General features: G+C 51.8%; 2 protein-coding genes and 1 non-coding gene across 3 annotated transcripts in view; 2 read left to right on the forward strand and 1 right to left on the reverse strand.

Moving 5' to 3' along the window:
* Positions 1-30,537: 30,537 nt before the first annotated feature.
* NCL (nucleolin) lies at positions 30,538-52,845 on the forward strand. Its single transcript, XM_048500558.1, has 15 exons — positions 30,538-30,695; positions 33,910-34,029; positions 36,826-37,111; positions 38,731-38,883; positions 41,164-41,328; positions 41,607-41,693; positions 42,880-43,009; positions 43,872-44,008; positions 46,501-46,624; positions 46,785-46,918; positions 48,364-48,490; positions 48,636-48,784; positions 49,423-49,549; positions 51,661-51,866; positions 51,992-52,845. The coding sequence occupies exons 1-15, from the start codon at positions 30,678-30,680 to the stop codon at positions 52,075-52,077; spliced, it is 2,049 nt and encodes a 682-aa protein (XP_048356515.1). The 5' UTR covers positions 30,538-30,677; the 3' UTR covers positions 52,078-52,845.
* On the forward strand, positions 39,425-39,494 carry LOC125435981. The gene has a single exon (XR_007244960.1). It is a non-coding gene; the product is annotated as a small nucleolar RNA SNORD82 (small nucleolar RNA).
* Positions 52,846-67,381: 14,536 nt separating the features above from the next.
* Positions 67,382-70,387, reverse strand: part of B3GNT7 (UDP-GlcNAc:betaGal beta-1,3-N-acetylglucosaminyltransferase 7) — a 3,766-nt gene continuing 760 nt past the window's right edge. The window contains exon 2 of the mRNA XM_048500055.1: positions 67,382-69,820. Coding sequence (XP_048356012.1) covers positions 68,632-69,820 — 1,189 coding nt within the window. The 3' untranslated portion in view covers positions 67,382-68,631. The remainder of the gene's footprint in view (positions 69,821-70,387) is intronic.

Below are 70,387 nucleotides of genomic sequence, written 5' to 3' on the forward strand. Positions count from 1 at the left end.
GGGGGGGGGGGGGGGTGGGGGGGGGGGGGGGTGGGGGGGGGGGGGGGTGGGGGGGGGGGGGGGTGGGGGGGGGGGGGGGTGGGGGGGGGGGGGGGTGGGGGGGGGGGGGGGTGGGGGGGGGGGGGGGTGGGGGGGGGGGGGGGTGGGGGGGGGGGGGGGTGGGGGGGGGGGGGGGTGGGGGGGGGGGGGGGTGGGGGGGGGGGGGGGTGGGGGGGGGGGGGGGTGGGGGGGGGGGGGGGTGGGGGGGGGGGGGGGTGGGGGGGGGGGGGGGTGGGGGGGGGGGGGGGTGGGGGGGGGGGGGGGTGGGGGGGGGGGGGGGTGGGGGGGGGGGGGGGTGGGGGGGGGGGGGGGTGGGGGGGGGGGGGGGTGGGGGGGGGGGGGGGTGGGGGGGGGGGGGGGTGGGGGGGGGGGGGGGTGGGGGGGGGGGGGGGTGGGGGGGGGGGGGGGTGGGGGGGGGGGGGGGTGGGGGGGGGGGGGGGTGGGGGGGGGGGGGGGTGGGGGGGGGGGGGGGTGGGGGGGGGGGGGGGTGGGGGGGGGGGGGGGTGGGGGGGGGGGGGGGTGGGGGGGGGGGGGGGTGGGGGGGGGGGGGGGTGGGGGGGGGGGGGGGTGGGGGGGGGGGGGGGTGGGGGGGGGGGGGGGTGGGGGGGGGGGGGGGTGGGGGGGGGGGGGGGTGGGGGGGGGGGGGGGTGGGGGGGGGGGGGGGTGGGGGGGGGGGGGGGTGGGGGGGGGGGGGGGTGGGGGGGGGGGGGGGTGGGGGGGGGGGGGGGTGGGGGGGGGGGGGGGTGGGGGGGGGGGGGGGTGGGGGGGGGGGGGGGTGGGGGGGGGGGGGGGTGGGGGGGGGGGGGGGTGGGGGGGGGGGGGGGTGGGGGGGGGGGGGGGTGGGGGGGGGGGGGGGTGGGGGGGGGGGGGGGTGGGGGGGGGGGGGGGTGGGGGGGGGGGGGGGTGGGGGGGGGGGGGGGTGGGGGGGGGGGGGGGTGGGGGGGGGGGGGGGTGGGGGGGGGGGGGGGTGGGGGGGGGGGGGGGTGGGGGGGGGGGGGGGTGGGGGGGGGGGGGGGTGGGGGGGGGGGGGGGTGGGGGGGGGGGGGGGTGGGGGGGGGGGGGGGTGGGGGGGGGGGGGGGTGGGGGGGGGGGGGGGTGGGGGGGGGGGGGGGTGGGGGGGGGGGGGGGTGGGGGGGGGGGGGGGTGGGGGGGGGGGGGGGTGGGGGGGGGGGGGGGTGGGGGGGGGGGGGGGTGGGGGGGGGGGGGGGTGGGGGGGGGGGGGGGTGGGGGGGGGGGGGGGTGGGGGGGGGGGGGGGTGGGGGGGGGGGGGGGTGGGGGGGGGGGGGGGTGGGGGGGGGGGGGGGTGGGGGGGGGGGGGGGTGGGGGGGGGGGGGGGTGGGGGGGGGGGGGGGTGGGGGGGGGGGGGGGTGGGGGGGGGGGGGGGTGGGGGGGGGGGGGGGTGGGGGGGGGGGGGGGTGGGGGGGGGGGGGGGTGGGGGGGGGGGGGGGTGGGGGGGGGGGGGGGTGGGGGGGGGGGGGGGTGGGGGGGGGGGGGGGTGGGGGGGGGGGGGGGTGGGGGGGGGGGGGGGTGGGGGGGGGGGGGGGTGGGGGGGGGGGGGGGTGGGGGGGGGGGGGGGTGGGGGGGGGGGGGGGTGGGGGGGGGGGGGGGTGGGGGGGGGGGGGGGTGGGGGGGGGGGGGGGTGGGGGGGGGGGGGGGTGGGGGGGGGGGGGGGTGGGGGGGGGGGGGGGTGGGGGGGGGGGGGGGTGGGGGGGGGGGGGGGTGGGGGGGGGGGGGGGTGGGGGGGGGGGGGGGTGGGGGGGGGGGGGGGTGGGGGGGGGGGGGGGTGGGGGGGGGGGGGGGTGGGGGGGGGGGGGGGTGGGGGGGGGGGGGGGTGGGGGGGGGGGGGGGTGGGGGGGGGGGGGGGTGGGGGGGGGGGGGGGTGGGGGGGGGGGGGGGTGGGGGGGGGGGGGGGTGGGGGGGGGGGGGGGTGGGGGGGGGGGGGGGTGGGGGGGGGGGGGGGTGGGGGGGGGGGGGGGTGGGGGGGGGGGGGGGTGGGGGGGGGGGGGGGTGGGGGGGGGGGGGGGTGGGGGGGGGGGGGGGTGGGGGGGGGGGGGGGTGGGGGGGGGGGGGGGTGGGGGGGGGGGGGGGTGGGGGGGGGGGGGGGTGGGGGGGGGGGGGGGTGGGGGGGGGGGGGGGTGGGGGGGGGGGGGGGTGGGGGGGGGGGGGGGTGGGGGGGGGGGGGGGTGGGGGGGGGGGGGGGTGGGGGGGGGGGGGGGTGGGGGGGGGGGGGGGTGGGGGGGGGGGGGGGTGGGGGGGGGGGGGGGTGGGGGGGGGGGGGGGTGGGGGGGGGGGGGGGTGGGGGGGGGGGGGGGTGGGGGGGGGGGGGGGTGGGGGGGGGGGGGGGTGGGGGGGGGGGGGGGTGGGGGGGGGGGGGGGTGGGGGGGGGGGGGGGTGGGGGGGGGGGGGGGTGGGGGGGGGGGGGGGTGGGGGGGGGGGGGGGTGGGGGGGGGGGGGGGTGGGGGGGGGGGGGGGTGGGGGGGGGGGGGGGTGGGGGGGGGGGGGGGTGGGGGGGGGGGGGGGTGGGGGGGGGGGGGGGTGGGGGGGGGGGGGGGTGGGGGGGGGGGGGGGTGGGGGGGGGGGGGGGTGGGGGGGGGGGGGGGTGGGGGGGGGGGGGGGTGGGGGGGGGGGGGGGTGGGGGGGGGGGGGGGTGGGGGGGGGGGGGGGTGGGGGGGGGGGGGGGTGGGGGGGGGGGGGGGTGGGGGGGGGGGGGGGTGGGGGGGGGGGGGGGTGGGGGGGGGGGGGGGTGGGGGGGGGGGGGGGTGGGGGGGGGGGGGGGTGGGGGGGGGGGGGGGTGGGGGGGGGGGGGGGTGGGGGGGGGGGGGGGTGGGGGGGGGGGGGGGTGGGGGGGGGGGGGGGTGGGGGGGGGGGGGGGTGGGGGGGGGGGGGGGTGGGGGGGGGGGGGGGTGGGGGGGGGGGGGGGTGGGGGGGGGGGGGGGTGGGGGGGGGGGGGGGTGGGGGGGGGGGGGGGTGGGGGGGGGGGGGGGTGGGGGGGGGGGGGGGTGGGGGGGGGGGGGGGTGGGGGGGGGGGGGGGTGGGGGGGGGGGGGGGTGGGGGGGGGGGGGGGTGGGGGGGGGGGGGGGTGGGGGGGGGGGGGGGTGGGGGGGGGGGGGGGTGGGGGGGGGGGGGGGTGGGGGGGGGGGGGGGTGGGGGGGGGGGGGGGTGGGGGGGGGGGGGGGTGGGGGGGGGGGGGGGTGGGGGGGGGGGGGGGTGGGGGGGGGGGGGGGTGGGGGGGGGGGGGGGTGGGGGGGGGGGGGGGTGGGGGGGGGGGGGGGTGGGGGGGGGGGGGGGTGGGGGGGGGGGGGGGTGGGGGGGGGGGGGGGTGGGGGGGGGGGGGGGTGGGGGGGGGGGGGGGTGGGGGGGGGGGGGGGTGGGGGGGGGGGGGGGTGGGGGGGGGGGGGGGTGGGGGGGGGGGGGGGTGGGGGGGGGGGGGGGTGGGGGGGGGGGGGGGTGGGGGGGGGGGGGGGTGGGGGGGGGGGGGGGTGGGGGGGGGGGGGGGTGGGGGGGGGGGGGGGTGGGGGGGGGGGGGGGTGGGGGGGGGGGGGGGTGGGGGGGGGGGGGGGTGGGGGGGGGGGGGGGTGGGGGGGGGGGGGGGTGGGGGGGGGGGGGGGTGGGGGCGTGGGGGGGTGGGGGGTGGGGGGGGGGGGGGGGGGGGGGGGTGGGGGGGGGGGGGGGGGGGGGGGGGGGGGGGTGGGGTGGGGGGGGGGGGGGGGGGGGGGGGGGGGGGGGGGGGGGGGGGGGGGGGGGGGGGGGGGGGGGAGAGGCGGGGGGGGGGGGGGGGGGGGGGACCAGGCTAATCTGAATTCCCCAGAGAAGCCTCCACAGCTCAGGCAGCAGAGCTGGGAATCAAACCCGGTTCCCCCAGATTAGATACATGAGCTCTTAACCTCCTACGCCACTGCTGCTCCTTTAGAACCAGAACGTGGGTTGGATTCAGTTGGCCAGGAGATTTATACCCAACATTGCAAACAGCAGGACGATGAAGAAGGTGACATTATTAGGAGAAAGCAATAAAATAAAAACAAGAGTTTAGATGTCTTCGCCTCCTTTCTCTCCTGAAAGGAGACTCAAAGGGGCTTACAATCTCCTTTCTCTCCTCCCCCCCCACAACAAACACTCTGTGAGGTGGGTGGGGCTGAGAGAGTTCAGAGAGAACTGTGACTAGTCCAGGGGTAGGGAACCTGCGGCTCTCCAGATGTTCAGGAACTGCAATTCCCATCAGCCTCTGTCAGCATGGCCAATTGGCCATGCTGGTAGGGGCTGATGGGAATTGTAGTTCCTGAACATCTGGAGAGCCGCAGGTTCCCTACCCCTGGACTAGCCCAAGGTCACCCAGTAGGAACGCAGGAGTGCGGAAACACATCTGGTTCACCAGATAAACCTCGGCCACTCAGGTGGAGAAGTGGGAAATCAAACCCAGTTCTCCAGATTAGAATCCACCTGCTCTCAACCGCTACATTATGCTCCCCCCCCCCCCCAGACAAGGCATGATACCATGATGTGACATTGGAGAGCACAGATGTCAAAAAAATAAAACAGGCAGCCTGCCCTCTCTTCTTTTATAAGAGAAAGTGTGATTGTTACCATAGAGTATTTGTCATACAAAAAAAGAATTCTGGCTGGGGGGACAGAGTTACGTTTACATGACTTTCATGAGGGTGGAATGTTTTAGATGTTTAATGTTTTAATGCATTAAATTGTTGTGAACCGCCCTGAGACCCTAGCGGGAGGGCGGTGTATAAATGGAACAAATAAATATAATTGAACAAATAAATAAAGTAGTTCAAGCAATAACAACAATCTTGCACGTTTTACACGTCCCTTTCACTGCCAACGTGTAAGAACAATGGGCCCTAATTTGGAGAACCGGGTTTGAGTCACCGCTCCTTCACAAGAAGCCTGCTGAGTGCCCTTGGGCCAGTCACAGTTCTCTCAGAACTCTCAGTCACACCTACCTTACAAGGTGTATGGAGAGGAAAGGAAAGAAGTTTGTAAGCCACTTTAAAATTCCTTGAAGGCAAAGAAAAGTGGAGTGTAAAAAACAACTACTCCTCCTCCTCTTCGTCTTCTTCGTCTTCTTCTTCTTCTTCACTGCTGTGGCAGAGGTGTACAATCGATTTGCAGTTCATGCACTCCTAGCCAGAATAAGCAGTTATTTCATAAGAACATAAGAACAAGCCAGCCGGATCAGACCAGAGTCCATCTAGTCCAGCTCTCTGCTACTCGCAGTGGCCCAAGAGGTGCCTTTGGGAGCTCACGTGCAGGAGGTGAAAGCAATGGCCTTCTGCTGCTGCTGCTCCCGAGCACCTGGTCTGCTAAGGCATTTGCAATCTCAGATCAAAGAGGATCAAGATTGGTAGCCAGAGATCGACTTCTCCTCCATAAATCTGTCCAAGCCCCTTTTAAAGCTATCCAGGTTAGTGACCATCACCACCTCCTGAGGCAGCATATTCCAAACACCAATCACACGTTGCGTGAAGAAGTGTTTCCTTTTATTAGTTCTAATTCTTCCCCCCAGCATTTTCAATGGATGCCCCCTGGTTCTAGTATTGTGAGAAAGAGAGAAAAATTTCTCTCTGTCAACATTTTCTACTCCATGCATAATTTTATGAAATGTTGTCATTTTAACAACCGGGACGGAATGAGAACACCTGGTAGCCTGAAGTTTCAGACACACTTTTAATTCTGATTCCATTTGAGCCTTAGTTCCTTGGAAAGCCGAAGGCAGGTGAAAGCAAAAGGGAGTTGGGGGGGTGGGGGGGGGGAGAGAAAAAAGAAAAGAAAAAAACTCTCCAAATTATATTTGCTTAAAGTTTACAAGGATCAGGTAAGATTAATTTGGTGATCAGGAACGGTCCTGGTGTCAAATGCTCTCCGTCTTGATGCAGAGACAGGATAGGATTGGAGGATGCCTCCGTAGCTGGCTTGCTGGCTCCCCCTACTGTATAGATCCTTCAGTTCCAGATAGTCCTAATACATCATCATTTTTCCAGTTCCTAAATTGTATAGGAGCAGCAGTGGCGTAGGAGGTTAAGAGCTCGTGTATCTCATCTGGAGGAACCGGGTTTGATTCCCAGCTCTGCCGCCTGAGCTGTGGAGGCTTATCTGGGGGATTCAGATTAGCCTGTACACTCCCACACATGCCAGCTGGGTGACCTTGGGCTAGTCACAGCTTCTCGGAGCTCTCTCAGTCCCATCTACCTCACAGGGTGTTTGTTGTGAGGGGGGAAGGGCAAGGAGATTGTAAGCCCCTTTGAGTCTCCTGCAGGAGAGAAAGGGGGGATATAAATCCAAACTACGCCTCCTCCTCCTCCTCCTCCTCCTTCTTTTAGCAAAGCTTCAGAAAATAATGCCTAGGGCTGACTCCAGATGTTGTTTTTTTTGCCCTGAGCAAGGAATTTTTTTCATTAGTACATTTCTACTCTGCCTTTCTCCTCCTAAGGTACCCAATGCAACTTCCTTCATTTGTCTTGCCTCCATTTTAACTTCAACAGCCCTATAAGGTAGGTCAGGCTGAAAGAGGGAGACGGCATCAAGGTCGCCTGGCAATTTCAACCTGGGTCTCCTGTATCCACATAACAGCTCTCTGTGATGGAAGTTTGGCTGAGAGTCCAGTAGCCTAAGCTCCCCCAGTGAGTTTCCATGGCGGAACAGGGAATTTGAACCCAGGACCCCCGGATCCAAGTTTGGTACTCCAACCACTTCACCACACTGTTGGCTCCTAAGGAAAACCTTTACTACTGGACGGGAGAGAGCAGAGCCCTTGCAGCACCCTTCTCAAGGGGTTGTTGGAAAACCAACTCCGGCCAGATCTGGAAGGAGAATTTGCTGGTCACAAAATGAGCAAGGACCAACATCTGGTTCATCTATCATTTCAAGGTGGGTCTCTGCTATTATTACCATAACCTTTGGCACTCCAGATGTTATGGACTACGATTCCCGTCAGCCCCTGTTGGCTGGTTCATCCATCATTTCAAGGTGGGTCTCTGCTATTATTACCATAACCTTTGGCACTCCAGATGTTATGGACTACAATCCCCATCAGCCCCTGTTGGCTGGTTCATCCATCATTTCAAGGTGGGTCTCTGCTATTATTACCATAACCTTTGGCACTCCAGATGTTATGGACTACAATTCCCATCAGCCCCTGTTGGCTGGTTCATCCATTATTTTAAGGTGGGTCTCTGCTATTATTACCATAACCTCTGGCACTCCAGATGTTATGGACTACGATTCCCGTCAGCCCCTGTTGGCTGGTTCATCCATCATTTCAAGGTGGGTCTCTGCTATTATTACCATAACCTTTGGCACTCCAGATGTTATGGACTACGATTCCCGTCAGCCCCTGTTGGCTGGTTCATCCATCATTTCAAGGTGGGTCTCTGCTATTATTACCATAACCTTTGGCACTCCAGATGTTATGGACTACAATTCCCATCAGCCCCTGTTGGCTGGTTCATCCATTATTTTAAGGTGGGTCTCTGCTATTATTACCATAACCTTTGGCACTCCAGATGTTATGGACTACGATTCCCGTCAGCCCCTGTTGGCTGGTTCATCCATCATTTCAAGGTGGGTCTCTGCTATTATTACCATAACCTTTGGCACTCCAGATGTTATGGACTACGATTCCCATCAGCCCCTGTTGGCTGGTTCATCCATCATTTCAAGGTGGGTCTCTGCTATTATTACCATAACCTTTGGCACTCCAGATGTTATGGACTACGATTCCCATCAGCCCCTGTTGGCTGGTTCATCCATCATTTCAAGGTGGGTCTCTGCTATTATTACCATAACCTTTGGCACTTCAGATGTTATGGACTACAATCCCCATCAGCCCCTGTTGGCTGGTTCATCCATCATTTCAAGGTGAGTCTCTGCTATTATTACCATAACCTTTGGCACTCCAGATGTTATGGACTACAATTCCCGTCAGCCCCTGTTGGCTGGTTCATCCATCATTTCAAGGTGGGTCTCTGCTATTATTACCACAACCTTTGGCACTCCCGATGTTATGGACTACAATTCCCGTCAGCCCCTGTTGGCTGGTTCATCCATCATTTCAAGGTGGGTCTCTGCTATTATTACCATAACCTTTGGCACTCCAGATGTTATGGACAACAATTCCCATCAGCCCCTACTGGCCATGCTGGCAGGGGTTGATGGGAATTGTAGTCCATAACATCTGGAGTGCCAAAGGTTCGCCACCACTGCCATAGAGTAATTTTAGACATTTGACCACATGAACACACGAAACTGCCTTATATGTAATTTGACCAGAATATGTCGTCAGTCAAGGTCTCCAATCTTTTCAAGCCTGTCTGGCATTATGACACAGCCCTGTAGGCGGAGCCTCAAAATGGCTGCTCAAAATGGCTGCCTCAGGAGGCGGAGCCAGCCACAGAATGGCTGCCACCGCTTAACTTCAGTCCTACAGTGAAGATCCTTGTGCTCTGGAGGAAGCTGCTGCCAAACCAACATCTTTAAAAACTGCCGCAGCCAATCAAATCTCCAACGGCCAATCGAAAACCTTACTAAGCAGAAGCGCCACCTGGCCCCACTTACTTTCTAAAAACACCTGGTGTTTACGGGCACCGTGTTGCTTGTCTGGCAGCAGCGCTCCAGGCCAAAAAAGGCCTTTTCACCAGTGTGGTGTAGTGGTTAAGAGCAGGTGGATTCTAATCTGGAGAACCGGGTTTGATTCCACACTCCTCCACCTGAGTGGCAGAGGCCTATCTGGTGAACCAGATGTGTTTCCGCACTCCTACATTCCTGCTGGGTGAACTTGGGCGAGTCACAGTTCTCTCCACACTCTCTCCGCCCCACCTGCCTCACAAGGTGTCTGTTGTGAGGAGGGGAAGGGAAAGGAGTTTGTAAGCCACCTTGAATCTCCTTCCAGGTGTATAAATCCAAACTCCTCCTCCTCCTCCCCTCCTCCTCCTCCTCCTCTCACATCACTCTCTGTCACATTCTTTACCTGGGGATGTTGGGGACTGAATTTGGGGTGTTCTGCGTCCTCTGCACTGAACCACGGCAGCTTGGTTCATGGGCAGTGGTGGGATCCTAAAATTTTAGTAACAGGTTCCCATGGTGGTGGGATTCAAACAGTGGCGTAGCGCCAATGGGGCTGGGCGGGGCACGACGGGGGCGTGGCCGGGAATTCCAGGGCAGGGCATTCCAGGGCGGGGCTGTGGCAAGAACGCAGCCGCTGCGCCGGTCCTTGGGCGGGAAACGAATGCACGCAGGCGCAGGCTGCCCCGCACACCGGTGCACCTCCTGCTAGACTGCTTCAAGTTCTTCGCGCTGCTGCTGAGAGGAGGGGCGTCACTAAGGCAAAAATCACGTGGCAAAATCACCCATTAGTAACCCCCTCTCGGCACACACAAATAATCAGTACCCTACTCTCGGGAACCTGTGAGAACCTGCAGGATCCCACCTCTGTATCATGGGCCATTCCTCTGCAAATAAGCCAGCAGTGTGGGTAACAGTTTGTGAACCAAACAGGGCCGAAGTTCACTATAGGCTCTGTGACTTTTCAACTGGCACAGTTCTTTTCATCAGGCAGATGCACCCAACCTGCGTCTCCACATCCACGTCGCAGGGCTCAGTAAAACATCAAAGGCTAAATCCATGCTTTGAAGAGAACGAAAACAGGCAACTAAGGCAGTGAAGGGGGATAAGAGGCTTGCAGAATTATCAGCAAGGTGGAGAGAAAGGACGGCTATTTCTTTTCTCTCCTTTCCTAATGCTGGGTCACCCCGGAACAAGTTTCAGCGGAACTGAAAGTTGCTGGAAGCTCAGGACAGACAAACATAAGAAGTTTCACAGAAACCGAACTTGCGGAACTCTCTGCCACAACGTAGGTGAATTCCGCACAACACAAATATAACGCCTTTAGGATGTTATATGTAGCATATTGGGGAAGAACTTTGCACGGTTCTCTTCCCCAAAAACAAGTTCAACCTGTTATATTTCTCCCGACCTGGGTTTTTCAAAGATCGCTAAAGTAGCGATCTTCCCACAACTCAGGTTGGGGAGGATCCCTGCCTCCTGAGTGAACTCCAGGAGGCAGGAAACACTTTATTTCTCCCGCACAAACCTCTTAAGGTTTATTTCTGCCATCTCCGCCCACCACTTTATGCGCTGCAGGAGATTCTTCGTGGAGATCCCCCACAGACATTTCCTCTGCTTACAGCTTCCATATTCCTGCTGGGTGGCCTTGGGCTAGTAGTCACAGTTCTTTGGAATTCTCTCAGCCCCACCTACCTCACAAGGTGTCTGTTATGGGGAGAGGAAAGGAAAGGAGCTTGTAAGCCACCTTGAGTCTCCTTACTGGAGAGAAAGGTGGGGTATAAATTCAAACTCTTCTTCTTCTCCTTCTCCTCCTCCTCCTTCTTGTGATAACTGTCTGGCATGTTTCTATTTAACATGCTTCTCTTGAAAGGATTTGATTCATTCATGGAAGAAGGATCTATCCAAGGATCTATCCAAGTGTAATTTCTATGTTCAAAAGCAGTCTACCGCAGAGCAATGGGCCCTTCATACCCTGCCTATGGTAACTTGGGAGAAATAATAGGTTTTCCCTTTATTATTTCCTAATGGAATTCCCAAGAGTGAGAGCGATGCGTGTCCTTGCAAATGCAAGCCAGCATGGCGTAGTGGTTAAGAGCAAGTGCACTCTAATCTGGAGAACCGGATTTGATTCCCTACTCTGCCACTTGAGCTGTGGAGGCTTATCTGGGGAACTAGATTAGCTTGTGCACTCCAACACACGCCAGCTGGGTGACCTTGGGCGAGTCACAGTTCTTCGGAGCTCTGTCAGCCCCACACACATCTCAGGGTGTTTGTTGGGGGGGGGGGGGGGGAGAGGGAAAGGAGATTGTCAGTCAAACTCTTCTTCTTCTTTCAAGCATCTCTTCAAGGGTTTCCAATCTCTGCCGCATCATTCGCTGCAAAAACAAACCCACCTGCGCAATAAAACCCTCCGCCGCAGACACAGCTGTCCCCAGGCAAAAGAGCAAGTCTTTCAAATAACACGTATGAATGCTCCATTTGAAGGTGATTCGGAACAGATGGGCAGGCTTCATCCGAAGGCAATGGAATCGTTCTCAAACAGATGCAAAAGAACTCTCGCAGCTCACCCAAGTGCGTGCGACGGATGAGATGGGCTGCCCGTGACTCGAATTCAGCTCTTGTGCTCTGAGGAGTCACAGTGGGAATATTCATCAACCGGCGGCTTGCCTATTTCTACTTGACATGCTGGGAATGGCAGGAGGGCTCTGCATCATAACTTTTTGAGTCCGATTTCACGCTTCACGCTGCCCTGGCAAATGGTGGAAAGCGTATGGAATAAAGATTTTAAAAATGGCCCCATCTTGCAAAAGACGTGGCTGATGGTGGCAGTTCTTGGACTAGGGCGAAGAACAAGTTGCTAGCAACTCAGGGGGAGAACAGGTGACCCCTTAAACATTCATCTCCCTCTCTTATCAGCTGGGGGGGGGCGTTTTGCCATCAAGTTGCAGCCAACTTATAGCTACCCTATAGGTCAGTGGTGGCGAACCTATGGCATGGGTGCCAGAGGTGGCACTCAGAGTCCTCTCTGTGGGCATGCACAAACAGAGTTCCCACACACACACACACACATCTAGGCTGGTCTGGGCCGCTGGGCTCAATTATTAGCATTAAACCTAAGACCTAGTTTTGGGGAAGCAGTGTAGGTAACCCTGTTAAGCGCTGTTAAACCCCACTGATTTTCATGCGAAGAACTAAATCGTGATCCTTTGCCTGGGAGTAAGCTCAGTTGCTGGCAATGGGGCTTTCTTCTGAGTAAACCCTCCTAGGGGTGTGATTCACCCGTTGGAAGTGTTGCACGGTTGCTTCAAAGCAAAGCCACCGACTACCACCAAGCGTACTCCCGAGAAACGCACGCCTCGGAGCCAACCTTTTTTTCTAAACTAAAACCTCAGTATTCAGGTTAAATTACCGTGTTGGCACTTTGCGATAAATAAGTGGGTTCTTGGTTGCAATTTGGGCACTCGGTCTTGAAAAGGTTCGCCATCACTACTACAGGGATTTCAAGGCAAGAAACAAACAAGATACGTGGGTGCTGTGTGGTTTCCGGGCTGTATGGCCGTGTTCTAGCAGCATTCTCTCCTGACGTTTCGCCTGCATCTGTGGCTGCATCTGGCTGCATGTGGCTGCATCTGTGGCTGCATCTGCATCTGTGGCTGCATCTGGCATCTTCAGAGGATCCTCTGAAGATGCCAGCCACAGATGCAGGCGAAACGTCAGGAGAGAATGCTGCTAGAACACGGCCATACAGCCCGGAAACCACACAGCACCCAAGTGATTCCGGCCGTGAAAGCCTTCGACAATACATTAAACAAGATACGGTTTGCCATTGCCGTCCTCTGCATAGCAACCCTGGATTTGCTTGGTGGTTTCCAGAAGAAAAAGAGGAAGAGGAAGTAGAGGAAGAGGGGTTTGGATTTATACCCCACCTCTCTCTCCTGTAAGGAGAGTCAAGGTGCCTTACAAGCTCCTTTCCCTTCCTCTCCCCACAACAGACGCCTTGTGAGGCAGGTGGGGCTGAGAGAGTTCCGAGAGAACTGTGACTAGCCCAAGGTCACCCAGCAGGAATGTAGGAGTGCAGAAACACATCTGGTTCACCAGTGATGGCTCTGCTTAGCTTTCTAGGGCCCCTTCCGCATATGCAGAATAATGCGTTTCCAGTCCACTTGCATAATTGTTTGCAAGTGGATTTTGATATTCTGCACAGTAAAATCTAGCTGCAAAGTGCATCGAAAGTGAATTGAAAGTGCATTATTCTGCAGGTGCGGAAGGGGCCTAGATTAGAAGGGACCAGGGCAATAGCTCACTTTGTAGAGGAAAGTGCAATCACACTGCAGGCAGCCGGTGGCTACCCCATAGGGCAGTGGCGGCGAACCTTTTCGAGACCGAGTGCCCAGATTGCAACCCAAAACCCACTTATTTATCGCAAAGTGCCAACATGGCAATTTAACCTGAATACTGAGGTTTCAGTTTAGAAAAAAAACGGTTGGCTCCGAGACGCGCGTTACTCGGAAGCAAGCTTGGTGGTAGTCAGTGGCTTTGCTTTGAAGCAACCGTGCAACTCTTCCAACGGGTGAATCACACCCCTAGGAGGGTTTGCTCAGAAGCAAGCCCCATTGCCAGCAACCGAGCTTACTCCCAGGTAAAGGACCGTGCTTTAGTTCTTCGCATGAAAATCAGTGGGGTTTAACAGCGCTTAACAGGGTTACCTACACTGCTTCCCCAAAAGTAGGTCTTAGGTTTAATGCTAATAATCGAGCCCAGCGGCCCAGGCCAGCCTAGATGTGGGGCGGGGGGTAGGCGACTGTTTGCGCGTGCCCACAGAGAGGGCTCTGAGTGCCACCTCTGGCACCCGTGCCATAGGTTCGCCACCACTGCCATAGGGTTTCAAGGTAAGAGACATTCAGAGGTGGTTTGCTATAGTCTGCTTCTGCAGAGCAACCTTCAACTTTCTGGGTGGTCCCATTCAAGTCCTAACCGGGACTGACCCTACTTAGCTTCAAAGATCTGAGAAGATTGGTCCAGTCTGGGCCATCCAAGTCAGAGTCAAAGACATACACAGGTGGTTTGCTATTGCTTGCATCTGCGTAAAAGCCTGGCCTTCTTTGGTGGTCTCCAGTGGTGGGATCCAAACATTTTAGTAACAGGTTCCCATGGTGGTGGGATTCAAACAGTGGCGTAGCGCCAATGGGGCTGGGCGGGGCATGACGGGGGCGTGGCCTGGCATTCTGGGGGCGGGGCATTCCTGGGCGGGGCTGTGGCAAGGACGCCGGTCCTTGGGCAGGAAACGAATGCACACAGGCGCAGGCTGCCACGCACGCCGGGTCACCTCCTGCTAGACTGCTTCAAGTTCTTCGCGCTACTGCTGAGAGGAGGGGCGTCACTAAGGCAAAAATCACGTGGCAAAATCGCCCATTAGTAACCCTCTCTCGGCACACACAAAAAAATAGAATTCTACTCTCGGGAACCTGTGAGAACCTGCTGGATCCCACCTCTGGTGGTCTCCCATCCAAATACTGACCAGGGCGGCCCCAGCTTGGTGTAGCTTACAAGACCTGGTTAGAGTGCACCTGCTCTTAACCACTACCACACTGGCAGGTCAGCTGTGTCAAAGGACATTCTCTTGATTATTTACTAGATCCTTTGTGAGTTTAGCTAGACCAGGATGGCCCAATCCTGTCAGAAACTGAGCAGGGTCAACTTCCTGGTTGGGAGACCTTTATAGGGCTTGCGGCTGGACTTTTGTTCCTTGTCCCAAGCTTGCCTCGGGCCTTTTTGAAAAACAGGAGCCGAAGAATAACCGAAATCGATAATAAACAAACCTGTATTCTCTGAACTGTCTTCGGAGAGAAGGCTGCCTTCTTGAACAAAATGCCAAGCGAGCGTTTTTTGGGGCCGGTCCCAATGCCCGTTTAATATCACGTACCACAACACTCGGAGAGCAATAAAAGGGGCTTGGCAGAAACATTAATCTTTCGCCTCCTCCGGGGCCGGAAACAGCTTGGAGAGATTTTAAAGGGCTGTGGAAAAACAGCAAGATCTGCGGAGCGCGCACAGCCGTGGCATGGGAAAACGAGACTTGGTGCTCTGGGGAAAAATGATGGACAGCAGGCCACGAGTGGCCAATCAGTGCTGCTCGAGGAAGTGGGTTGGAAATGGGAGGGCCCGTGATACAGCAGTGGAGGATCTGCCTGGCGTGGGAAAGGTCGTAGGTTCGATCCCAAGCATCTCCAGTTAAAAAAAGCAGCCAGCGGGTGATGCGAAAAACCTCTGCTTGAGACCCTAGAGACCAGCTACCAGTTTGAATAGAGAATTTATGGTCTCTGATTCTGTAGAAGGTGTCACAATTGACGCATTTATGTTTTGGGGAGAGCCTGGGGCTCAGCAGTAGACATTTGCTTGAGGAAGATCCCAGGTTGAAATCCGGAGCAGCAGTGGCGTAGGAGGTTAAGAGCTCGTGTATCTAATCTGGAGGAACCGGGTTTGATTCCCGGCTCTGCCGCCTGAGCTGTGGAGGCTTATCTGGGGAATTCAGATTAGCTCAGGGGTAGGGAACCTTTAACACTCAAAGAGCCATTTGGACCCGTTTTCCACAAGAAAAGAAAACACTTGGAGCTGCAAATAATTTTTGACATTTAAAATAAAGATAGCACTATATATATAGGGTTTTTTTTACCTTTTACTCTGCTCATTCTGAGAAGCGCATGGATGCGTCCGCCCTGCTGCCTGCAGGGCAGGCAAGGATGAAGCCAGCGGCTCGGCCTCGCCGGCCGCCGGGAAAGCGCCCGCCCCGCTCCAATGGGGCGGGCGAGAGGGGAAACCCGCGGCGCGGCCCAGCCGACCGTGGGCAGTTGGTGCGCCTGCCCTGCTGCCTGCAGGGCGGGCAAGGATGGGGCGGGCGGCTCAGCTTGTAGAGCCACAGTGCAAGGGCAGAAGAGCCGCATGCGGCTCTCGAGCCGCAGGTTCCCTACCCCTGGATTAGCTTGTGCACTCCCACACACGCCAGCTGGGTGACCTTGGGCTAGTCACAGCTTCTCAGAGCTCTCTCGGCCCCACCTACCTCACAGGGTGTTTGTTGTGAGGGGGGAAGGGCAAGGAGATTGTCAGCCCCTTTGAGTCTCCTGCAGGAGAGAAAGGGGGGATATAAATCCAAACTCTTCTTCTTCTTCTTCTTCTTCTTCTTAGTACACCACGAACAGAACTTTGTAGAGGAAAGTGCAATCACACGAACAGAACATAGAATTCTCTATCATTGGTGGTCCAGGTCACCCAGACAGCCCAGGCAGCTTTTTACCATCTGCGGCAGGCACAGCAACTGGCCCCGTATCTCTCCCGTTCTGATCTGGCCACTGTGATCCATGCCACGGTCACCTCTAGATTAGACTACTGTAACTCGCTCTACGCGGGCTTACCTTTGGCCATGATCCGGAAACTGAAACTCGTACAGAATGCGGCAGCCAGACTCCTTTCCGGAGCAACAGCGAGGGACCGGATTACTCCGGTCCTATACCAACTGCACTGGCTGCCGATCGAGTACCGGGTCATGTTTAAAGTTTTGGTTTTGACCTTTAAAGCCATTCGCGGCCTTGGCCCTGCATATCTAAGGGACCGTCTCTCCCTATATCGCCCTTCTAGGCCCCTCCGTTCATCAGAGGCGGACCTACTGGTAATCCCTGGCCCCAAGGCGATCCAGCTGGCCTCTACAAGGGCCAGGGCTTTTACGGCTCTGGCCCCTACCTGGTGGAACAGGCTTCCAGGTGAGATCAGGGCCCTGCGGGATTTACAAAGTTTCCGCAGGGCCTGTAAAACGGACCTGTTCCGCCAGGCGTTTGGCCAGCCGGGATGATATCAACCGCGATAAAAAGCAAACATCTGGCCTCCCGTGGGTTCATAAAAGGGGGAATAGAATAGCTGATGCCATCTCTAGTTTAATATTTTATGTATTTTATGTATTTTAATTAACTTACATATATGATGTTTTAAATTTTTATTTTGTTGGAAACCACCCTGAGCCTTCGGGGAGGGCGGTATACAAATACAATAAATAAATAAATAAATAAATAAACATGAGTCAGCAGTGTGATGCAGCGGCCAAGAAAGCCAATGCAATTCTGGGCTGCATCAATAGGAGTGTAGTGTCTAGATCGAGAAATGTAATAGTACCTCTCTATTCTGCATTGATCAGACCTTCCCTGGAATTCTGTGTCCATTTCTGGGCACCGCAATTCAAGAGGGACATTGACAAGCTGGAACGGGTCCAGAGGAGGGAGGCCAAAATGATCAAAGATCTGGAATCCATGCCCTACAAGGAGCAACTTAGGGAGCTGGGTATGTTTAGTCTTGAGAAAAGAAGTTTAAGGGATGACATGATAGCCATGTTTAAATATCTGAAGGGATGTCATGTTGTTTTCTGCTGCTCTAGAGACTAAATACTGTTATAGAAACTATACCTTCGTGTACATATAGAAGAAGAAGAAGAAGAGTTTGGATTTATATCCCCCCTTTCTCTCCTGTAGGAGACTCAAAGGGGCTTACAATCTCCTTGCCCTTCCCCCCTCACAACAAACACCCTGTGAGGTAGGTGGGGCTGAGAGAGCTCCGAAGAACTGTGACTAGCCCAAGGTCACCCAGCTGGCGTGTGCTGGAGTGTACAGGCTAATCTGAATTCCCCAGATAAGCCTCCACAGCTCAGGCGGCAGAGCGGGGAATCGAACCCGGTTCCTCCAGATTAGAGACACGAGCTCTTAACCTCCTACGCCACTGCTGCTCCTATACGTGAGTCATAACAAAGTGAATCTCAAACAATAGTCAAACAATATCTCAAGTTCTGTTCCATTAGATAACTTTAGAAATAATTTCCATAAATTCAACAGGTGAAGCTAAATTTTGAGGCGCTATAAAACTTCCGGATATGGTTTTATTTCGTTATCCTTTTTCAAGCCCATCTGAAAATAGATACATACAAATGAAAATTGATTATATAACAAATATGCTTTAGCTGTAATTGTTGTTAGTGCCCAACCCATAATTACTTACATAGGTTATAATTGTAACCCAATAGAAAGCAATGTTTCACAGTGAAAGCTCTTCTTCTGTTTAAAACAAATACCAAATAAGTTTTTACTACATCTTCTTTAGAGAGAGTAGGATAACTTCAACTTAGCAAGTAAGATTAGCTCCCAGTTGTCAAGGCTATATTTCCAACATATTCCAAATACCAGAGGCGTAGCATGGCCAGGCTGCAGAGGGGGCGTAGCGGGGGCATTCGAGAGCCCACCCACCTCACCGGGTGTTTGTTGTTGAGGGGGGACGGGAAAGGAGTTTGTAAGCCCCTTTGAGTCTCCTATAGGAGTTTCCCCTTCGCCTCTCCCATGACAGAGTCAAAAAAGAGATTGTGAATTTTTCAGAGTATTTATTTTGTTTATTTTTTTCAATTTATATCCAGTGGTGGGATCCAAAATTTTAGTAACAGGTCCCCATGGTGGTGGGATTCAAACAGTGGCGTAGCGCCAATGGGGCTGGGCAGGGCACAATGGGGGCGTGGCCGGGCATTCCAGGGGCGGGGCATTGCTGGGCAGACCTGTGGCAAAGACGCAGCCGCTGCACCGGTCCTTGGGCAAGAAACGAATGCATGCAGGTGCAGGCTGCCACGCACGCCGGTGCACTTCCTGCTAGACTGCTTCAAGTTCTGCGCGCTACTGCTGAGGAGGAGGAGGGGCGTAACTAAGGCAAAAATCACGTGGCAAAATCACCCATTAGTAACCCCCTCTCGGCACACACAAATAATTAGTAACCTACTCTCGGGAACCTGTGAGAACCTGCTGGATCCCACCTCTGTTTATATCCCACCCTCCCCCTCAGGGATCAAGGTGGCGTACAATAAAAAGAATAAAAACAACCATAACAATAATACAATAAAATCAATTGACAATAGCAGCAACAGATGGCAAAAAACTCACCCCCCTCCATACCCACAGGAGGCCAAAGATGGTAATATGGAGGTCAAATGCAGCAATCAACCTGGCTGGCCAGATGGAAACACCAAGATGAATAACTCCATCTTGCAGGTCTTGCGGAATCAATCCTAGCAAATCCTGCAGGGCCCTGATCTCGCTAGGGGGCTTATTCCACCGGGTAGGGGACAGGGCTGTAAAAGTCCTGGCCCTCCTGGAAGCCAGCCAGATGTCTTTTGGGCCAGGGACCTCCAACAGGTTTTTCTCTGAAGAATGGAGGAACCAAGAAGAAGAAGAAGAAGAAGAAGAAGAAGAAGAGGAGGAGGAGGAGGAGGAGGAGGAGGAGGAGGAGGAGGAGTTTGGATTTATATCCCCCCTTTCTCTCCTGTAGGAGACTCAAAGGGGGTGACAATCTCCTTGTCACCTGAATTCCCCAGATAAGCCTCCACAGCTCAGGCAGCAGAGCGGAGAATCAAACCCAGTTCCTCCAGATTAGATACACGAGCTCTTAACCTCCTACGCCACTGCTGCTCCAAGAGGCCCCTCAGGTATACAGGTCCAAGACCACTCACAGGGTAGAGTACTTCTTTTGCAAAAAATCATTTTTTTGAAATTCTGCAAAGGACCGTATGCAGTGGTGGGATTCGGCAGGTTCGCACCACTTTGGCAGAACTGGGTTGTTAAAAAGGTGTTTGTAAACATTGTTAAATTATTTGAATCTCGCCACCGGATCCAGTTGTTAAAGTATTTGAATCCCACCACTGACCATATGTACCTCGATCATGCTGGGATTAGGAATCTGAATTCTATCTTCTCCTTCAACTGGATCCTTGCGCTGAAGGACATGGAGTAGCTCTCTCTTGCCATCTGGTGGAACTCTTTCCATCACACACAGAGCCAGTCAGCACAAACTTTGGCATCCCTGCCTGGCCGAATCAGCCAAGGGTCCTTAGAGTTCAGTATCCCATCTTCAAAAGCAGCCAGCTACCTAAAACTGAAATACTAAGGATGTTTTCATGACATCAAGATGTCGCCATCTGCAGATACCTGCAATGTCCACGTGCATTTTTATAGCATTACTAAGACAGCTATATGGGCTTCTCTGAATCTCCTAGGGAAAGTTCGGGGCCCGCTACCAAAAAGTATTTTAACAGCAATGTTTGCAAACTCTTGAACCAGGGGGCATTCATTGAAAATGCTGGGGGAAGAATTAGGACTAATCAAAGGAAACACTTCTTCACGCAACGTGTGATTGGTGTTTGGAATATGCTGCCACAGGAGGTGGTGATGGCCACTAATCTGGATAGCTTTAAAAAGGGCTTGGACAGATTTATGGAGGAGAAGTTGATCTATGGCTACCAATCTTGATCCTCCTTGATCTGAGATTGCAAATCTCAGGCCTTAGCAGACCTGGTGCTCAGGAGCAGCAGCAGCAGAAGGCCATTGCTTTCACCTCCTGCACGTGAGCTCCCAAAGGCACCTGGTGGGCCACTGCGAGTAGCAGAGTGCTGGACTAGATGCTCTGGTCTGATCCAGCAGGCTAGTTCTTATGTTCTTTGTCAGGGCATACTAATGTACTGCAAGAAACAGATTGAATTAAAGGTCCAGAGTACTGAGGAGGCTGCTTGCTGCATCTCTGTATGATACCATATCAGACTCAAAACATATTTGTCTTCCTTCTAATAAGCCTCTGATGGTAATGAGTCATTCCACTGAGCAGAAATAAATATTTCACCCCGCTTAGCAAAGCTCAATATTACAAAGTGCAAAAATTGTTGATAGTGTGAAAAAATAAATGTGGCAACCAATTATCCATTCATATATATGCCACATTCATACCAACCAACTCTCAAACAGCTTATACCCCTCTTACAAAATAACTCCTTAGAGTTTCTCTGAAAACGTACCATGTTTCTTCCTCTCTTATATTAAATTTTGCTCCCAAAGATGCGCTATGTCTTATTTTCAGGGGATGTTTTATTTTTCCGCTCCACAGTTGCATGCTCTGGTGTTCTGTTCGACGGGCATGCTTCCAAACAAAAACTTTGCTATGTCTTACTTTTGGGGGATGTTTTATATTTAGCACTTCAGCAAAACCTCTACTACGTCTTATTCTCAGGGGATGTCTTATTTTCAGAGAAACAGGGTAGGAGTGTGTTTGTGTGTGTGTTAAGCTTTCATGAATTAAAATCTACTTAATCGGAAGTGTGAAGTGTTACACCAATTGGCACATAGATAAGCCTGTGGATATGGTAGTGGTGGAAAGTACTATTGAGTCATAGCCAACTTATGTGTCCCTGTGGACTTTTCGAGGTAGGAGATGAACAGAGGTGGTTTTCCTTTGCCTGTGCGTAGCAGTCCCGGACTTCCTTAGTGGTGCCCCATCCAAATACTATCCAGGGCTGACCCTGCATAACTCCCAAGATCTGATCAGGTCGTCTTAGTCTGAACCACCAAGGCCAGGGCAAAAGTGATCTTCCTCTGCCCATATCTTGGGTTGACAGATTTGTGGTCACCATAAATTGGCAGCAACTTAATGGCACTTCCTTGGACTTCCTCTTTATAGCAACCCTCGACTTCCGTGGGGTTCTTTCCATCCTCGTACTAACCAGGGTTGACTCCACTTGGCTTCTGAGATCTGAAGAGATCAGGCCAGGCTGGGGCTACCATGGTTATATGGAGAGGAAATAAATCATACAAATCATAAAGAAGGCCTGGAAATGTAAGGTGTGGCCGTGGGGTTATGCAAAGGAAGAAAAGAAGAAGAGTTTGGGTTTATAATCCCCCTCCTGTAAGGAGACTCAAAGGGGCTTACAATCTCTTTTCCCTTCCCCCCACAACAAACACCCTGTCAGGTGGGTGGGGCTGAGAGAGCTCCGAAGGACTGGGACTCCCCCAAGGTCACCCAGCTGGCGTGTGTGGGAGTGAACAAGCTAATCTGGTTCACCAGATAAGCCTCCACAGCTCAAGTGGCAGAGTGGGGAATCATACCCGGTTCTCCAGGTTAGAGTGCACCTGCTCTCAACCACTATACCATGCTAGTTCTCAGGAGTGTGCACAATTCAATAATGGATCACTTGCAGCTACAGGACATGGGTGCTAATGGACTCCTCGTCTTGCGTGCAGCTGGGCACTGCACGGATCCACCGCAGACCTGCTGGACTTCCGACATACTAATGCATCACTTCCTAGAAGCCACAAACAACTAAAAGTGGAATCAATAAATAAGCAACCGCATAAGGGGCAATTGACCCTTCCTCTCCCCATTTTCCTGCCTGAATTCCTCACTCTCAACTTGATGGGAAAAATGTAGCTCTCAAGCAGGCGTCCTTTTTATCCAGTAGCAGTGCGAGGCCCAATTTGAGGGAATGGGATGGACTATGAAAGGAAGACTGTTTAGTTCACCACAAACTCAATACAAATTATGACTCTTCCACTGACTCAGACTTACTTTTGAGCTTAAATTATGCCTTGGGAGATCTGTTTCATTAGAATTTTTGTAATTAGTACAAATGTGTGTTTATTTATACATGTCACTTTGCAATGGAGGTTCGCTGTAGTCCATCCTCTATCTTTTATGAACTAATATCTGGCCCGAATCTCTCCACCCTCCCCATTAATATGGGATCCTGTCCTTGCTTTGCAACCCCTAAAGGGGATGAATTGTCCACCCATAGCCCAGCTCCTCTCTGTTCTTCTATGGAGATCACTATTCAGAATTCACTTGCTGTCTGAGGAGACTCATGCAGGGACACAACAGACACTGATGGGTAAGTTGCGCACTTTTGTTAGGATTTGTAATGAACTGTGGGCATAGACACTGTTACCGCCAGGAAAATAAACAAAATATTTTCCTGAGTCAGGTTGCCTGGCTACACTGGCTCCATGCCTGGACGCGGAGACTTGTGTGGTTCAGAAGCCTCCATAAGACTCATAGAGAACGCTTATGTATGATTGTACCAATGCTATACGGTTTCCCTCTTGCTTATGCCCTTTCAAGATGTAATAAAAGCCCCTCTTTAGTTGAATTTATGATGTGCCCGCTGTTTAGGATTTTAGTTTGACTAGATTCTCCAGTTAAGTTTAAGGTTCTGTTATTGTTAGGTTTAGGAAAGTCTTGCCTATAAGTATATGTGTTTATCCCTTTAAAGTTTCCCTAATGTTTAAGTTTAGAAATGTTATTTTTGAAATTTGTGTCTGATGGCCAAAGCAGTGGCCAGAAAGATTTTGATATTAAGGGACAAGAAAGTTGGCTCTGGAATGCAGCTTAGACCAACACCCAGCCAACTCCTTAGCAAAGACAAAGACCCTCTTTGGACTTGCAAATCGAATCTGTGGTCAGCACCCAGAGGTCCCCAGCTGTTGGAAGACGTGCAGGGACCACCATTGGACAGTTTGAACTTTTCTTTGTTGCAGCAATGTGAGGCGGGAGCCTCAGGGTATTAAGAAAGGAAATAGCTGGGTGCGGCAGTGAGCCCACCTGGATTTTATGAATGGACCTTATCTGCCCTCCATTCAGCACCATTGCGAGATCTCGCGAGAAGATGTTTGACAGCGGGATTTTGTAATCTCATTCAGAAGTTGTAACTGTATCTTGTCTTGGCATTGTTTGTTTTCTGATTGGTGTTCGGAGAGGGACTTGCCCCCTCTCCTCCCCTACTCCCTGCCCCTTTGCCCCTTTGAAGTTTGGGAATAAAAGTTCTTGCACTGCGTTGCAAGGGCGCGATTCTCTTGACCGAGCTGTGACCATCACCTACAAAGAAAATCCTTTTGCTTTGAAGAACGTTGGCTTCCTGCGCCTCATTACGTTGCTGGGCTGAAATCACTTATTGTTACCCGAGCAGCAGCGGTAACAATACCATGGGTTTATGATTTTTTTCTGACTTGGCTTCCTGAGCTGTGCTTTTCAGGGATTAACTTTCCAGACCCTTATTTGTCTGGCATTTGATCCAGGACTAAGCAGCCTTATGCTAAATGGAAAATATATTTATCTCTAAAATTGTTAGTCCTTCTGTTCCCGCTAGTGCCATCTTGGGTAAGATTAGAACCCTGGCTGGCTTTGTGATACCGTTCAACAGGAAAACAAGTCCAACTGGAGCCTGAAGAGTAGGGGCACTGCCCCTTCAAAATCTTCCTTCCTGAGAGATTCACATTTCATAAAATAGGTCATCAGCTTGGCAACTGTCGATGCCCTTATTGGGGTGGGGAACTCGGACCGTATCAACTGAATCCAAGGACTGGACTGGGAAGTTTGGCAGTGAACTTTAAGGTGGGGTATCGTGGGCTTTCCGGGTTGTATGGCCGTGCTCCAGTAGTATTCTTTCCTGACGTTTTGCTGCCATTGCGGCTGGCATCTTGAAGACGCTAGCCACAGGAGCAGCGATATGTCAGGAGAGAATGCTACTGGAGCACGGCCATACAACCCAGAAAACTCACAACACCCTAGTGATTCCGGCCACGAAAGCCTTCAACAGTACACTGAACTTTAAGTTGCATTAGGGAATATCCAGTTGCATTCTCCTTTTTTTGCCCGGCTTCCTTTGGAACTGCCTTCCCTCAGTGGATTTACTGTTGGCCCCATCTTAGGGTTTTGGGGGTTTTTTTGCTGAGAGAGGGCCGATAAAATTCCAGAACTGCAGCTGCGGTGCCCCAGCTGTTCATGTGTAAGTGAACCAGCTGTTCTCTTAGGACAGTGAGCCTTTAGATGAGGCCCAGCGTTCTCCTGGAATTCCAGTTGATCTCCAAATTACAGATATCTGTTCCCCTGAAGGAAATGGCTGGTTTGGAGGGTCTTTTCTAGGGATTGCTGAGTTTCCCCCTTCCCCCAAATCCCCCCTTCCTCAAATATCCAGGGATTTTCCAAGCTAGAGTTGGCACCTGCATAGGATTGTTTGTCACATGGCACTGGCTTTTGGGCAAACCCTAGTCCTTTGGCCAGGGGTGGGATCCAAAAATGTTAGTAACAGGTTCTCATGGTGGTGGGATTCAAACAGTGGTGTAGCACCAACGGGGCTGGGCAGGGCACGACAGGGGCGTGGCCGGGCATTCCAGGGGCGGGGCATTGCTGGGCGGGGCATTGCTGGGCGGGGCTGTGGCAAGGACGCAGCTGCTGCGCCGGTCCTTGGGCGGGAAACGAATGCACGCAGCAACTTGTTTACATACAAGAGAGCCAGCGTGGTGTAGTGGTTAAGAGCAGGTGGATTCTAATCTGGAGAACCAAGTTTGATTCCCCCACTCCTCCACCTGAGTGGTAGAGGCTTATCTGACGAACCGGATGTTTTTCCGCCCTCCTACATTCCTGCTGGGTGACCTTGGCCTAGTCAGTTCTTGGGAACTCTCTCAGCCCCACCTGCTTCCTAGGGTGTCTGTTGTGGGGAGAGGAGGGGAAAGGAGCTTGTAAGCCACCTTGGGTCTCCTTACAGGAGAGAAAGGTGGGGAATGCATCCAAACTCTTCTTCTTCTACAGTCAGTTAACCCTTTTATAACTGAGTTGTGACAGACACTTGTAAAATACCAGCATACAGAAGATACACAGTAAAATACACACTGCAACAAATATGATGGTCAAGACTTTGGCTGATTCCGCATGGGCCAAAAACAGCAGTGTGGAAATGGCGTAAAAGGGTTTAAAATGGCATAAAAGGGTTTATACCAGGGGTAGGGAACCTGCGGCTCGAGAGCCGCATGCGGCTCTTCTGCCCTTGCACTGCGGCTCCACGAGCCGAGCCGCCGGCTTCATCCTTGCCTGCCCTGCAGGCAGCAGGGCGGGCGCACCAACTTCCCGCAGACGGCTGGGCTGTGCCGCGGGCTTCCTCTCTCACCCGCCCCGTTGGGGCGGGGTGGGCACTTTCCCGGCGGATGGCGAGGCCGAGCCGCCAGCTTCATCCTTGCCCACCCTGCAGGCAGCAGGGCGGGCGCACCAATTGCCCGCGGACGGCTGGGCCACGCTGCAGGCTTCCCCTCTCGCCCACCCCATTGGAGTGGGGCAGGCGCTTTCCCGGCGGATGGCGAGGCCGAGCCGCCGGCTTCATCCTTGCCCGCCTTCAGGCAGCAGGGCGAGCGCACCAATTGCCCGCGGCCATCTGGGCCGCACCGCGGGCTTCCCCTCTCGCCCACCCCATTGGAGCGGGGCGGGCGCTTTCCCGGTGGTCGGCAAGTCTGAGCCGCCGGCTTCATCCTTGCCCGCCCTGCAGGCAGCAGGGCAGGCGCACCAATTGACCGTGGCCGGCTGGGCACGGCTGGGCTTCCCCTCTCGCCCACCCCGTTCGAGCGGGGCGGGCCCTTTCCCGGCGGTCAGCAAGGCCAAGCCACTGGCCCCATCCTTGCCCGCCCTGCAGGCAGCAGGGCGGGCACATCCATGCGCTTCTCAGAATGAGTGGAGTAAAAGGTAAAAAACCCCAATATATACAGTGTTATCTTAATTTTAAATGTCAAAAATTATTTGTGGCTCCAAGTGTTTTCTTTTCCCATGGAAAACGGGTCCAAATGGCTCTTTGAGTGTTAAAGGTTCCCTACCCCTGGTTTATACTGTTTTCACACCGTTTTCACACTGCTTTTTTTTGGCCCATGCGGAATCAGCCTTTGAATTGAACCTGTTAACTGATGGGCAGCCAATTGAATGAGTACAGAATTGGACTAAAATGCATCCTCTGCTTATGCCAATCTGTACCAACTGAGGTCTCTGAGTGACGGGAGACCTATGTAGAGTACGCTACAATGGTTTAGTCTTGCTCGTATCATGGTGTGGATCCAGGTGTTCAAACTGGCTACATTAAGGTACAGGGCCATTTTCTAGGCTAAACTGGGATAGAAATATGCTTTTTTCCCCAGCTGTGGCCCCTTCCGCACAGGCAGAATAATGCACTTCCAATCCCCTTTCAATGCACTTTGCAGCTGGATTTTACTGTGCGGAATAGCAAAATCCGCTTGCAAACCATTGTAGAAGTGGATTGAAAGTGCATTATTCTGCATGTGCGGAAGGGTCCTGTGTTGACTTTTGTTCAGATGTAATCCAGCATAATCCCTAGGTTCTTAACCAAGGATCAGTGGAACCCCATCAAAGATGTAAGGTTTTTATTTTGGTTTTAATTTGTTTAAACTATGAATGTAAACCACCATGAACCACAAGGAAAGAAAGAATATTAATCTATCAATTAATCTATCCATCGCCTTGTCAGGGTTTAGTTTCTATTTGTTTTCCCCAAACAGACCACCATTCAGAACATCATCTGCAGAGGTCCCCAATTCTTTCTGAAACTTTGGCACAGTTGGAATTCTCACATGGCCTGGTGTGCGCAGGAACAAAATGGTTGCTATAAAATGGCTGCCGCAGGAGGCGGAGCCAGCCACACAATGGCCACCACATCTTACCTTCAGTAACACAGTGCCGATCCTTGAAGAACTTTCTGACTGTCAGGGCTGTTTGACAGTGGAATTCACTGCCTCGGAGAGTGGGGGAGTCTCCTTCTTTAGAGGGGTTTAAACAGAGGCTGGATGAAAATATGTCATGAGTGCTTTGACTGTGTGTCCTGCATGGCAGGGGATTGGACTTGATGGCCCTTGTAGTCTCTTCCAACTCTATGGTTCTACGATCCTTGTGCCCTGGAGACAGCTGCTGCCAAAGCAACATCCTTACAAACTGGAACAGCCGATGAAATCTCCAAGGGCCATTCAGTGCTCCATTTGGCCTACACCCACTTCCAGATAAGATGTCAGCGAGTGCCACGGGGCCCGTGGCCACCATATTGGGGACCCCTGCTACATCGCATCATTACAAGATTAAGATCGGGGAGACGCAGGTGGGTGTTGACAGCGTATTGTTGACAGCAGAATCAAAATGATAAGCAATTTATCCTAAAGGCCTTACAATGACAGTGTTCCTCTAATGCAGTGGTGGCAAACTTTTGGCACTCCAGATGTTATGGACTACAATTCCCACCAGTCCCTGCCAGCATGGCCAATTGGGGCTGATGGGAATTGTAGTCCATAACATCTGGAGTGCCAAAGGTTCGCCACCATGGCTCTAATGGCATCTTTTTATTAGCCATTTAGTTGGAGGGTTTTTTTAAAAAAAATATTTCCAAGTTGTGCTAAATTCTGTACCCGATAGACATTTAACTAAATGTTACGCCTTGAGACACCACTGCCCCAACCAAAAAGTATTGCTGTGTTGATTCCTGATGTTGGTCAGAGCCGTGCCAGCTAGCCAGCCCCTCAGTGGTGCACAGGGAATTCAGTGATAATGAAGGAGTTACACAGAACGCTTAGATTTACAAGATGTGGCATATGCATAATTATTACAATGCATTAAAATTAGTACAGGTTTTTTTTAAGAGGTTGTAGACATCAAGTTCCCTTTCAAGTGCACAGGGGAAACCTCAAATTAGCAATAGCTGTTTCACTGGGGAAAAGTCACCATTATTTTATTTTTTAACTAAGAAAATGTAGATGAAAATGTTTACAGCATGTTGTGGAAAAAGCCAGAACACAAATTTTACAAATACAAGAACAAACACAGATTTGTCGAAGGTTTTCACGGCCGGATTCAACTGGTTGTTGTGGGTTTTCCGGGCTGTGTGGCCGTGGTCTGGGAGATCTTGTTCCTTTTCAGAGATGTATCACAGAGAGACGTGTGTTACACACTGTGAAGATGCCAGCCACAGATGCAGGCGAAACATTAGGAACAAGATCTACCAGACCACGGCCACACTGCCCGGAAAACCCACAACAACCAAACATAGATTTCTTTAGCAGAGTTTAACCCTTTTTTTTAACACACCAAGGTCTTCTGTCTAAGCCCAGAACTTCCAACTGTGCTCTACCAGAGTCAAAATGCTCAAATTCACTCTGAAGAACACAATTTTACTTGAAGGAATGAGAAGGAAATGCCACCTCGCCTGTTAAGGAAGTGACACACTTGATTAGAAAAATGGCTTTTACAACATGTTCAACTAAACCAGGGGTAGGGAACCTGCGGCTCTCCAGATGTTCAGGAACTACAATTCCCATCAGCCCCAATTGGCCATGCTGGTAGGGGCTGATGGAAGTGCTCGGATTCCTGAGCTGGAGCAAACTCATGTAAGAGTCACAGGTTCCCAGGGGGCAAATAGGTGGATTTCCACTCACTCTGGTTATTTCCATGGAGCTGAGTTGGTTCCATAGGACGGCCCAGGGCTCAGTTACAGGCACCCAGGAATTCCACATTACCCTCAGCAATCCAAGAGCTCCACCAGGACAGGAAATGGAATTAGACAATGACATTTGATGGTGCGTTCCTACATTGCAGGGGGCTGGACCAGTGATGGCGAACCTTTTCAAGACGGAGTGCCCAAATTGCAACCCAAAACCCACTTATTTATTGCAAAGTGCCAACACGGCAATTTAACCTGAATACTGAGGTGTTAGTTTAGAAAAAAACAGTTGGCTCCAAGCCATGCGTTACTCGGGAGTAAGCTTGGTGGTAGTTGGTGGCTTTGCTTTGAAGCAACCATGCAACTTTTCCAACAAGTGAATCATGACCCTAGAAGGGTTTACTCAGAAGCAAGCTCCATTGCCAGCAACTGAGCTTACTCCCAGGTAAAGGATCGCACTTTAGTTCTTCACAAGAAAGTCAGTGGGGTTTAACAGCGCTTAACAGGGTTACCTACACTGCTTCCCCAAAACTAGGTCTTATGTTCAATGCTAATAATCAAGTCCAGTGGCCCAGGCCAGCCTAGATATGTTGGGGGGGGGGGGGGACTCTGTGCATGCCCACAGAGAGAGCTCTTAGTGCCACCTCTGGCACCCGTGCCATAGGTTCGCCACCACTGGGCTGGACTGTACGATTCTATGAAATATGTTGATTCTGATATCTAATTCTCACACCAACATTTCTAAAGCAGAGGCAGTGCCCATGCTGCACACCACCTTTTGTTGATCAAGTGATTCAGTCTCAGCTACAAAACACTGCAAGCAACTGCTGAAAAAGCAGGCCAAAATGTCACTTTCAGACCTTCAGTGGGAGTGATGGCACAAGAAAGATGTGTGGCTCAGTGGTTATGCACCTCTTCGAGGGTCCCAGGTAGAATAGCCTCATCAGCTGCTACCAATCACAAGGAAGGCTCTGCATGAGGCAGCCCAATGAGATATCTCCTTCAAGGATCACAAGGCTTCTCCATTTATTTAATTAATTAGAATCCTACTTTTCTCCTCCACAAACACTCAAAGCGGCTTACATCATTTGCTCTCCGCCATTCGATTCTCACAACAACTCGGTCAGGTAGGTTTGGCTGAGAAACCGTGACAGGCCCCATGTCACTCAGCGAGCTAACATAGGACGAGTAGGGGATTCCATCCTGCATCTCCCAGATAATAGTCTCGATCATCTTAACCACCCCCACCATCCTGGGTCCATTTTCCAGCTACCGCGTATTTTTACACGTGCATACAATGCTTGATCGAGGCGTCCTCTGCCGCCTCTCATCTCCATCCCCTCTCCAGGCTGGAACCCTGTGAAAGCTTACATGGAAGTAAGCCCCAAAGAACACAGTGGGGTTTACTCGAGAGTAAAAGTTCGGTGAGTTCACAACAGGATCTGCCTCATTCCCTGAGCATCCTCCTTAGCCTATCCACACCCAAGCCTAGGATAGAAAAACTTCAACGCCACAAACCCCACTCCGGCGCCGTTAAAACGACCAAAACTGATAAAACGGACAGCACCGCGTGGTCTCACCGCAAGCGGTTGACACGTGCTCCGCTTGCTCGGAGCCACTTCCGTCCGTCAGAGCGGACCAACCGCAGGGCGCACGACACCCAGCTCCGTCTCTCTATTGGGCGCGAGCGTTCCACCCCGCCTCTCACTGGGACGCGCTTTCTCATTGGTCGGGGCGGGACCAGCCGCCATTGGCTAAACTCCATCGCTTTCGAAGGGCGGGGGAGCTCAGCGAGGGGCTGTCCAACATGGCGAGTAGGCGGGGCGAGGGAGCGACGTGGCCGCGGATTGGTTGAGACGGTAGCGTAGGGGAGGAGGGGGCTTAGAGACGGAGCGCAGAGAGCTCTCGACCTCACTCTTTCCGACTCAGGCCCAGAGGCGAGTGTGGCGCTCGGCTCGCTCGACATCCGGACAACCCCGCCGCCATTATGGTGAAGCTCGCCAAGGTGAGCCCCGGGATTTACCTGAGGGAAGGGGGAGGCGACCCCCGATCAGGTGCGGCCCTTTTCCTGGGGGAGTTCGGAAGGCCGCTGAGGCGAGGGCCTCGAGCGGTGTGTCGCGCGCACGGAGGTTTCTGGGCCTACCGCCGCGGTCTGTGATGGGGGGAATCAAAGAAAGGGATTGCGGTTTCAAGGCTCCCCTCGATTCCGTCCGTTATGCTAATTCTCCTTTTTTTGCATCCTCTCATTGGACGCTGAGGCGCGCGTCACCACGGAGCGTTAGCCTGTTTCAAGGCTCCCCCCCCCCATCGCCGCGCGCGCCGTTTTCTCTCCGGTCGGAGGAGGAGGCGGGCGCATGCGCGCTCGGAGGAGTTTCTAGACGCCCCTCGCTCTCCCGCGCTGGCGGTCGCGCGGACGGGGAGCGCGCGCGCGGTGGGGTTTTTTCCTCTTCCCTCGCCACGTGATTGGAGCTCGCACCACGTGGGAGGGGAGGAAATGGGACCCCTCCGGCGCGCGCGGCCATCCTTCCGCCATTCGGCTCTCGCGGACTTTCCCACGTGGGGCGCGCCACCATTCCGTGCCCGCAAGGGAACGAGCCCTGCACAGGCGGCTGCGGCCTGCCCGGTTGCTCCGAGGAGGCCTTCCCGCCTTTCCTTCGGTAGGGTTTTTTCCCCCTTCCCTGCCGGTCGAGGAGAGTAAATGCACGGGGCTTCCCATTTTCTCCACGGGGCTTAATAGGCTGGGTGTTTCCAAGCAGTATTTTTTTCCAAAACCGGCGGTGCAGTGCGGAGAAGAACCGTCTTTGTTCTGCAGCGCAAAGAATTTATTTTCCCCCTAACACAAGCTCACCTGTAAGGCATCGATTGCGACATCCGGGGGAAAACGTGGTTATAATTGTATATTCCCAGGTATTACAGATGAGCCCATTTTTAGTGCAGATAAATGTACTTCTATAGGGTAATACAGCGATCGCGACACTTGGGGAAAACGTGTTACAATTATATATTCATGTGAAATTCGAAACAGCGTGCTCCAGCTGTGCACATTGTTTGATTTCCATAATTATGAACATGGAATCGTAACGCGTTTTTCCTAGGTGCTGTAATAGGTGAGCCTATATTTTGTGCAGATTCTTTCTGGTGTCATCAGATTCTATTCTATTTTGTGCAGATTCTATCTGGTGTTATTTCTGGTCCAATAGTTCCCAACGTTTTCTTGCTCATCCCCCTCTGTGCCCTAAAATTGCACCTCCATATTAGCAAAGCCACGAGGCAGTTTTTCCCATGTGCCCTCAAACTCTCCACGAGGCAGTTTTTCCCACGTGCCCTCACTCTGGCGTGTGTTGTTAACCGCTGCCCTAGAGTATGATGTAGCAAAAAACTGCTCCCTTCCATTTCACTCCGCCTTCAGGACAGCCCTCATCCCCTGCTGGTTCCAAATCATCCAGAGAGATTCCTGGTAAGTGTTGAATCAGACTGGGTTCCAATTCATTAATTTAGCCACTCCTGGACCCTGGCAGCCTGCTTAGGTATCCCAGTAGTTGTGTATCTAAAAGGCCTCTGGTTCCAGTAATTTGCTCAGAAATTTAGATGGATCCAGTACTTTAGCTACTCCTGAGCCTCAGCATCCAACAAGGTGACTGGTACTCCTATTTAAAGTGTCTCTGGCACATGTGCTTTGGCTCCAGTAATTTGCTCTGAAATTTGGATGGGCTGAGCCACGTTACAAGGATGGTTGGTTAAACAGCTAGATCCAGGTCCAGTAGAGCTTTAGGTCTTGGGGGCTTTCAAGCGCTTATTTTATTAGTTTCTAAGGTGCAGCTAACCTCAAGTTTAGCTATTCTAATGAAGACCAGCCAGGCTACTTATCTTTGTGGTTACTTGAGGTCTGCTTCTTTATCTTCTCCATTAAAGCTGCTGTTGACACTTAAGAACAACGAAAAGGTGTGGAGAAGCGGACTTTAAATTTCTGTTTAAATTTGCTTTTCAATACATTGCAACGCAGGAAGCATGGGCAACATGTGGTTGATTTTATTCCCAGTATAAGCTTGATTTTTCTTTTCCAGCTGTATGCAAGCAATTTCTGGCGTTGACTCCAAAGCAACACTGGAGTGACCCTAGGGGACTCAGGGTCATATCAGCATCTAGTCATGCTGTGCCTTTGGGCGAATCACTCTTGCTCAACTGGTTGTGGTGGGTTTTCCGGGCTGTTTGGCCGTGGTCTGGTGGATCTTGTTCCTAACGTTTTGTCTGCATCTCTGGCTGGCATCTACAGTGTGTAACAGACTTCCCTCTGTGACACACCTCTGAAGATGCCGGCCACAAATGCAGGCGAAACGTTAGGAACAAGACCCACCAGACCACGGCCACACAGCCCGGAAAACCCACCACAGCCAGTTGAATCCAGCCGTAAAAGCCTTCAACAATACATTTTCATAGAGTTGTTGTGAGCATAAAACAAGGAAGGAGTAACTGGGTATCAAGGTGTGAACTCTTTGGAGGAAGGGCGGAATAACCCCTGAGAGCCACTGTAGTATAGACCCGTGGTGGTGAACCTTTGGCACTCCAGATGTTATGGACTACAATTCCCATCAGCCCCTGCCAGCATGGCCAATTCACCTACTGTGCCGTGGAAACTCATTGAGTGATTTTGGGCTAGTCACATACTTTCAATCCAACCTACCTCAGAGGGTTGTTGTGACAATAAAATAGGAGAAAATGGCAGTTAACCAATTTGGGTTATTGTTCTTCAAAATGCTGGGTTTTGAACGAAGTAAACAAGAAGAGTTGGTTTTTAACTCCTACTTTACTGTGAGGAGTCTTAAAGCAGTCTCCTCCCCCCATAAAAGGCACCTTATGAGGTAGGTGGGGCTGAGAGAGTTCAAAGAAAGCTGTGACTAGCCCAAGGTCACCCAGCTGGCTTCATGTGGAGGGATCCCATCTGGTTTTCCAGATTAGATTCCACTGCTCTTAACCATTACACCACACTGGCTCTTGAAAAGTAAGATTTGTGCAAGGTATTAGTAGACAGGCAAAGTGAAAGGATTGCGCTGGAGGCATCTGATGTGGAGTATAGATGAAGTAATCTAATTATTCTTCATGTCAGTGCTTTTCAAGTTATAGAAGCGTATGGCTTGTCTTTTGTGCACTTACCAAGGCCATTTTTAATTGCAATATCATCTGTCAGAATAGTTGAATGTTCTTACCTTTGTCTCTTTCAGAACGCTAAAAGCCAGCTTAAACCGAAAAAAATGGCTCCCCCTCCTCCCAAGGATGTTGATGACAGTGAAGAAGATTCTTCGGAGGAGGAGGAAGAGGAAGAAGAGAGCAGTGGGGAGGAGGTAAGAATGTACCACTTGGCCATTCATAATTTGGCACCCTTTGGTGCTGTTTTCTGTTGGCCTCTACATTTAGCAGTGTGGTTTTCAAATAAACTTGCAAGCATACCAGCATGTCTCCTTTGGAACACTATTTTTATATGTACAGCATGCAGAGATTCCTTCCCCAGAAAAGTAAATGTAATGGATGCAACAAAGTCCCTAGACCAAGGGTGTCCAACTCTGGTGCCCCTGATGCTCATGGACTACGATTCCCATCAGGCATGACCAATGCCATCTTGGCAGGGGCTGATGGGAATCGTAGTCAATAGGCTGAGGTATGAAATTGAACATCTCTACTCTATGAACTATTTGAAAGCCATTTCATGAAAGGTAGGTCCGCTGTAGATTACCCAATTTCCTGCAGCAACCCCACCACGTGACTGTATATTGAGTCTCATGTTTTAAAATGCTTTGAGTGCAACTTAATAAAAGTGATAGGGAACCACCCAACAGATGGTGGTACCTAAAAACTCATAGTGCAAAGCCCTATTGTCTTGTCTATTTTATTTTTCAACATGCATGAAAATCATAAGGGTGCCCCCCAATGGAAATAAGTCAGATTTCGTAGAGGTCATAAACTGGAAAGAACCACAAGGGCCATCAAGTCCAACCCCCTGCAATGCAGGAACACATAATCAAAGCACTCCTGACAGATGGCCATCCAGCCTCTCTTTTAAAACCTCAAAAGAAGGAGACTCCACCACACTCTGAGGAAGTGCATTCCACTGTCGAACAGCCCTTACTGTCAGGAAATTTTTTCTGATGTTTAGGTGGAATCTCTTTTCCTTCACCTTGAACCCATTGCTCCTGGTTCTAGTCTCTGGAGCAGCAGAAAACAAGCTTGTTCCCTCACTAGCATGACATCCCTTCAGATATCTAAGTATGGCTGTCATGTCACCTCTTAACCTTCTCTTCAGCAAACTAAACATCCCCAGCTCCCTAAGTCTCTCCTCGTAGGGCAGGGATTTCTGAGGGTTTAATTCAGTCCACACCCATAGGATTTATAAAGCCTAGCGAGATAGGACATTGTTGGTGTTGAGCATTGTTGGGGTGGGTTGATCTCTCTAGAGCCGTGGTGGCGAACCTTTTGCACGCCAGATGTTATGGACTACAATTCCCATCAGCCCCTGCCAGCACGGCCAATTGTGTCCAACCTGGTGCCCCTGATGCTCATGGACTACGCATTCCCACTGGTGGCACATGACCAATGCCATCTTGGCAGGGGCTGATGGGAATCGTAGTCAATGAACATCTGGGGTGCCAGAATTGGACATCTCTGCCATAGACTATTTGGAAAGCCATTTCATGAAGGCAGGTCCCATTTCAGATTGCACCCAATTTCCTGCAGCAACCCCACCACGTGACTGTATATTGAGTCTCATGTTTTAAAATGCTTTGAGTGCAACTTAATAAAAGTGATAGGGAACCACCCAACAGATGGTGGTACCTAAAAACTCATAGTGCAAAGCCCTATTGTCTTGTCTATTTTATTTTTCAACATGCATGAAAATCATAAGGGTGCCCCCCAATGGAAATAAGTCAGATTTCGTAGAATCATAAAGCTGGAAGAGACCACAAGGGCCATCCAGTCCAACCCCCTGCAATGCAGGAACACACAAAGTACTCTTGACAGTTGCCCATCCAGCCTCTCTTTAAAAACCTCCAAAAGAGGAGACTCCACCACACTCTGAGGGAGTGCATTCCACTGTCGAACAGCCCTGACTGTCAGGAAGTTTTTTCTGATGTTTAGGTGGAATCTCTTTTCCTTCTCCTTGAACCCATTCCTCCTGGTCCTAGTCTCTGGAGCCAAGAGAAAACAAGCTTGTTCCTCACCAACATGACATCCCTTCAGATATCTAAACATGGCTGTCATGTCACCTCTTAACCTTCTCTTCAGCAAACTAAACATCCCCAGCTCCCTAAGTCTCTCCTCGTAGGGCAGGGATTTCTGAGGGTTTAATTCAGTCCACACCCATAGGATTGCAAGCCTAGCCAGATAGGACATTGTTGGTGTTGAGCATTGTTGGGGTGGGTTGATCTCTAGAGCCGCGGTGGAGCGGTAATCCCAGGTCGCTAGATGTTAGGATCATATCAAGCCCCTGCCAGCACGGCCACTGCTGGCAGGGGCTGATGGGAATTGTAGTCCATAACATCTGGAGTGCCGAAGAAGAAGAGTTTGGATTTATATCTCCCCTTTCTCTCCTGTAGGAGACTCAAAGGGGCTTACAATATCCTTGCCCTTCCCCCCCTCACAACAAACACCCTGTGAGGTAGGTGGGGCTGAAAGAGCTCCGAGAAACTGTGACTAGCCCAAGGTCACCCAGCTGGCGTGTGTGGGAGCATACAGGCTAATCTGAATTCCCCAGAGAAGCCTCCCCAGCTCAGGCGGCAGAGCAGAGAATCAAACCCGGTTCCTCCAGATTAGATACACGAGCTCTTAACCTCCTACGCCACTGCTGCTCCAAAGGTTCGCCACCACTGCCTAGAGTAAATAGCAAAATGAGTTGGGTGGCTGACCAATCAACTTCTAGTTTGGCAAAAGCGAAGCATCCAAGGAAGTGTGCAGTACAGCAAAACTCCACCCACTGTTATATCACCTTTTGTCTAACTGCCTTGCCAAGAGGGTCTTGTTTGACTGTGCTGTAAGCCTGATATTGCTTGACTTGGGTGGATTACCTTAATTCTGTCTTTTCTGCCTGTTTTGGAATGCCGGCTAGTATTGCCAATTGTGCACTCTGCTATTTGTGCCACCCTCAGATGATCCTTCCAAAGAAAGCAGTCACTCCAGCGAAGGCCGCAAACAAAAAGGCAGCTACCCCGGCCAAGAAGGGAGCTTTGACCCCGGCCAAGAAGGGAGTCGCCACCCCGGCCAAGAAGGGAGTCGCAACTCCGGCAAAGAAGGGGGGCGTTACTCCAGCGAAGACGCCCGTCTCGGCCAAAGGAGCAAAAAATGGGAAGAACGCAAAGAAGGAAGAGATGGATGAGGAAGATGAGGAAGAAGATGAGGAGGAGGATGAAGAAGAAGATAGCGAGGAGGATGAAGGTGAATCCCATGTCAAAAGCACTTCCTGAGTTCACTGCCTCGCCTGTTCAGTTTAAGTTGAAGGGCAGGGCAAGGTTTTGGGAAGCTGCTTGCTTTTTCAGCAAAAAATATTTGGAGCAAAAATTTGGGTGCTGAATTTGCTGAGTGTTCTGAGGACACTCGGGTGTAACTGCCATGCCAAATCAGGTGAAAACTTGCCAAATGTCAGGCACCCAGCATTCTTCAGCCTATGGGCACAGGGACAGACGGTCTTTTAAAGTGGCCACACACAGTGATGTGGTGTCACCTGTTGCTGAGAAAACTTTTAAAAATTTCCAGGCAGTCAAAAGCCTTCCTGAGCCAAAACACCCACCTGGCCCTGCCCTCTTTATAAAAGTACATTGTAGGTGCCAGGAAATGTATCGCTGGGCACTTTGGCACCCACGGGCACCTGATTGGGGGTCACTGATCCAGGGAATGATGTTTGAGATATCCTGGACTCCTGTAGGCAGAAAAACAGAGCTTATTTCTGTTGTTCGCATCCCCCCAAATAGTTTTCAGTTTCAAGCCATTAGACACCTGTGCTAGTGGAACCCATATTTTGTCATAATTAACTCCACATGTTGTCTAAGTTAGTATAAGAACACAAGAAAACCCTGCTGGATCAGACCAGAGTCCATGTAGTCCAGCACTCTGCTACTCTCAGTCGCCCACCAGGTGCCTTTGGGAGCTCACGTGCAGGATGTGAACGCAGTGGCCTGCTGCTGCTGCTCCCGAGCACCTGGTCTGCTAAAGCATTTGCAATCTCACATCAAAGGGGATCAAGATTGGTAGCCATAGATCGACTTCTAAGGCTATCAATCTTGATCCTCTTTGATCTGAGATTGCAAATGCCTTAGCAGACCGGGGGCTCGGGAGCAGCAGCAGCAGAAGGCCATTGCTTTCACCTCCTGCACGTGAGCTCCCAAAGGCACCTGGTGGGCCACTGAGAGTAGCAGAGAGCTGGACTAGATGGACTCTGGTCTGATCCAGCAGGCTCTTTCTTGTGTTCTTATACTAACTTAGACAGCGTATGCAACATGTGCTGGGGAGTATATAATTTTGTACATCACGAGTCCCCCGCGCATCAACTTGATTATGTGCTTACAAGTTCTGTTGCTTGGAAGGAGGGTGGAAACCTCTCACAACTTTGTGATGCTGTTGTATTCTGTGCTGTTCTCGGTCAGCCTAGTGAAGCCCAAAACTTCTGCCTTCCTATTTAGGAAAGGTGCTCCGGTGCCCTCTTTGCTTTTGCTGGGCCTTTATCTCTCCAAAGTTTTGAGTGCGGCTTCATTGTTTTTTTAAATTAAGTGAGTTAGGAGATCCCCACATGGGAAGTGAATGGCAACTAAGTGAAGCATCCTACCTTTTGAAGTTCAGCCGCTGTGCAAAAGTTAAATTGTGGCATTTTTACGCCCCCAACAGTGGCTGAACTGCCAGGGTTTCCGCACATAAACAATCTTTAAAGCTGTCGACCCTGGAGATGGAACTCGGGCCCCACTGCTGTAGGAAAGAGTGTGATGGGCATACGCTCCTTCCCACTTGCGCCAGAGTTGGTATTCTCTGTTCCTCACTGATGCATGATAAATCACTTGGTGCAGATGAGTCCGAGACGGAGCTTCCCCTGCCAGTGAAGAAGCCGGCAGCCCAAGCCGCAGCAAAGAAGCCCTTAGCAGCCGCAGCAGCCAAACAGGAGTCTGAAGATGACGAGGAGGAAGATGAGGAGGAGGACGAAGAGGACGAGGACGAAGAAGGTGAGTCAGTTTGGTGGTACCTTGGGAAGGAGAACTTCCTGACTCCCAAAATCTCACACCCCAACATTCTTGTTGGTCTCTAAAGTGCCACTCACTCGAATCCAGCTCTTCACGCAGCTCACTTGTAAAACTGGCTTCATAAGAACAAGCCTGCTGGATCAGACCAGAGTCCATCTAGTCCAGCTCTCTGCTACTCGCAGTGGCCCACCAGGTGCCTTTGGGAGCTCACATGCAGGAGGCGAAAGCTATGGCCTTCTGTGGCTTTTGCTCCCGAGCACCTGGACTGTTAAGGCTTCATGGAAGGTTTCATCAGGAGTGTACATGCACGGTATTGGTTAGTCAGCTGACTGCCCTGGGGCACGAGGGTTGGTCAGGAGAGCGCCAGGTTCCGCAAGCAGAGCCTTTTGTGGAAATGGCTAGTCCTCACCAGCTGTCATTGCCCTGGCTTCAGGCAGCTGGGATGGTGAGAGGGCCCCACGTACCCCTTGAAAGCTGTAGGGGCATCGTCAGGGTCAAGCTGCCTTGGCTTTCTTCGAGGGCCAGCACAAATGATGAGTATCGGGACTTAATGCTGACGCTCTTTGTGATGTCTCAAACGTATGCTGATGTGCTGTGCCTCAGATGCTCCCTCGCGTCTTTGCCGATCTTGTGGTTTCACGATGTGTGTCTATCTGTGGTTGGGAGTCATAGTCAAATCCCCACTCTGCCACGGAAGCTTGCTCGGCCACTCTCATGTTCTCTTCTTAGCCTAACCCCGTGGTGGCGAACCTTTGGCACTCCAGATGTTATGGACGACAATTCCCCTCAGCCCCTGCCAACATGCCCAATTGGCATGGGAATTGTAGTCCATAACATCTGGAGTGCCAAAGGTTCGCCACCACTGGCCTAACCTGTCTCCCAGGGTGGTTGTGGTGAGGGCAAAATAGAGGGGAGAAGAACTCCATAAGGCAACTTGGGTCACCGTTGGGGAGAAAGATGGGATATAAACAAAGTACATTTTTAAAAAATGCTTTGTTGAGGTCTCTGGCACTCCAGATGTTATGGACTACAATTGGCCATGCTGGCAGGGGCTGATGGGAAACGTAGTCCCTAACATCTGGAGTGCCAAAGATTCGCCACCACGGCCCTAGAAAGTTCAGCCAACCCTGGGTACCCTTGTACAGCATTCAAAACTATGTAGTTCAAATATTGCAACTACTACCCTGTTTCCCCGAATATAAGACATCCTCTGAGAATAAGACGTAGTAGAGGTTTTGCTGAAGTGCGAAATATAAGGCATCCCCCGAAAGTAAGACATAGCATAGTTTTTGTTTGGAAGCAAGCCCGACGAATACAACACAGAAAAAATAAGACATCCCCTGAAAATAAGACATAGCGCATCTTTGGGAGCAAAAATTAATATAAGACACTGTCTTAGTTTCGGGGAAACACGGTACCAATCTTTTGGTCTGTTACAATTGGTTTGGCAGAAGGAAATGGCGTTTCCTTATCTGCGGGGTTTGTTTTATTATTTCAAGCATCTATTGGCTGCGTTTCTTTGTTACGGAGCCCATGGGTTACAACCGTGCGTGCCTTTGAGTAGGCCCTTTAAGTCCCTTCGCATACTTACTGGCGCCTCTTCTGAGAGGAGCAAGACAGATTGCAGCAGCTGCCTTTATATCTCTAAAACAGTGATGGCTAACCTATGGCACAGGTGGCATTCAGAGCCCTCTCTGTGGGCACGCACAGAGTTCATCATGTGGGGGGGAAATCGCTCTGGCCAATAATAATAATAATAATACATCTAGGGCTGGCCTAAAGCTGCTGGGCTTAACAGTGCTAATTAAACCTAAGACCTAGTTTTGGGGAAGCAGTGCAGGTAACCCTGTTAAGCACTGTTAAACCCCACTGATTTTCATGCAAAGAACTAAAGCGCAATGGGGCTTGCTTCTGAGTAAACTCCTAGGGTCTGATTTACCCGTTCAAAGAGTTGCATGGTTGCTTCAAAACAAAACCAACAACTACCACCAAGCTTATTCTCCAGTAACTCACGCCTCAGAGCCAACCATTTTTTTCTAAAACCGCAGTATTCAGGTTAAATTGCCATGTTGGCACTTTGCGATAAATAAGTGGGTTTTGGGTTGCAGTTTGGGCACTCGGTCTCAAAAAGGTTCGCCATCACTGCTCTAAAACTTTGAGTGCGGCTTCATTGTTTTGTTTTTTTAATTCAGTGAGTAATGGCGTAAATTGTGGCCCTGTGGTTGTGGGTGGTATCTCAATTGGCCGCCTCCTTGGTTTCAGACTCTGAAGAAGAGCCCATGGACACCACCCCAGCAAAGGGCAAGAAAGCTGTTCTGGCAAAAGCTGCCCCAGTCAAAGCTGTTGCAGAAGACTCTGAGGACGAGGAAGATGAAGACGATGAGGATGAAGACGATGAGGATGAAGACGATGAGGAAGAGGAGGAAGGTGAGTGTGGCTATTTGCTTTGATGTCAAGTAAAGGACTGGTCTAGTCCTTCAACCTTCCTCTTAGTTCTTCTCTTGCCTTCCCTTTCGGTGCCACAGCTGGAAATGATGTTTCCTCGCTGAGCTGATGTGATAAGCATCACATATGAAAAAATCCAAAGATAGTCAAGTCCTGATCCAGCTGCCCCTCGGCAGGTGCTCTCTGTCTCTCCTTCCCGAGATTTTTCTGACATCTGTGTGCCTTTCCCCCCCCCCCCCCTTTCTCTTTCACCATGACAGAAGCGGTACAAGAAGCAGCTGGAAAGCGCAAGAAGGAAATGGCCAAACAAAAAGGCATTCCAGATTCCAAGAAGAAGAAAACGGAAGGTGAGTGGCCTGTCTCTGCCCTTCCCGTGAAAAGGACACAGTCCCTCAAGTGGAGTCTGACCAATGCAGCATACAGAGGCCCTAGACCAGAGATGGCGAACCTTTTTGAGACCGAGTGCCCAAATTGCAACCCAAAACACACTTATTTATTGTGAAGTGCCAACACGGCAATTTAACCTGAATACTGAGGTTTTAGTTTAGAAAAAACGGTTGGCTCCGAGGCGTGCATTACTCGGGAGTAAGCTTTGGTGGCTTTGCTTTGAAGCAACCGTGCAACTCTTCCAACGGGTGAATCACAACCCTAGGAGCGTTTACTCAGAACAAGCCCCATTGCCAGCAACCAAGCTTACTCCCAGGTAAAGGATCACGCTTTAGTTCTTCACGTGAAAATCAGTGGGGTTTAACAGCGCTTAACAGGGTTACCTACACTGCTTCCCCAAAACTAGGTCTTAGGTTTAATGCTAATAATCAAGCCCAGCAGCCCAGACCAGCCTAGATGTGTGGGGGGCGGGGGGGGGGACTCTGTTTGCGCGTGCCCACAGAGAGGGCTCTGAGTGCCACCTCTGGCACCCGTGCCATAGGTTCGCCACCACTGCCCTAGGCCCAGCATACAAGCTCTTTTCTGTATATTCTTTGTTATGGGTGTCTTGCCACTCAAAACCAACTACCTAACAGGGCAAAAGGAGAGGGAGCGGAAACTCTTGACCTGTTTTGCCACACCACTCCAGAGAAGGGGGGGGGGGTTCCTCCATGTGGAAGGATGGCTGACGGGCATGTTTGCAGCAGTCGAGCTGCTACCCTGTTTCCCCTAATATAAGACATCCCCGAAAAATAAGACATAGTAGAGGTTTTGCTGAAGTGTGAAATATAAGTCATCCCCCGAAAGTAAGACATAGCAAAGTTTTTGTTGGGAAGCATGCCCGACGAACAGAACACAGAAAAATAAGACATCCCCTGAAAATAAGACATAGCGCATCTTTGGGAGCAAAAATTAATATAAGACACTGTCTTATATTTGGGGAAACACGGTAGTATGAGCTCTTACTGCGATTTAACGCCAAAAAAGGGAGAGGGCTGCTGCTGCTGCAGAGGCTGGTATGTCAGAAGCCACTATGGCTTGGCATAGCCTACCCCTTGGTGGTTGTTAAAGGTGGTGAGCATAACGTTCTTTCAATACGCTTTACAGATGCTCCCTTTTCACTCTTCATTGGCAATCTGAACGCTTCAAAGGACTTTGAAGAGCTGAAGGCCGCCATCCGGGACTTCTTTGCCAAAAAGGACCTCCAGGTCCAAGAAGTCAGAATTGGCAACTCAAAGTAAGAACTTGCACTTGTTCGGGTGTAATTTAATTTCAAGAAGTCAGAGCCTCGCTAGATAAAAACATACTTTGCAGGTTAATCTAGACCACAGGTGTCCAACTCTGGTGCTTCAGATGTTCGTGGACTACAATTCCCATCGGCCTCTGCTGGCATGGCCCATGCCAGCAGGGGCTGATGGGAATTGTAGTCCACAAACATCTGAAGCACCAGAGTTGGTTACCCCTGATCTAGACTACATGGATTACAGCTCTTAACAGCTGACTTGTGTCTTCTAGAAGCATCAGGCCCAGACTGGGGTATTGGGTAATTTCAGTAGTATTTGTAGCAGGGGTTGGGGAGGAGTCACAACAGAGCAAGACATTGGTTGAAGGCAGAGTTCCCTGTAAGCCTTGCGGGTATGAGGCTGCACAGTCCCTGTATTGGTTCTGTTTAGATACGGAGCGAGGAGAAACTCTCCTGGGAAGCAAAGTTCTTTACAGTGGTGGGGAACAATTAGAGGGACTATCGGTCGAGGGCCTTTCATTGAAGTTAACCAATGAAGGTGTTTTGCTCTGAGTTATATCCTCTTCAGGCATTTTATTTATGCCAGAAGTAGATTGAACCTGGAAAGGTGTTGATGGTGGGAGGAGTTTTGTTACAACATCAGGTGCTGTCTGACCCTCTTGAAGTCCATTGTAATTTTGGGAGACTTCCACATCCGCAATACAGCTAAATTTTCTTTGTAAAGGAGTCAGGCGGAGTTTTTAAAATCATTTTTTTCCTTTTTGTGTATCTTAACGTGCTTCAGAGCATAGCTGAAAATTTTTTAATTGGCCCATCCAATTGAACCCAGGAAGTAATTCTCACTTTTGCCCTGCAGGAAGTTCGGCTACGTAGATTTCCCCTCGCAAGCGGAGCTGGATAAAGCGCTGAAGTTCAGCGGGAAGAAATTAATGGGCTTGGAAGTGAAACTGGAAAAGGCAAAGAGTAGGGAGAGCCTACAGGAGAACAAGAAAGGTAAAAGGGTCTGTCTTGGCTGGCTCTTCTAGCGTAGGCCTCGCTCTGCACCACCCAACTGGCTCAGGCCTCTTGTTGATACATTTTCTAAACCCAGGGGTTGCTGAGTGAATGTCTGAAAGCAGGCCTTGGTATGGTCTTTTCTGGTAAAACGAATGGTTTCCCAAGAGGTGTTTGCATACGCGCCTGAGCTTGAAGTTAAGAGTACCTTGTTTCAGGGGAGAGGGTGTCGCTCAGTAGTGTAGTATCCACTTGGCATGCAGAAGAATCATAGGGTTGGAAGGGACCCCAAGGGCCATCCAGTCTAACCCCCTGCCATGCAGGAAAACACAATCAAAGTACTTCAGACAGGTGGCCATCCAGCCTCTCTTTAAAAACCTCCAAAGAAGGAGACTCCACCACACTCCAAGGGAGTGCATTCCACCGTTTTTCTTGATGTTTTGGTGGAATCTCTTTTCCTTCACCTTGAACCCATGACTCCTGGTCCTGGTCTCTGGAGCTGCAGAGAACACTCACCAACATAACACCCCTACATTCATTTCCCCGCTGGAAGTGGTTTCCCAGCAATCTACAGATTGCCCACATTCTTTCAAAAACTTCCCTCCACTGAATTATAGCAACTGAGATGTCACTAGTGCAGATGGCTACCTTTCCCGGAATTCCAAAACAAAGTATTGATTCAGCAGATCAGCTTGGCCTGTTCATAAAATCCTAGAGTCCAACCCCCTGCCATGCAGGAACACACAATCAAAGCACTCCTGATGTATGTTCATCCAGCCTCTGTTTAAAAACCTCCAAAGAGGGAGACTCCACCACACTCCGGGGTAGTGCATTCCACTGTATGTAAGATTGTATCCTGTCTTTCTTTCCTGTAAGGTGACTCAAGGTGGCTTACAAACCCCTTTCCTCTTCCCCACAACAGACACCTTGTGGGGTAGGTGGGTCTGAGGGAATGCTGAATGAACTATGACTGGCCCAAGGTCGCCCAACAGGCTTCATGTGGAGGAGCAGGGAAACAAATCCAGGTCACCAGATAAGAGTCTGCAGCTCACAAGGAGTGGAGAATCCAGCCCAGTTCTCCAGATCAGAATCCACCTGCTCTTTACCACCACACCGCGCTGTCCCCGGTTCAATCCCCAGTATCTCCAGTTGAAAGCGCCAGGCAGTCAGCAATGAGGAAGACCTCCGCCTAAGACCCTGGAGAGCAGCTGCCAGTCTGAGTAGACATTGCTGACTTTGGGGTGCTGTGTGGCTTCCGGGCTGTACGGCCGTGTTCTAGCAGCATTCTCGCCTGACGTTTCGCCGGTATCTTCAGATCCTCTGAAGATGCCAGCCACAGATGCAGGCGAAACGTCAGGAGAGAATGCTGCTAGAACAGTGGTGGCGAACCTTTGGCACTCCAGATGTTATGGACTACAATTCCCATCAGCCCCTACAATTGGCCATGCTGGCAGGGGCTGATGGGAATTGTAGTCCATAACATCTGGAGTGCCAAAGGTTCGCCACCACGGTGCTAGAACACGGCCAGACAGCCCGGAAACCACACAGCACCCCAGTGATTCCAGCCGTGAAAGCCTTCGACAGCACTGACTTTGATGGATGGACCAGTGATCTGGTTCAGTGTAAGTCACGGACATGTGAGTATCTTGTGAGGCAGCACACCTTCGTGTATCAGTTGCCGAGCGAGCAGCAGTGGGAAAGTATATTGACCACCTCCCCTGAAGGTGGACTTTCCCAGAGCTCACTAGCTGCTCTAAGAAGAAGAAGAAGAAGAGGAGGAGGAGGGGGAGGAGTTTAGATTTATATCCCCCCCTTTCTCTCCTGCAGGAGACTCAAGGGGGCTTACAATCTCCTTGCCCTTCCCCCCTCACAACAATTATTTTGTGAGGTAGGTGGGGCTGAGAGAGCTCTGAGAAGCTGTGACTAGCCCAAGGTCACCCAGCTGGCGTGTGTGGGAGTGTACAGGTTAATCTGAATTCCCCAGATAAGCCTCCACAGTTCAGGTGGCAGAGCTGGGAATCAAACCTGGTGGCAGAGCTGGGAATCAAACCCGGTTCTTCCAGATTAAATACACGAGCTCTTAACCTACGCCACAGAATGCCAGGTGAGATAGGCAGTTAATGTTGCCTAGTTACGATCCTCTTTGTGGCACCTGCACTTTCCTACACGGGAACTTCACAGGTTCAGTTTGCATGTTCAACTGCACTGAAGACCACAGCAACAGTCACAAACACTCTTTAGAAGCTCAAATGACTAAACTGAGGTGTTTGTGCTTTGGTCACATTCTGAGACGACAAGACCCGCCGGAAACGACAATAGCGCTAGGAAAAGTTGAAGGTGGCTGGAAGATAATTCCTGCCACCTTCAACTTTTCCTAGCGTTATTGTCGTTTCCAGTGGGTCTCTAGGCAGTCATAGCCCTCAGTTTGCAAGACCTGAGCAAGGCTAAATAATTGGGAGTGTAAGGTGTAATTGTGTGTGTGTGTCTTTTAGAGAGGGATGCAAGAACCATCTTTGTGAAGAATCTCGCCTACAGCGTTACCCAGGAGGACCTGCAGGAAGTGTTTCAGGAAGCCGTGGAAGTCAGACTGGTGTCCAAGGATGGAAGCAGCAAAGGGTATGAAGTTGAAGTTCTGTTCATCAGTTTATATATCTGGGACCGTATATGCCGTGTGGTGTTTTGCTCCCACCCTGCCACACCCCCAACTGCCTGAATCTGTGGATAGGACTGCTTTTAATACCATTCGCTGAAGGAAAAACGTTTGCCCTGTTTTTAGGATTGCCTACATTGAATTCAAATCTGAAGCCGCTGCAGAGAAAGCCATCGAGGAGAAACAAGGGATGGAAATCGAGGGCCGGTCCGTTATCCTTGACTTCACAGGCGAGAAAAGCCAGCAGGACACCAGGAAAGGTAAGTCGTGGGCTGAAAAACGCAGCACCCCGAAATGGCTCTCTGTGGGAGCCTCGCAAGACAAGGGGTGCCTCGGTCTGCAGCCTCAACAAGAAAGAATATAGGTTTCTTATTCTCCCTCTGCCCTATTATAGGGCAGGTTCAGCAATTTAGATAAATCTGCAAGGTTATTCAGTTGCAAACTTAATGTGGTTGAAACCCTGACTCACCCAACTCTTGCACTGCACCAGATTTGATAACATCAGATCTAAATATACCAACCTACATTTTTTTTCTTCCAATCTGGGCTGCCTGATCTGACTAGATTATCTCTATTGTTAAACAACTCGGACCCTGGTCTTTGTGAAGAAATTGCCAATTTCATTGCGGAAATAGTTGAGAGTTCCCAGTAGGACGTATTCGTTGTCCTCCCCGTGGGGCCTTTTATCTATCATGTATCCATGCAATTGTTCCGGATTCATGTAACTTTTTTCTGACTATGCCAATAAAGGCAATGTATATATGGTTTCTTATTCTAGACCAGGGGTAGGGAACCTGCGGCTCAAGAGCCACATGCGGCTCTTCTGCCCTTGCACTGCGGCTCCACGAGCCGAGCCGCCGGCCCCATCCTTGCACCAACTGCCCGTGGCCGGCTGGGCCGCGCCGCGGGCTTCCCCTCTCGCCCGCCCTGTTCGAGCTGGGCGGGTGCTTTCCCGGCGGCCGGTGAGGCCAAGCCACCGGCTACATCCTTGCCTGCCCTGCAGGCAGCAGGGTGGGCGCACCAATTGCCCGCAGCCGGCTGGGCTGCGCCGTGGGCTTCCCCTCTCACCTGCCCCATTGGAGTGGGGCGGGTGCTTTCCCGGCGGCCGGCAAGGCCAAGCCGCCGGCTTCATCCTTGCCTGCCCTGCAGGCAGCAGGGCAGGCACACCAACTGCCCGGCTTCCCCTCTCGCCTGCCCCATTGGAGCAGCGCCAGGCTTAGCCGCTGGCTCCTTATCCTTGCCCGCCCTGCAGTCAGCAGGGCGGACGCATCCATGCGCTTCTCAGAATGAGCGGAGTAAAAGGTAAAAAAACCCAATATGTACAGTGTTATCTTTATTTTAAATGTCAAAAATTATTTACGGCTCCAAGTGTTTTCTTTTCCTGTGGAAAACGGGTCCAAATGGCTCTTTGAGTGTTAAAGGTTCCCTACCCCTGTTCTAGACTGTCTCTTCCCTTCTCTCCCCCCTCGTGAGCCACACCCAGTGCCACACAAACTGCGTGTGCATGTTACAAAATAAACATATAACCAGAGGGTGCATTGAGTTGGAGAGGTCCTCTGTTGATCAGTGCAGACATCTGCGCTGTTCAGAGTCTGGGTGGCCATCTGCTTTGATTATGTTTTCCTGCACTGCAAGGGGTTGGACTTGATGGCCCTTCTCGGGGTCTCTGTGATTCTGGGGTTAGTCAAGGTTCTCTTCTGTGCAGGTGCAGAGTCCAAAACCCTCGTTGTCAACAATCTGGCGTACGATGCCACAGAAGAGACTCTTCAGGATGTGTTTGAGAAGGCGGCGGCCATTAGGATCCCCCAGAATAACCAGGGAAGGCCTAAAGGGTGAGTAAGAACAGGCTGGTAGCCGCTTTATGGGAGTGATGGAAGCAGGCAGGTGGGGTGCTAGCATCCCTCCCCCCCCTTTGAAAGTTCTCACCTCCTACACGGATTTACATTCCCAGCTTGACCCCAGTTTCTCTCTGGCCAGGTATGCTTTTGTGGATTTTTCTTCAGTTGAAGACGCCAAGGAAGCTATGAATTCCTGCAACAACACAGAGATTGAAGGCAGGATAGTCAGACTGGAGTACAGCTCACCTGGAGGGCCAAACAGGAACTTCAACGCCAGAGGATTTAGTCGTAAGCAGACTTTGGTGTCCTACTTGGGGGGGGGGCGGGGGGAGGTGTTCCAATTCTTAGCATGTTTATTACCTTTCAGTAACATAATAATGTTTAGCTTTAAAAAGGGTTTGGACAGATTTATGGAGGAGAAGTCGATCTATGGCAGGGGTAGGGAACCTGCGGCTCTCCAGATGTTCAGGAACTACAATTCCCATCAGCCCCTACCAGCATGGCCAATTGGCCATGCTGACAGAGGCTGATGGGAATTGTAGTTCCTGAACATCTGGAGAGCCGCAGGTTCCCTACCCCTGATCTATGGCTACCAATCTTGATCCTCCTTGATCTCAGATTGCAAATGCCTTAGCAGACCAGGTGCTCGGGAACAGCAGCCGCAGAAGGCCATTGCTTTCACATCCTGCATGGGAGCTCCCAAAGGCACCTGGTGGGCCAGTGCGAGTAGCAGAGTGCTGGACTAGATGGACTCTGGTCTGATCCAGCAGGCTAGTTCTTATGTTCTTATGCTCTGTGTTTCTGGGTACCTCGGGTTCTGATCAAGCACGTAAAATGTGCAGATACGGACCCTCCTCTGAAGTTTACCCCCCCCCCCCCAGTTGAATTGGAGGCTGAGCTTCTGGGTTTTCTTCCCTTTCTTTTAGAACAAAGCAAAACACTCTTTGTCAAAGGCTTATCCGAGGACACAACAGAAGAAACGCTGCGAGAGTCGTTTGATGGTTCCATCGGGGCGAGAATAGTCACGGACAGAGACACGGGCTCGTCCAAGGGGTATGTGTGGAGCCAAATGCTACCTTGAGGCACATAGAAGCAGAGCATGCTGGGAAGCCTGTGCAGCGGAGGTGCTTTGAACATAAACGCCAGAGCTGTAGCCTTCTCAATGAGCTCCTTCCTGCCCTACATCCAGTGGCAGGCAATGGATTCGCCCGAGAAGGAGAGCGAAGGCCACGGGGTTGACCACAAGTGTCTTCTTCAGAGGAGCACGACGGTCACTCTGGGGCACATCTTTGTGACACCCCCTCCCCTCATGCAGTTCTGAGGCCAGTCGAAGCAGCCCCCAACTCTGGGCCCAGCTCGACCGAGTCATATTTTTGTCCTACCAGACACCCTATGGCCGTGTTTTCCAACCTTTTTGATGTCACGGTACCCTTGACCTCACTCTTCATATCTCACGGTACCCCTGCCATCCTCTCCCCCCCCACCTTCCCCTCCCAGTTCCCCTGCTTGCCACCCCCCACCTTCCTCTCCCAGGGTGAAGGGAAGCACAGGGGTGGGAGTGGGTGGGAAGTGACTGCTGCCCTTGCGGCAGGCCCTGCCCCTGGGCCAGCTCCATATCCTTGCTGGTGCCAGCAGGAGACACAGCAAAAGTGAGGGGGAGGGGCTGGTAGCATTGCCACAGTAGTACCCCTGGGACATGCTCATGGCACCCTAGGGTACCACGGAACCCTGGTTGGGAATCGCTGCCTTATGGCCTTACTGTAAGTTGGCTGTGATTTGCCAGAATTTGACAGAAAAGTGAGCTGCAAATCAAGAAGCCGCCCTGGTTCCAGGTACTTTCAGAGCTTAAGTGGATTTCTTTCCAGCTCTAAATACCTGGACTTCATACAATGAATACCAAGCTAGACATGTGAAGAGATGAGACCTCTGGCCCATGGGCAGAGGGGTGTGTTTCATGCACTTTGCCTTCTATAGCTGTTCCATGTCCCTAAAGGGGGGGGGGTCCCCAACATGGAGCCCATGGACACCATGACACTCACAGCACCTTCCTTGTCCCTGCTGAGTGTTAGGAAGCACATGGGACAAGAAGAAGAAGAGTTTGGATTTATATCCCCCTTTCTCTCCTGTAGGAGACTCAAAGGGGCTGACAATCTCCTTGCCCTTCCCCCCTCACAACAAACACCCTGTGAGGTGGGTGAGGCTGAGAGAGCTCCCAGAAGCTGTGACTAGCCCAAGGTCACCCAGCTGGCGTGTGTGGGAGTGTACAGGCTAATCTGAATTCCCCAGAGAAGCCTCCACAGCTCAGGTGGCAGAGCTGGGAATCAAACCCGGTTCCTCCAGATTAGATACACGAGTTCTTAACCTCCTGCGCCACTGCTGCTTTTGCCTAGTAAAGTTTTTGATTAGCTCTGCAGATCATTTTAAATCTCAAATAGTCAGATGTTTTGGCAGCGGCTGTCACCACGGCACATGGATTTGCAGCGTGTGGCTGAACTTAAGCCTTGGCAGCCATTTTGTGGCCAGCCCCACCTCTTGCAGCAGCCATTTTGTGGCTGCTCCTACTGGGCTGTGTCAGAATCCCTGATGTATCCCAGCTTTCGCAAAGAAGAAGCGGTTACAAAGCAGCTTTGCTTGTTGATGTGGCACAGGCCTCATCAACAAACAACGCCACTTTGCAACCACTTCTTCTTTGCCTAAAGCAGCGCCTTGAAGAACAGTAGGAGGTGGTTGCTTCTGGATTCTGTGAGGCCCGGCTGCCGCTGCAGGACTAATAAAAGAATTAGGACTAATAAAAGGAAACACTTCTTCACGCCACGTGTGATTGGTGTTTGGAATATGCTGCCACAGGAGGTGGTGATGGCCACTAACCTGGATAGCTTTAAAAAGGGCTTGGACAGGTTTATGGAGGAGAAGTCAATTTATGGCTACCAATCTTGATCCTCCTTGATCTCAGATTGCAAATGCCTTAGCAGACCAGGTGCTCAGGAGCAGCAGCAACAGCAGAAGGCCATTGCTTTCACAAATCCTGCATGTGAGCTCCCAAAGGCACCTGGTGGGCCACTGCGAGTAGCAGAATGCTGGACTAGATGGACTCTGGTCTGATCCAGCAGGCTAGTTCTTGTGTTCTTATGCCACATTGAAACCGAGGCTGTTCCCCTTTCCAGGTTCGGCTTTGTGGACTTCAGCTCCGCCGAAGATGCCAAAGCGGCAAAAGACGCCATGGAGGATGGGGAAATCGATGGCAACAAAGTGACCCTTGACTTTGCCAAACCCAAGGGCGACGGTCAACGCGGCGGCTTTGGCCGAGGAGGCAGAGGCGGGCGCGGCGGCAGAGGAGGCTTTGGGGGCAGAGGGGGCAGAGGCTTTGGAGGTAAGTGTGCAGATGTGAGCAGTTGCAGACTCAACTTGCAAAGGAGCCCGGGGTCTTTTCATTGCCCTTAACTGGAGCCCCCCGAGCTGTGAACTTGCCTCTTAATTCCCCAAAATCTCTTTCAGGCAGAGGAGGCGGCTTCCGGGGAGGCAGAGGTGGCGGCGGCGGCGACCACAAACCGCAAGGCAAAAAGATAAAATTTGACGATTGAGTGGCTCGTGGCGTCTGAAAGGACTCTGGGGTTTTTAATTCTGTCACCGTGCAATGACAGAGCCTTTTGAGGACATTCCAAGATGCGTTTTGCAGTCCCTTAAGAACAACGCGAGAAAATTCCTTCGGATGAAGAAAACAGCCACTCAACTGCCTGGCCACACATATGAACTTTTTAATAAAAGCAACAAGAGTTGTTGGGAGTGGACCCACGCCAAGTCCGTTGTCCCGAATTTATAACGTTTTACCCCTGTGTAAAGAAATAACTTGGTTATACATTTCTGTAGTTCCTCCTTTTTTTGTTTATTCCTTGCTGTAAAAATGCAAAAACAAATGTTTTATCACTTTGTCTTGGCACACTGTCTTGGACAGATTAAAGGGCCTAAATGGATCTGTGTGTGTCCTTGGGGGAATACCTGAAAACATTGCACGTGCCGTCCTTCTCCCCAAAAGGAGGAGGATACAAGCACAGGATTGGTCGTGCACCTTACTTTGTGTCTTCCATTCCGCCCTGCATTATTCGAAATGTTTCAAGAGATATGTTAACTGACATAGCCTGGCTCCCAGAAGATTTCTGGTTTGGGGCACCCCCACAATGAAATGCCTTGTGCGAGGCAGCCCAGATACCTTCATGGGGCCTCCTGTGTCTGATCTCCCTGGGCCGGTGGACATGGAAAAGGTGACGTTACCAGAACATGTCATGTTTCTGCTGTGTGATGAGACTGAGTAATTTTTAATAAACTTCTAGGTACTCTTTAATTTTTAAAAAGTGCTTAATTCTAACATTCTTCATCTTGAAACGCTGACAAAGTGATGCGATGGCTTGTTTTTGGGGGGGTGGGGAATGGTTGATTTCCAATTCCTGGCAAGAGTGGCATGTTGTGTGTGTTGAAATTCTCTTTCTAAACAATAATGGTAGGTGAAAAATACTTTCGTTTTTAATCTGCTTGTTCTTTTGCTGCTATCATAAGAACAAGCCAGCTGGATCAGACCAGAGTCCATCTAGTCCAGCTCTCTGCTACTCGCAGTGGCCCACCAGGGGCCTTTGGGAGCTCACCTGCAGGAGGTGAAAGCAATGGCCTTCTGCGGCTGCTGCTGTTCCCGAGCACCTGGTCTGTTGAGGCATTTGCAGTCTCGGATCAAAGAGGATCAAGATTGGTAGCCATAGATCGACTTCTCCATCAATCTGTCCAAGCCCCTTTTAAAGCTATCCAGGTTGGTGGCCGTCACCACCTCCTGTGGCAGCATATTCCAAACACCAATCACATGTTGCGTGAAGAAGCGTTTCCTTTTATTAGTCCTATCTGAGGATATGCCTCTTGTGTAGCCATCTAAATGTCCCAAGGATACCATGATCTCAGAAGCTGAGTTGGGTTGGCTCTGGGTAGTAATTGGATGGTAGTACCCAGGAATACCAGTGTCACTGTGCAGAGGAATCACCTCTGTCAATCTTTTGCCTTGAGGGGGCCCTGCAAGTCAGATGTGACTTGACAGCTCTTTGCATATGCATCTCATATACCACAACGCAACATAGCGTTGAGGCTTCAGCCGCTAAAAGCAAAAAACCGAACAAACTTCCCAAAATCTGCATAAACACAGTTGCTGCTTTAAGGGAGAGTGAGCTGGTCTTGGTCCCATCCATGTTTTGTCCCAAAGTCTGTCCTGACATTCAAGTGCCTCCGGCTTGCTGTTGAGCACAAGCTGACCTTGAGGGGGTGGGTGAGGTGAAGACAATTCTAGGCTGCAGTAATAGAAGCACAGTTCCCAAATCTGTTGCTGCTCATTTGAAGGAGAGAAATTTGGATTTGTTCCCCACCTTTCTCTCCTGCACAAAGATTCCAGGTGGCTTACAAGCTCCTGTCCCTTCCTCTCCTCACAACATGCACCTTGTGGGGCTGAGAGTGTCCTGAGATAACGGACTAGTCCAGGGTCACCCAGCTGGAATGTAGGAGTGCAAAAACATCTGGTTCACCAGATAAGCCTCTGCCACTCAGGTGGAGGAGTGGGGAATCAAACCTGGTTCTCCACCTGCTTTTAACTGCTATACCATGCTGGCTTTCTGAAGTAAAGAAATGGGGTGGGATTAGTGGAGTTGAGCAGGTGCAGAGTGCCATGTGGTTGTGCTTTTTCAAAGATTTCTCCTCTGCAAGGATAACCAAACTTGTGCTCCTGCTGTATCTTGCTTCAGAGTTGTGGAGCACAAATGGAAAAATTGTGGATCCTGCCAGATCACTGTTGTCTACTCTTGAGTAGCAGCAGCACATCAGGGTCTTAAGCAGAGGCCTTTCAAATTTGTACAAGTGAGTAGCTATAGGACCACAACCCCTTCCCAAAGAATCAGATTGTCCCATTTAACTTCCTCCCAACAATGGGAATGTCATGGAACCGACTTTAGTATGTCTCGCATTAATCAGTCTTAAGGGGCAAGGCAAGAAGGATTGGGGCCTCTACCTGTTCTCATGTATTAAACGGTGAATCTATATTTGTCCCGAGAAAGGTACAGTTTCAAAAGTCAGTTTGCAAGACTGTTAAAACATCTCAGCTTTTAGAGTACCTGCCAGCATGGTGTGGTGGTTAAGAGCAGGTGCGCTCTAACCTGAAGAACCAAGTTTGATTCTGCTCTGCTATTTGAGCTGTGGAGGCTTATCTGGTGAATTAGATTAGCTTGTGCACTCCCACACATGCCAGCTGAGTGACCTTGGGCTAGTCACAGTTTTTCTGAGCTCTCAGCTCCACCTACCTCACATCCAGTGGTGGGATCCAAAAATTTTAGTAACAGGTTCCCATGGTGGTGGGATTCAAACAGTGGCGTAGCGCCAATGGGGCTGGGCTGGGCACGACAGGGGGCGTGGCCAGGCATTCCGGGGGCGGGGCATTAATAATTTTCTCTGTTACTGTAAAAAACTCTTACTGTAAAAAAAAAAAGTTCCTAATTTCCAGCTGGTATCTTTCTGTCCGTAATTTAAACTCATTATAGCAAGTCCTATCGTCTACTGCCAACAGAAACAACTACTTCTCCTCTAATTGACTGCCTGTTAAATACTTAATACTTTCAAATCCTTAATTTTGTTTTTAGAAATCAAAAGAAGGAGACTTTTCCTTAAAGCAAAGAACTTTACCATATTTCTAAAACATGTTTTTAAAACTGCCCAACAGGGAGAATTAACCCCTTTTTCTACCTTTGCTAACCAGCCACGTAGGGAACAACAGGACTTGATGATTTTTTGGACCTAATGGAATTTCTAAGGGAAAAGCGGACCCAATTAGTAACCCCCTCTCGGCACACGCAAAGAATTAGTAATCCACTCTCGGGAACTGGTGAGAACCTGCTGGATCCCACCTCTGCTCACAGGGTGTTTGTTGTGGAGGGGGGGGGGATTGTAAGCCCCTTTGAGTCTCCTTGCAGGAGAGAAAGGGGGGGATATAAATCCAACTCTTCTTCTTCATCATCCTCAGACCTAGAAAGGCCAGCAGGGTGCCCCAGTAGCGGGGATGAAATTGCACATGCAAACAAAATGCAATTCAGCCATTTTGAAAGACTTTGCAGGCCGCTGAGCAAATGGTAAACGTCATTGAGCCATCGAAGGCTCTGAACACAAGAGGGCAGCCGTGTATAAAGGCACGCTTGCAAAGGAGCCGGACATCAAGCCTGTGCGCTACAAAGTGGCTTTCTGCTGGTGGCAGGCGTGGGCCATCTGGTTTGAAATGGAAATGCCGAGTCTTCCGGGGAACCTGGCTTTGCATCATCTGCTTTAAATGAATTCTCGGTCAATTTGGAGGTTGGGAAAGGTACGGCGGGTGGGTGAGGTCTTGTCTTCAGGGATGCATCAGTAGGAGTATAGTGTCTAGATCAGTGTTTCCCAACCTTTTCGACATCACAGCAGTGGAGGGATCCAAAAATTTTAGTAACAGGTTTCCCATGGTGGTGGGATTCAAACTGTGGCATAGCACCAATGGGACTGGGCGGGGCACAACGGGGGCGTGGCCGGGCATTCCGGGGGCGGGGCATTCCTGGGCGAGGCTGTGGCAAGGACGCAGCCGCTGCGCCGGTCCTTGGGCGGGAAACGGATGCACGCAGGCGCAGGCTGCCACGCACCCCTCCTGCTAGACTGCTTCCAGTTCTGGGCGCTACTGCCGAGAGGAGGGGCGTAACGGAGGCAAAAATCACATGGCCAAATCACCCATTAGTCACCCCCTCTCGGCACACACAAATAATTAGTAACCTACTCTCAGGAACCTGTGAGAACCTGCTGGATCCCACCTCTGCATCACAGTACCCTTGACCTCACTCTTCAAATCTCATGGTACCCCTGCCATCCCCCTACTTTCTCTCCCAATGCCCCTGCTTGCCACCACCACCCCACACCGTCCCCTCCCAGGGTGAAAGGAAGCACGGGCGTGGGGGATTGGCTGCTGACCTTGCGGCTGGCCCTGCCTCCTGGGCCAGCTCCGTGTCCTTGCTGGCGCCAGCGAGAGACACCACAAAAGTGAGGGGAGCTGGTAGCGTTGCCGCAGCACCCCTGGGACATGCTCACGGCCCCCCAGGGTACCACAGAACCCTGGTTGGGAATCGCTGGTCTAGATCGCGGGAAGAAATTGTATCGTTCTACTCTGCATTGGTCGGATATCACCTAGAGTACTGTGTTCAGTTCTGGGCACCGCAATTTAAGAAAGATGTTGACAAACTGGAACGTGACCAGAGGAGAGGAATCAAAATGGTAAAAGGTCTGGAATCCACGCCCTACAAGGAGCAACTTAGGGAGCTGGGGATGTTTGTATGGAGAAGCAAAGGTCAAGGGGGGGACATGATAGCTATATTTAAAATTTTGAAGGGATGTCATCAGTGGTGGGATCCAAAATTTTTAGTAACAGGTTCCCATGGTGGTGGGATTCAAACAGTGGCGTAGCGCCAATGGGGCTGGGCGGGGCACGACGGGGGCGTGGCCGGGCATTCCGGGGGCGGGGCATTAATAATTTCTCTGTTACTGTAAAAAACTAGTACTGTAAAAAAAAAGTTCCTAATTTCCAGCTGGTATCTTTCTGTCCATAATTTACACTCATTCTAGCAAGTCCTATCGTCTGCTGCCAACAGAAACAACGACTTCTCCTCTAATTGACTGCCTGTCAAATACTTAATACTTTCAAATACTTAATGTTGTTTCTAGACATCAAAAGAAGGATACTTTCCTTAAACAGGGAACTTTACCTTATTTCTAAAACATGTTTTTAAAACAGCCCCACAGGGAGAATTATCCCGTTTTCCACCTTCACTAACCAGACACATAGGAAACAACAGGACTTTATGATTTTTGGACCTAATGGGATTTCTAACGGAAAAGCAGATCCAATTAGTCACCCCCTCTCGGCACACACAAATAATTTGTAACCCACTCCCGGGAACTGGTGAGAACCTGCTGGATCCCACCTCTGGATGTCATGTTGGTGAGGGAGCAAGCTTGTTTTCTGCTGCCTCAGGGACTAGGACACGGAGTAATGGATTCGAGGTGCAGGGAAAGAGATTCCACCTAAACATTAGGAACAACTTCCTGACTTTATCGGCCTAGACTTCTCTCCCCTTTTCTACTCTACAAAGAACTACAGTACTTCTTATTTAAGTAGTGAACCGTGGCAAATAACCAGCTTGTCATTTCTGTTTGGCCTTCCCAAATGTTTAAAAAGGTGTTATGTACAATTACTTGGTAATCCTTCCACCTACATAATAAGATAAGGAACTGATTATGATGATTATATTTGGGATGAACCACAATTCGGTGAACGCTGTCTTCCCCTTTGAGCTATTAAGCCTATGGCTTCGTGGCAGATTATCTGATTGGCGTGCAAAGGTCGCCGGTTCGGTTCCAGGCAGCTCCAGTTATGAAGCGATCAGGCAATAGGTCATGTGAAAGACTCTGAAAACTAACAACATTCCTGGTCAGGAATGAGTCCCAGCTTACTTCTTCAGATACTCTGCGCCCCTGGAGAGTTGTGGCCAGACAGTGCTGCTGACCTTGATAGACCCCAAGGTCTACTTTGTGTTCTCATGCACTGCAGGGGGTCAGACTTGATGACCCTTAGGATCTCTTCTAGCTCTGATTCTCTGATTCAACATAAGTCAGCTTCACGTGTATCATCGAGTCTCGGATTTGGCCACCCTTCCACTGTTGAGAGGTAGTCAGGGACGTAGGTATAGATTTTTTATAGGGGGGGTTCGGGGGTGGGGCCACACGCCCACGTGCCCCTAGGGCATGGCCAAGCCTCCCCAAGCCCCGCCCCTGGCCTAGCACTTATAAAAGCAGCTCTCCGAGGCCGGGGACGGCCGACTCCCTTGCCCTGCCCTCCCCTGCCCGCCACCAGTTGGGCTCCCAGCCGGCAGCCGGCAGTTCCTTCTGCCCTCCCCTCTGGGCAGATGCATAGAGGGAAAATGGAGCCCGGTACAAAAACTGAGTTTTGAGCCCCCCTCCCCCCCCGCCCCGCAGCTGCTGTGATGCTGGAATCCACCCCCAAACAGCATCACTTTTCAATGGTGTTTAAACTAGACAGCCCAAATTCTCCTTTTAAATCTACCTTAAAGGGAGAATCTGGGGTCTCCAGTTAAACAACATTGAAAGTGATGCTGTTTTGGGGTGGATTATCCCCCACCCTGAAACAGCATCACTTTCAATGTGGCGTAGTGGTTAAGAGCAGGTGCATTCTAATCTGGAGGAACCAGGTTTGATTCCCTGCTCTGCTGCTTTGGACCCCCTGGACCAAACTTCACAAAACCTGGGTTGTATCAGTAAGAGACTCTCCTGATGATACATCCCAGGTTTGGTGAAGTTTGGTTCAGGGTGTCCAAAGTTATGGACCCTCAAAGGTGTAGCCCCCATCTTCTATTAGCTCCCATTGGAAACAATGGAGGATGGGGGCACCCCCTTTGGGAGTCCGTAACTTTGGACCCCCTGAGCCAAACCTCACCAAACCCGGGTAGTATCATCAGGAGAGCCGACCAAACAATCCCTGATAATTTGGTGCTGCTAGCCCAAGCAATGCGCCCCCTGCAGGCCAAAAACGAAAAAACACTAAAAATGTTTAAAAACCCACACATGGAGGGGTGGAGCTTCGGACATGAATGGGGGGGTTGAACTCGAGAACTCCCCCCTTACCTACATCCTTGGAGGTAGTATACCTTCCTCTGGAGGTGCATCTAATTTTGGGTTGCTCGGGTGGAGGCATAGTCGGTACAAATCGCGACTTGCAGACCTGTTTGAAACAGGGAAAGCTGTTTGCAGAAGGTGGTTTCGTCGTTCAGACTTCAGAGCTGGGGTGGTTCGTTTGTCTGTTCTGCTTTTGTGTGGCTTCCTTCAATAATTTCAACTAGAAAAAAGTAAATTGGAGATAGTGCTCTTTGACCACAAGCTGGGTTCAGGGCTGTGTGTGACTTTCCTCCCAAAGGTGCCTGTAGGCTGAAAAAGTTGGGGGACTTGGAAAACCCCTTTCCATTTGCCTGTCTCTGCATAAGGCATCTTCATGGAATCATAGATTTGGAAGAGACCCCAAGAAGGGCCATCAAGCCCAATCCACCTGCCATGCAGGAACAAACACTCAAAGCACTCCTGACAGATGGCCATCCAGCCTCTCTTTAAAAACCTCCAAAGAAGGAGATTCCACCACACTCCGAGGTAGTGCATTCCACTGTCAAACAGCCCTGACTGTCAGGAAGTTCTTCCTAATGTTTAGGTGGAATCTCTTTTCCAGCACCTCGAATCCATTACTCCAGACTAAACATCCCCAGCTCCCTAAGCCTCTCTTCATAGGGCGTGGACTCAGCGGTGGGATCCAGCAGGTTCTCACCAGTTCCCGAGAGTGGGTTACTCATTATTTGTGTGTGCCAAGAGGGGGTTACTAATCGGGTCTGCTTTTCCGTTAGAAATTCCATTAGGTCCAAAAATCATAAAGTCCTGTTGTCTCCTATGTGGCTGGTTAGCGAAGGTAGAAAACGGGATAATTCTTCCTGTTGGGCTGTTTCAAAAACATGTTTTAGAACTATGGTCAAGTTCCTTGTTTAAGGAAAGTCTCCTTCTTTTGATTTCTAGAAACAAAATTAAGTATTTGAAAGTATTAAGTATTTGACAGGCAGTCCATTAGAGGAGAAGTCGTTGTTTCTGTTGGCAGCAGACGATAGGACTTGCTATAATGAGTTTAAATTATGGACAGGAAGATACCAGCTGGAAATTAGGAACTTTTTTTTACAGTAAGAGTTTTTTACAGTAACAGAGAAATTATTAATGCCCCGCCCCCGTCGTGCCCCGCCCAGCCCCATTGATACTACGCCACTGTTTGAATCCCACCACCATGGGAACCTGTTACTAAAATTTTTGGATCCCACCACTGCACGGACTCCAGACCTTTGACCATTTTGGTTGCCCTCCTCTGGACACGTTCTAGATTAGTTGTTCCTTTACTCAAACCACTGGAAACCTTTTTGTCTTGGGCTTCCTGGGTCTTTGGAATGGGCCAGCTAACCGAAGAGGTCTCAAGCTTGCACAGTTTTTGGGTAGTTCCACGTGGGTAGCTGGGTTGGTTTGCAGCGGGACAGCCAGATTGGCACCCGGTTAGCCCCTTAAAGACCAACGGGGTTCCTGATCTCTGGGCAAAGCTTGGAAATCTCTCAGAATTAGAACCTCTGTCCTGCAACAGATCGATCGCCCTGAAGAAAATGGTTCCACTGAAAGGGGACTAGATAGAATAGCCCGCCCTGCTCAAACCTCTCCTTCCGTAAACCCCACCCCTCCAAATCTTCAGATATTGGGGTGCTATGTGGTTTCCGGGCTGCATGGCCGTGTTCTAGCAGCATGCTGCTAGAACACGGCCATACAGCCCGGAAACCACACAGCACCCCCCGTGATTCCGGCCGTGAAAGCCTTCAACAATACATCTTCAGGTATTTCCCAAACTGGAGTTAGCAAACTGAAAGACCAGCAAGATTTCCAGGGAATTTCCAAGCTTCTGAGAGTCAAAGATCCCTTTGTTGGATTTAGACTCAAGTACATTTTTGTCAGCGGCTCTAGAAAGCCGAGCTCTTCCATTCTCCCTTGGGTGGCTCTCAGGTGAATATTAGTTGACTCTTTTTATTTGTCTTGTACTGTCATAAACTTTTAGCTGGTTCCAATGTTGTCTCCCAGTGATGCAGAGAGGTGGAATAGCAACACTTTTCCAGTCCAACACAGGTGTGTCCTTTAGTTACCTGTCAAGCCCTTCCTCAAACATCAGGGCACAGCCTGGCCTGGAACTGGCACAGCCATATTACCTGGGCCACCCTTCCGCATTCAATCGGCTTGCCTGTGTAGACTTTGGATCTTATCTGATTCATTGCAACTCGAAGGGCTACACAAAGTTTGCTTGTTGACATTTCCTTTGATCCGGAGGTTTATAACTCTAGGGGCATCTGTCAGCCCAAAGATCCTGTCATGTCTCTTTATGATGGGTGTAGGGGAGAATGTTGACACTGTGCTATCATAGAATCATAAGAGTTGGAAAAGACCCCGAGGGCCATCCAGTCCAACCCCCTGCAATGCAGGAACACACAATCAAAGCACTCCCGACAGATGGCCATCCAGCCTCTGTTTAAAAACCTCCAGCAGTGGCGTAGGAGGTTAAGAGCTCGTGTATCTAATCTGGAGGAACCGGGTTTGATTCCCAGCTCTGCCGCCTGAGCTGTGGAGGCTTCTCTGGGGAATTCGGATTAGCCTGTGCACTCCCACACACGGCAGCTGGGTGACCTTGGGCTAGTCACAGCTTCTCGGAGCTCTCTCAGCCCCACCTACCTCAACAGGGTGTTCGTTGTGAGGGGGGAAAGGCAAGGAGATTGTAAGCCCCTTTGAGTCTCCTGCAGGAGAGAAAGGGGGGATATGAATCCAAACTCTTCTTCTTCAAAGGAGACTCCATCACACTGTCGAACAGCCCTGACTGTCAGGAAGTTCTTCCTGATATTTTCCTTCCCCTCAGCTTTGGATTCTCTCTGTGCAGTCCCAGCAGACGAAACAGGACTTTCTCGTTTCCTAGCAGTATGTCCAAGAGCCAAAGAATAGCATTGGCTTTCTCGGCTGCTGCATCACACTGTCGGCTCATGTTCAGTTTGTGGTCTATTGAGATTCCCAGACCCATTTTACACGTACTGTCTTTTGTTTCTAATTCATCAGCTGTCTTAGTGGTCCTGGCGAGGGCAGAAGGTGGGATATAAAATGTTTTAATAGGGAGGATCCGGGTTCTAATTCACTCTTTCACTCATGGACTCTACGGGATGACTTTAAACTAGTGCTGCCCTGTTTCCCCGAATATAAGACATCCCCTGAAAATAAGACGTAGTCGAAGTTTTGCTGAAGTGTGAAATATAAGGCATCCCCAGAAAGTAAGACGTAGCAAAGTTTTTGTTTGGAAGCATGCCCGTCGAACAGAACACAGAAAAATAAGACATCCCCTGAAAATAAGACATAGCGCATCTTTGGGAGCAAAAATTAATATAAGACACTGTCTTATTTTCAGGGAAACACGGTACTTCCTTCGCTTAACCTGTTGGGAAGAAGCAGAGATTTGTCTGGATAAAAATGCAACCCATCGAGATTATTCTCAGCAAGTCCGCCTTTGACATCTCAAAATCCCAGTCTTTACACCAACGTCGAGAATGTACCTACGCATATATTATTTTACCCAAAACTTTATTAGAAACCAAAATATTCATAAATTCTATTTCATTTCTATTAATACCTCCCCCCCCACCACGTCAAAGCAACACGAAGATATCTTCCCCACTCATTCGCACACCGCGTGTTCTACAGTATATGCTATAAATAAACGTTCCGCCATACTGCAGGCACGGATAAATTAAGAGGCAGGCTGATCCTTGCAAGCTTTCACATAAATAGAGGTTCCGGAAAGATCCCACCGCACGCGATGGGCGTCGGGCTCTGCCCTGGCCGAGACAGCGTACCTGCCCTTCCATCGGAAGCATAAACGGGCAGCCGTAAAGAAGTTCCTTTTCGGGGGGGGGGGGGCGTCCTTTCATTCCTGCTCCCTTAGAAACCAAAACGTTCGCAGTAGCCACGTCGATATGTCGGCAGAAAGTATCGCTGGTCGTCCATCGAAAAGCGCAACATTCCCAGAAACAACACAACAGGGGGACTTGTGCAACCATCCACACAGGTAGGAGGAGGTGGGAATCATCTTTGCCAGGCACGACAAAGGGGACTGCCAGGGACGTAGGTATAGATTTTTTATGGGGGAGGGGGTTCGGGGGGGCCAGACCCCCACCCGCCCCTAGGGCATGGCCCTCAAAGGTGTAGCCCCCATCTTCTATTAGCTCCCATTGGAAACATTGGAGGATGGAGGCACCCCTTTTGGGGGTCCAAAGTTATGGACTCCAAAGTTATGAACCAAAGTTATGGACTCCAAAGTTATGGGGTCCAAAGTTATGAACCAAACCTCCTATCATCAGGAGAGTCCCCCAAACAATCCCTGAAAGTTTGGTGCTGCTAGCCCAAACAATGCGCCCCCTGCAGGCCAAAAACCGAAAAAGCACTACAATGTTTTAAAAACCAACAAACGGAGGGGCGGAGCTTCGGACATGAATGGGGGGGTTCAAACCCGAGAAACCCCCCCCTTACCTACGTCCATGGGGGCTGCCCTCCTCGAGCCTCGGTTTCCCCTTCGGTCGTCAGCCAGCGTTTTGTTTCCAGCCAGTTGCCAAAAGCTCAATTCAGGGGTCTGCCTCCTGCGGCTCTCCAGATGTTCGTGGACTACAAATCCCAAGTGGCCATGCTGGCAGGGGCTGATGGGATTTGTAGTCCATGAACATCTGGAGAGGCGCAGGTGGCAGACCCCTGGATTTGGAATGGCCAAAACAACTAACACCCCCCAAAAAACACACGCATCTCTGCTCCATCATTATGAAAGGGTGTATGATACATAGACCCTACTGCTCTCTCACTGCACATAGGCACTGCTAGGGATGCTATGATTGAAGACTATAAAACTATGATTGAAGTCTATAAAATTATGCACGGGGTAGAAAATGTGGACAGAGAGAAATTGTTCTCTATACTAGAACCAGGGGGCACCCATTGAAAATGCTGGGGGGAAGAATTAGGACTAATAAAAGGAAACACTTCACGCAACGTGTGATTGGTGTTTGGAATATGCTGCCACAGGAGGTGGTGATGGCCACTAACCTGGATAGCTTTAAAAAGGGCTTGGACAGATTTACGGAGGAGAAGTCGATCTCTGGCTCCCAATCTTGATCCTCCTTGATCTCAGATTGCAAATGCCTTAGCAAACCAGGTGCTCGGGAGCAGCAGCAGCAGCAGAAGGCCACTGCTTTCACATCCTGCAGGTGAGCTCCCAAAGGCACCTGGTGGGCCACTGCGAGTAGCAAAGTGCTGGACTACATGGACTCTGGTCTGATCCAGTAGGCTAGTTCTTATGTTCTTATGAGGCCAACTTACAGGTGGGGCCTGGAATCTTCTCCCAGGATTACACCTAATCTCCAGCCGAGATCAGTCACCCTTGAGAAAATGGCTGCTTCCCTCCCTCAACCCACCCTTTGACGGTTCCATGCGCAAATCTCCTGGAATTTCCCAACTCGGAGTTGGCAACCCTGAAAAACCGTTCCGGCACAGGGGCAGCAAGAGCGCCTCAGGCCGACGCGCAAGTTTTTCCGGATTGCTGAGCCGTTTTGTAACATGTGGCCAGCAGGCCGAAACGTTTTGCAACAAACATGTTGCCTTTGCTAAGGTGGCGAAAGAAATACATCTGGGCCTATTTAGCACGGGGCTGTGTCCTTCGCAGCACACAGGAGCTGTGTGCCAGCAAACCGGAAAAGCGGTTGCGTGCACCTCTCTGGAAATGAAAGATTAACGGCTGCAGGCAGGACTCCATCTTTCAAGCATAAGCATAAGCATTTTATCGTCATTGTGCACGCACAACAAAGGCAGCGGGGGAGAGATTAATGGCCGTTTCCTGGCCTTTGGGCCACTTTCTATTGTGATGAGTCAGCTGAGTCTTCCCCCAAACCATCCCAGGAACTCCAGAAGTGGCACCAACGGACGTGCCAGCAGAGAATTGTAGCACACGCACCGGATTAAATTGTCCAGGTTCCTCTTAGGGAAAACCACGGCTGGACACGAATGCGGTGGCGCCAATATGTTCTCCAAAAAAATAAAATAAAATAAGGATTTGATATACTCCTTGTACAATCTGGGCACCCCGGTCAGTGGCGGGTGTGATTTCAGGCCTTCGTTGTGTGTTTTTCCCCGCTTTATCGGCACCAGTTCATCATATGCTGAGGATAATTAGGAAAGGAGTTGATAATAAAACTGCAAGGATTGTCATGCCCTTATATAAAGCGGTGGTGCGACCACACTTGGAGGACTGTGTTCAGTTCTGGTCGCCACATCTCAAAAAGGATATCGAAGAGATAGAAAAAGTGCAGAGAAGGGCAACAAGGATGATTGAGGGATTAGAGCACCTTCCTTAGGAGGAGAGGCTGCAGCGTTTGGGGCTCTTTAGTTTGGAGAGGAGACGTCTGAGGGGGGATATGATTGACGTCTATAAAATTATGCATGGGGTAGAAAATGTGGACAGAGAGACATTTTTCTCTCGTTCCCACAATACTAGAACCAGGGGGGCATCCATTGAAAATGCTGGGGGGAAGAATTAGGACTCATAAAAGGAAACACCTCTTCACGCAACGCGTGATTGGTGTTTGGAATATGCTGCCACAGGAGGTGGTGATGGCCACAAACCTGGATAGCTTTAAAAGGGGCAGATAGATTTATGGAGGAGAAGTCGATCTATGGCTACCAATCTTGATCCTCCTTGATCTCAGTTACCAAATGCCTTAGCAGACCAGGTGCTCAGGAGCAACAGCCGCAGAAGGCCATTGCTTTCACCTCCTGCAGGTGAGCTCCCAAAGGCACCTGGTGGGCCACTGCGAGTAGCAGAGAGCTGGACTAGATGGACTCTGGTCTGATCCAGCAGGCCAGTTCTTATGTTCTTAAGTTGCTACCCCAACATTCCCCATCAATGAACAGTGACTTTTGACCCCCCTGCTAATTCATGCAACGCAAGCCCCCTCCCCACTAGAGTAGCCAACTCCACATTGGGAAATTCCTGGATATTGGGGGTGGAATCTGTGAGGGACAAGATATAATGCAGGGGTGTCCAACTCTGCCGCTTCGGATGTTCATGGACTGCAATTCCCATCAGCCCCTGCTGGCATGGCTGATGGGAATTGTAGTCCATGAACATCTGGAGAGCCGCAGGTTGCAGCAGGGGCGGATGGGGATTGTAGTCCATGAACATCTGGAGAGCCGCAGGTTGCAGCAGGGGCGGATGGGGATTGTAGTCCATGAACATCTGGAGAGCCGCAGGTTGCAGCAGGGGCTGATGGGAATTGCAGTCCATGAACATCTGAAGAGCCACGGGTTGCAGCAGGGGCTGATGGGAATTGTAGTCCATGAACATTCAAAGAGCCGCAGGTTGCAGCAGGGGCTGATGGGAATTGTAGTCCATGAACATTCAAAGAGCCGCAGGTTGCAGCAGGGGCTGATGGGAATTGTAGTCCATGAACATTCAAAGAGCCGCAGGTTGCAGCAGGGGCTGGTGGGAATTGTAGTCCATGAACATCTGGAGAGCCGCCGGTTGCAGCAGGGCCTGGTGGGAATTGTAGTCCATGAACATCTGGAGCACCAGAGTTGGACATCCCTGGTATAATGCCGTAGATCCCACTACCCAAAGTAGCCATTTTCTCCAGAGGAACTGTAATTTGGAGTCTGGGGTTGTAATTCCAAGAGATCTACAGCCCCCGCCTTATCCCCCACCCATGCTTTTATTATCACATTCGTGCCAGGCCTTTGCAGACGAATTACTGGTGCTCTGCGCCAGTCACAAACGGTCTCTTTTCGGTCATTTTGTTCCGGGGATTTTTGCATTTTGTTCCCACCCACCCCACAACAACCAACACCCAGTGAGGTGGGTGGGGCCAAGAGAGTTCTGAGAGAACTGTGACTGGCCCAAGGTCACCCAGCCGGCGTCATGTGGAAGAGCAGGGAAACAAACACAATGTGCCAGATCAGAGTCTGCCGCTCATGTGGCAAACCCGGTTCTCCAAATTAAAGCCCCCTGCTCTTAACCGTGGCACCCCGCTGGCACAAAAGGACCTGACCTGGACTGACCAGTTGAGCCAGATTTTGGAAGCTAAGCAGGATCCTTGCCACAGCCCCGCCCAGGAATGCCCCGCCCCCGTCATGCCCTGCCCATCCCCATTGGCACTATGCCACAGTTTGAATCCCACCACCATGGGAACCTGTTACTAAAATTTTTGGATCCCACCACTGACCATAGATATTAGATTGGACTTGCAAAACCTGATCCAGAGGCACCAGCCATCCCCGGCCAGATTTACAAAAACATTTGCAAGGGGAAATCAGTCCAGGAGGTGAGAAATCTCAGCTAACTCTTCCTGTTGACATATGTACATGCCCTGAGTAATGAAATAGAGGTGGGGGTGTAGAGAGAGTCGGAGAGAAAGGACCGTCCCCGTCCCCCAAAAGTTAGTTCGACGTTGACATCAGGTCCATCGCTAAGGGAGAAAGCAAGTACCAGGATTTTCACGTCAATAACAAATTGCACAAACCGGCCCTCCGTTTGCGCGCGGCCGAGGTGCCTCGTGGCACTGCCCACCGGACAAAGAGCTGTGTCTTTCCTGACGCTGTGCACGACACAAAACCGAGGGCACAGCCCTGTGGGGAGGGCTCAAGTGTGTATCGGCCTCCCGGGTCACACAAGCAAAATAATGTTGGGATCCTTCCTCTGGCATTTCTCCCTGCACCTTCCGGCAATCAGCGGGTGGGGAAGGCGAGGAAGAAAACGATGCAAAGAGTCTGTACTTCAGGCACCAAGCCCCAAACCATCCCATTCAAGACTGCCTACAGACACACACACACACACACGCGCACACACACAAAGGGGGGTTCACTTTGGGGCCAGCCCTGAGTACGAAAAGCTACAAACAGAGGCCCCTTCCGCACGCGCAAAACAATGCGTTTTCAAACCACTTTCACAACTGTTTTGCAAGTGGATTATGCCGTTCCGCGCAGCTTCAAAGAGCACTGAAAGCAGTTTGAAAGCGCATTATTCTGCGTGTGCGGAAGGAGCCAGAGAAAAGAGGGGCTAACCCTGCCCCGGCTCACTACTGTGGAAATTCTTGCACCCCAAGAAACAGGGATGCAAACGTCTTCAGCGTTTCCCAAGAGAGTCCGGCTCCATCTCTGTCCTCCTTTCGCCCATCAGCAGTTGCTCCTTGTCGAGGCGGCTCGGCGCCCTCCGCCACCCCTCCGTTCCCAGAGAAGCCGAACGCAACACAAAAACTCCCTTTCTCTCACCCCATCTCTCGCAGGCCACCCCAAGACCGCAACCCCGCCTCTTCACATTGCTGGAACAGAGGATTCTGGGAGCCGACACACAATTGTTATCCTCCAGTCTCTTCCCCAGAGACCCGGGGGTCCTTCACAGATCAGAAGAGCTAAAGAATGTAGAGTTTCCTGGAGCAGGTCAAGTTACTATGAACCAAATCCCACATTCGGAGGAGCTCGGGGGGCAGGAGTTTATGAACGACCAACATGTTCTGGAAGAAGCAGGGCTCCTTGTTCATCTTGCTGTTCTTGTTTTTCACGATGCCGAACGTTTTGAAGCCGGCGTGGGCCACGGGCGTCACCTTGAGGATCTCCAAGCACATGCCCAGGAAGACGTCGTCGATGGGGTACAGCTCCAGGTTCTCCGAGACCTTGTAGAGTTTCCGGGCCAGCGAGCTGTCCATGAGGAAGCCGCCCCCGCCCGCGTAGGGCGGGTAATGCGTCTTGCTGTACAAAGCAGTGGGGATGTAGTACTTGTTCTCCTTCTTGCGGATCGGCTTGGCCTTGTAGAGGACGTCGCCCGTGAAAAGATCGCCCGCCTTTTGGTCTTCCAGGTAGTCCAAGATGTTGTCCGGGCTGACGAACACGTCGTCGTCCCCCTTGAATACGAACCGGACGTTGTCGCAGTAGATGTTGAGCCACTTTAGGAAATTCACTTCCTTCAGGGTCAGGTTGAAAAAGCTGTCCAGGAAATCCCACTGCAAAATGTCGCCGTAGATGTGGTTCTCGTACTCCAGGAGTTTCTGATAGTTCGCCCGCTCCTCTTCCTTGGAAGCGACGCCCAGGAGGAAGAGCGTGCGGATCTTCTTGCCGTCGACCTCCTTCTCTTGGCCCCACGTCTTCCGGATGGCCTCCCGGCGATCGTGCTGAGTGATGATGGACTTCACCACGATCAACAAGTGGATGTTGCCGCTGCATTTCTCCGGGTGATTGATGATCATGGGGAAGTACCGGCAGTGGCGGTAGAGGAGAAACTGCTTGAAGTTTGGCTCCAGGCCTTTGAACCAGTCGTCTTTGCTGAAATTGAGGTTGACCGTGCAGTTGGTGGTGACGTCCCAAGACTTCACCTGCTTCTCCGTCGTCGCGGCCATCTTGGTGACGGGCTCCGAGTCCTTCTTCCAGAAGTTGTTGGCCACCGAGAGGACGTCATCCCTCTTCTGAGCTTTCACGGGTTCTTGGGAAAGGAGATCTTTGCGCTGGTTTTGGAGGAACTGGTTCGGGGTCATCCCTCTTTGCAGCACCGTCACCGTGATGACCAGCACAAACGACAGGAGGACGCTTTTGTAGACGGTCTTCTTCCTGTAAACAAAAGAGACAACCAATGAATCCAAGCTCACCCCACCAGATTCGAACTCCACACAGCCAGCTTCGTTTATGGGTCCTGGATACAGGGATCGCCCAAAATTTCAGCTATGTCCAGCAGGGGCGTAATGCCCATTGGGCAAGGTGGGCAGCTGCCCAGGGCACCACCTTGTGGAGGGCATCAAAATGCTGGGTTCGTTTTTGGGTATTTTTAGTGGTTTTCAATTTTTTGCCTTCAGGGGGGGGCAGTTTCTAGGCTAGCGGCACCAAAATTTCAGCGTATCATCAGGAGACTGTCCTTATACTACCCCCCAAGTTTGGTGATGTTTGGTTCAGAGAGTCCAAAGTTATGGACTCCCAAAGTGGATGCCCCCATCCCCCATTGTTTCCAATGGGAGCTAATAGGAGATGGGGGCTACAGTTTTGAGGGTCCGTAACTTTGGCCCCCTTGAACCAAACTGCACCAAACCTGGGGGTATCATTAGGGCAGTCCCCTGCTGAGACCATGAAAGTTTTGAGACTGTGCCTTCAGAAATGTGCCCCCCCCCCCAGCCTGCAACCCCC

The sequence above is a fragment of the Sphaerodactylus townsendi genome, linkage group LG06, assembly GCF_021028975.2.
Source record: "Sphaerodactylus townsendi isolate TG3544 linkage group LG06, MPM_Stown_v2.3, whole genome shotgun sequence".
In the NCBI taxonomy this organism is placed as follows: domain Eukaryota; kingdom Metazoa; phylum Chordata; class Lepidosauria; order Squamata; family Sphaerodactylidae; genus Sphaerodactylus; species Sphaerodactylus townsendi.

Coding starts and splice junctions, on each gene's coding strand:
- NCL (XM_048500558.1), top strand. Junction 41,694..42,879: donor CAAGAAGAAGAAAACGGAAG/GTGAGTGGCCTG, acceptor TACGCTTTACAG/ATGCTCCCTTTTCACTCTTC. Junction 48,491..48,635: donor AACCAGGGAAGGCCTAAAGG/GTGAGTAAGAAC, acceptor CTCTCTGGCCAG/GTATGCTTTTGTGGATTTTT.